Raw genomic sequence first — 72,089 nt, 5'->3', positions numbered from 1 at the left:
GGTTACTAGGGCAACAGAGCCTTACTGGAAGTGGTGTTCTAGGTTGTAAATTAGAATGGAATGTGCGAGGAAAAAGCTCTTTAAGTTTATGTCTCATTACTTCTTGTTGGTATTTTTAACTTAATTTTTATTATTTATCACAGCAAACTTGAATACAATGTTTTGTTTGCTCTAGGTGTGCAAGATGTGGTTCTTTCACACATATACATATATCTATTCTTCTTCGGATCCTTTTCCCATGTAGGTTATGACACAATCTTGAGTAGTCTTCTCTTGGTATTGCATAGGTCTTTGGTGATTATATATTTCACTTGTGTTTGTATCTCTCTGTTAACCTCAATATGGTAATGTATCCAATCCTCACACCTTTCCATTTGGTCAACCATAAGTTTTTTTAATGTATCTATGATAGTGTTTGTCTGTGGAAATATCTTTGTTTGTATCATTCTTTAGGTAACCCCTATATGTGATATGATAGTATATGTGTCTTTCGCTTTCTCACTTACTCCAAGTTGCGTGATTACTTCTAGACTCATCTATGGTGCTGCAAATGGCATTGTTTCATTTTTTCACTAGCTCATATTCCATCTGTACAGGTAGCAGTTCTTCTTTGTCCATCCATCTGTCGATGGGCTTTTTGGTTACTTCCATATCTTGGCTATTGTAATAGTATGCAATGCAGATTTGCGTGGCTGTGTCCTTCCAATTCTGTCTTCTTAGTTTATAGGTCCAGGAATAGGTCTGCTGGATCATATGGTAGCTCAGTGTTTACCTTTTAAAGGCACCTCTGTTCTGTTCTCCTTAGTGGCTCTTTCCAGGTTTCGTCCCACTTAAAGTGGAGGGCATGTATTTCTTCCCAGCACCTTCAGGATTTATTCTTTGTAGTTTTTGCTGATGATTATTCTGAGTGGTGTGAGCTGATACCTCTTTGTGGTTGAATTTGCATGTGTCTCATAATGCGTTGAAATTGAGCTTTAAGACATGTCCTTTTTATTTTTCCAGCTGTGATTAGAGCTTATTTCTTCAAAGTGTTTTCTTAAAGTATGTGTCACCATTTGAAATATTTTGGCCATTATCTCCCTCAAGACATTTTGAGGGCAGGTTTCATTTACAGCCCTGCAGTACTTGTTCTTATGAAGTGACCATTAGCTCAGGCTTTAAACCTGCTTTTGCAGGTAACGGCCAGAGAGCGGCAGCCTTTCTACGTTTCCCATGCTGGTACTAGGGAAACAGACCTACCGGCCAGTGGTGTTCTTCGGTTATAAATGAGAGTGCAATGTGCCCGGATAAACCCACAAATGTTGATGTCTCCTTGCTTTTGTTTGTTTTTAAATTTAATTTATATTTATTATTACAGTAATATTCCATTGTGTACGTGGACCACTTCTTCTTGGTGCATTCCTCGGTTGATGGACATTTTCATTGCTTCCAAGTGCTGGCTATGGTAAATCTTGCTTGCGTACAGGTTTGCCAGCCTGTGACTTTTTGATTCTCATTTTCTCAGGTGGTAGGCCAAGCAGTGGTTGTGATTGATTGACTGGTAGCTCAATGTTTCCCTTTTCAAAGCACCTACATTGTGTTTTCATTAGTGGCTCTTTACATGCCCCCCCTTACAACCGAGGGTACGCATTTCTCCACACTCCCTTCACCGTTTATTTTTTGCAGCATTATTCCTAATGGCCATTCTGACTGCTGTGAGCTGATAGGTTTTTGTAATATGGGTATGCATGTCATTAAAATTTTTAAAATTCACCATATTCCTATTCCTTTTTCTTTTCTCTTAAAAGAAAATACCGTGAGTACAATATAGCTCTTGAAATTGTCTTCTTAGGAAGGTTGCCCTCTTCTGAAGTTTTTGGTCGATTTTTGACCCCAGAAATTTTCTGGAAGGCAGGTGCCATTTACAGAAATGCAAGTTGGTGAAAATTTAGTCACCTTTTGCAGTGGGTTCAAAGCTGCTGTTGTGGGAAACGGCCAAAAGGAGGTAGCATTTCTCCATTCCCCAATCTGGGTACTAGGGCAGCAGAGCCTTTCTGGAAGTCATTGTCCTAGGTTGTAAATTAGAATGGAATTTGCCAGGAGAAATCCCCATAAGTTTATGTCTCATTACTTCTTCTTGGTTTTAAAATTTTTTTAATCTGGGTAAAGTTTAGAATATTGTTTGTCCTAGGTGTACACAATCTGGTTCATTTACACATTATGTATGTCTATTAATGTACAGATCCTCTTCCCATGTAAAATATTACAGTGTTCTGTCGACCTCCCTTGCTATATGTTCGGTCTTTTTGATACATGTATATACTATGTATTTGTATATGTATAGTAACACTAATCTTCATTTCTCGATTTCCCCGCTCCTTTCCTTTTCGATGAGCATAGTTTGTTTTCTAAGCCTGTGAGTGTCTTTCTCTTTGGAAATATGTTCATCTGTGTCAGTTATTAGATAATGCCATAAGTGATAATATAGGTCTTTTGCTTTCCGACCTAGTTCATGTTTTGTGATTATCTCCAGGCTCATCTATGGTGCCTCAAAGAGCAGTGCTTCAATGTTTTCCATAGCTAATATTCCATTGTGTACATGGACCACTTCTTCTTGGTGCATTCCTCTGTTAATGGACATTTTCGTTGCTTCCAAGTGTTGCCTATGGTAAATATTGCTGGAGTGCAGGTTTGCCAGCCTGTGATTTTTGATTTTCATTTTCTCAGGTGGTAGACCCAGCAGTGGGTATGATTGATTGACTGGTATGGTAGCTCAACGTTTACCTTTTCAAGGCACCTCAATTGTGCTTTCATTAGTGGCTCTTACCACGTCCCCCTTAGAATCGAGGGTACGCATTTCTCCACAATCACGTCAGCATTTATTGTTTGCAGCATTTTTGTTGATGGCCATTCTGACTGGTGTGAGCTGATAGGTTTTTGTAATTTGGGTTTACATGTCTGTAAAAATTCCTACAATTCATCATTTCTCCACACCTTTTTCTTTTCTGTTAAAAGAAAAAAGAAAAAATGTGTGAGTATAATATACCTCTTCAATTTTTCTTTTTGGAAGTTTGCACTCTAGAATTTTTTGGTCGATTTTCGGCCTCAGGATTTTTTGGAGGGCAGGTGTCATTTACAGAACTGCAATTGGTGAATATTTAGTGACCTTTTGGAGTGGGTTTAAAGCTGCTGTTGTGGGAAACGGCCACAAGGATGCAGCATTTCTCCATTCCCAAATCTGGGTACTAGGGCAGCAGAACCATTCTGGAAGTCGTTTGTATAGGTTGTAAATTTGAATGGAACGTGCCAGGAAAACCCCCCATAAGTTTATGTCTCATTACTCCTAGTTTGTTGTTTTAATTTTTTTCAATTAGCCTAATGGTTAGAATGTTGCTTGCCCAAGGTGTACACACTCTGGTTCATCTACATAGTCTATATACCTATTTATGTAGAGATCCTCTTCCCGTGTAAATTATTACAGAGTGTTCCGTAAACCTTCCTTGCTATTTGGTCAGTCTTTTTGATATATGTATATAATATGTATTTGTATACATATGGTAACGCTAATCTTCATTTATCCATTCCCCTCACCTTTCCTTTTAGATAAGCATAGTTTTTTTAATAAGTCTGTGATTGACTTTCTCTGTGGAAATATGTTCATTTGTGTCAGTTTTTAGATAACGCCTATAAGTGATATCGTAGGATATAGGACTTTTGCTTTCCGACTTACCTCATGTTCTGTGATTATCTCCAAGATCATCTATGGTGCCTCAAAGAGCAGTGTTTCATTGTTTTCCATGGCTAGTATTCATTGTGTACATGGACCACTTCTTCTTTATCCTTTCATCTGTTGATGGACATTTTGGTTGCTTCACTGCCTTGTCTATTGTGAATCAGGCTGCAGTGCAGCTTTTGCAGCCCGGGTCTTCTTCATTCTGGTCTTCTCAGGTGAGAGGCCCATTGGTGCACCTGCTGGATTGAATGGTACCTCAATTTTTACTTTTAAACGCAGCTCCTTTCTGTTCTCATTATTAGCGTCTAACCCTTTTACATCTCACCAGCAGCTAGAGGGTACACAGTTCTCTAAAACCTCTTAGGCATTTATTGTTTGTCGTCTTTTTTCCAATGGTCAGTCGATTGGTGTGAGTTGAAAACTTTTTGTAGATTAGATTGCATGAGTCTAATACTTCCTGAGGCTGAGCTTTTATCCATTTTCCTTTCTTTAAAAAGAGAGTGAGTAAAACATACCTCTTCATACTATCTTCTTGCAAATTTTGCCTGTTTTGAAATTTTTATCCATTCCCTACCTCAGCACAATTTTGAGGGCAGGTGTCCTTTACAGCCCTGAGTCCTTGTGAATGGTAAGTGACCATTAGCTGCGGGTTAAAAGCTGCTCTGGCGGGAATTGGCCACAAGGCGGCAGCATTTCTCCTTTACCAAATCTGGTTACTAGGGCAACAGAGCCTTACTGGAAGTGGTGTTCTAGGTTGTAAATTAGAATGGAATGTGCGAGGAAAAAGCTCTTTAAGTTTATGTCTCATTACTTCTTGTTGGTATTTTTAACTTAATTTTTATTATTTATCACAGCAAACTTGAATACAATGTTTTGTTTGCTCTAGGTGTGCAAGATGTGGTTCTTTCACACATATACATATATCTATTCTTCTTCGGATCCTTTTCCCATGTAGGTTATGACACAATCTTGAGTAGTCTTCTCTTGGTATTGCATAGGTCTTTGGTGATTATATATTTCACTTGTGTTTGTATCTCTCTGTTAACCTCAATATGGTAATGTATCCAATCCTCACACCTTTCCATTTGGTCAACCATAAGTTTTTTTAATGTATCTATGATAGTGTTTGTCTGTGGAAATATCTTTGTTTGTATCATTCTTTAGGTAACCCCTATATGTGATATGATAGTATATGTGTCTTTCGCTTTCTCACTTACTCCAAGTTGCGTGATTACTTCTAGACTCATCTATGGTGCTGCAAATGGCATTGTTTCATTTTTTCACTAGCTCATATTCCATCTGTACAGGTAGCAGTTCTTCTTTGTCCATCCATCTGTCGATGGGCTTTTTGGTTACTTCCATATCTTGGCTATTGTAATAGTATGCAATGCAGATTTGCGTGGCTGTGTCCTTCCAATTCTGTCTTCTTAGTTTATAGGTCCAGGAATAGGTCTGCTGGATCATATGGTAGCTCAGTGTTTACCTTTTAAAGGCACCTCTGTTCTGTTCTCCTTAGTGGCTCTTTCCAGGTTTCGTCCCACTTAAAGTGGAGGGCATGTATTTCTTCCCAGCACCTTCAGGATTTATTCTTTGTAGTTTTTGCTGATGATTATTCTGAGTGGTGTGAGCTGATACCTCTTTGTGGTTGAATTTGCATGTGTCTCATAATGCGTTGAAATTGAGCTTTAAGACATGTCCTTTTTATTTTTCCAGCTGTGATTAGAGCTTATTTCTTCAAAGTGTTTTCTTAAAGTATGTGTCACCATTTGAAATATTTTGGCCATTATCTCCCTCAAGACATTTTGAGGGCAGGTTTCATTTACAGCCCTGCAGTACTTGTTCTTATGAAGTGACCATTAGCTCAGGCTTTAAACCTGCTTTTGCAGGTAACGGCCAGAGAGCGGCAGCCTTTCTACGTTTCCCATGCTGGTACTAGGGAAACAGACCTACCGGCCAGTGGTGTTCTTCGGTTATAAATGAGAGTGCAATGTGCCCGGATAAACCCACAAATGTTGATGTCTCCTTGCTTTTGTTTGTTTTTAAATTTAATTTATATTTATTATTACAGTAATATTCCATTGTGTACGTGGACCACTTCTTCTTGGTGCATTCCTCGGTTGATGGACATTTTCATTGCTTCCAAGTGCTGGCTATGGTAAATCTTGCTGGCGTACAGGTTTGCCAGCCTGTGACTTTTTGATTCTCATTTTCTCAGGTGGTAGGCCAAGCAGTGGTTGTGATTGATTGACTGGTAGCTCAATGTTTCCCTTTTCAAAGCACCTACATTGTGTTTTCATTAGTGGCTCTTTACATGCCCCCCCTTACAACCGAGGGTACGCATTTCTCCACACTCCCTTCACCGTTTATTTTTTGCAGCATTATTCCTAATGGCCATTCTGACTGCTGTGAGCTGATAGGTTTTTGTAACATGGGTATGCATGTCATTAAAATTTTTAAAATTCACCATATTCCTATTCCTTTTTCTTTTCTCTTAAAAGAAAAAACTGTGAGTACAATATAGCTCTTGAAATTGTCTTCTTAGGAAGGTTGCCCTCTTCTGAAGTTTTTGGTCGATTTTTGACTCCAGAAATTTTCTGGAAGGCAGGTGCCATTTACAGAAATGCAAGTTGGTGAAAATTTAGTCACCTTTTGCAGTGGGTTCAAAGTTGCTGTTGTGGGAAACGGCCACAAGGAGGTAGCATTTCTCCATTCCCCAATATGGGTACTAGGGCAGCAGAGCCTTTCTGGAAGTCATTGTCCTAGGTTGTAAATTAGAATGGAATTTGCCAGGAGAAATCCCCATAAGTTTATGTCTCATTACTTCTTCTTGGTTTTAAAATTTTTTTAATCTGGGTAAAGTTTAGAATATTGTTTGTCCTAGGTGTACACAATCTGGTTCATTTACACATTATGTATGTCTATTAATGTACAGATCCTCTTCCCATGTAAAATATTACAGTGTTCTGTCGACCTCCCTTGCTATATGTTCGGTCTTTTTGATACATGTATATACGATGTATTTGTATATGTATAGTAACACTAATCTTCATTTCTCGATTTCCCCGCTCCTTTCCTTTTCGATGAGCATAGTTTGTTTTCTAAGCCTGTGAGTGTCTTTCTCTTTGGAAATATGTTCATCTGTGTCAGTTATTAGATAATGCCATAAGTGATAATATAGGTCTTTTGCTTTCCTACCTACTTCATGTTTTGTGATTATCTCCAGGCTCATCTATGGTGCCTCAAAGAGCAGTGCTTCAATGTTTTCCATAGCTAATATTCCATTGTGTACATGGACCACTTCTTCTTGGTGCATTCCTCTGTTGATGGACATTTTCGTTGCTTCCAAGTGTTGCCTATGGTAAATATTGCTGGAGTGCAGGTTTGCCAGCCTGTGATTTTTGATTTTCATTTTCTCAGGTGGTAGACCCAGCAGTGGGTATGATTGATTGACTGGTATGGTAGCTCAACGTTTACCTTTTCAAGGCACCTCAATTGTGCTTTCATTAGTGGCTCTTACCACTTCCCCCTTAGAATCGAGGGTACGCATTTCTCCACAATCACGTCAGCATTTATTTTTTGCAGCATTTTTGTTGATGGCCATTCTGACTGGTGTGAGCTGATAGGTTTTTGTAATTTGGGTTTACATGTCTGTAAAAATTCCTACAATTCATCATTTCTCCACACCTTTTTCTTTTCTGTTAAAAGAAAAAAGCAAAAATGTGTGAGTATAATATACCTCTTCAAATTTTCTTTTTGGAAGGGTGCACTCTGGAATTTTTTGGTCGATTTTCGGCCTCAGGATTTTTTGGAGGGCAGGTGTCATTTACAGAACTGCAATTGGTGAATATTTAGTGACCTTTTGCAGTGGGTTTAAAGCTGCTGTTGTGGGAAACGGCCACAAGGATGCAGCATTTCTCCATTCCCAAATCTGGGTATTAGGGCAGCAGAACCATTCTGGAAGACGTTTGTATAGGTTGTAAATTTGAATGGAATGTGGCAGGAAAACCCCCCATAAGTTTATGTCTCATTACTCCTAGTTTGTTGTTTTAATTTTTTCAATTGGCGTAATGGTTAGAATGTTGCTTTTCCAAGGTGTACACACTCTGGTTCATCTACATATTCTATATACCTATTTATGTAGAGATCCTCTTCCCGTGTAAATTATTACAGAGTGTTCCGTAAACCTTCCTTGCTATTTGGTCAGTCTTTTTGATATATGTATATAATATGTATTTGTATACATATGGTAACGCTAATCTTCATTTATCCATTCCCCCCACCTTTCCTTTTAGATAAGCATAGTTTTTTTAATAAGTCTGTGATTGACTTTCTCTGTGGAAATATGTTCATTTGAGTCAGTTATTAGATAACGCCTATAAGTGATATCGTAGGATATAGGACTTTTGTTTTCCGACTTACCTCATGTTCTGTGATTATCTCCAAGATCATCTATGGTGCCTCAAAGAGCAGTGTTTCATTGTTTTCCATGGCTAGTATTCATTGTGTACATGGACCACTTCTTCTTTATCCTTTCATCTGTTGATGGACATTTTGGTTGCTTCACTGCCTTGTCTATTGTGAATCAGGCTGCAGTGCAGCTTTTGCAGCCCGGGTCTTCTTCATTCTGGTCTTCTCAGGTGAGAGGCCAATTGGTGCACCTGCTGGATTGAATGGTACCTCAATTTTTACTTTTAAACGCAGCTCCTTTCTGTTCTCATTATTAGCGTCTAACCCTTTTACATCTCACCAGCAGCTAGAGGGTACACAGTTCTCTAAAACCTCTTAGGCATTTATTGTTTGTAGTCTTTTTTCCAATGGTCAGTCGACTGGTGTGAGTTGAAAACTTTTTGTAGATTAGATTGCATGAGTCTAATACTTCCTGAGGCTGAGCTTTTATCCATTTTCCTTTCTTTAAAAAGAGAGTGAGTAAAACATACCTCTTCATACTATCTTCTTGCAAATTTTGCCTGTTTTGAAATTTTTATCCATTCCCTACCTCAGCACAATTTTGAGGGCAGGTGTCCTTTACAGCCCTGAGTCCTTGTGAATGGTAAGTGACCATTAGCTGTGGGTTAAAAGCTGCTCTGGCGGGAATTGGCCACAAGGCGGCAGCATTTCTCCTTTACCAAATCTGGTTACTAGGGCAACAGAGCCTTACTGGAAGTGGTGTTCTAGGTTGTAAATTAGAATGGAATGTGCGAGGAAAAAGCTCTTTAAGTTTATGTCTCATTACTTCTTGTTGGTATTTTTAACTTAATTTTTATTATTTATCACAGCAAACTTGAATACAATGTTTTGTTTGCTCTAGGTGTGCAAGATGTGGTTCTTTCACACATATACATATATCTATTCTTCTTCGGATCCTTTTCCCATGTAGGTTATGACACAATGTTCAGTAGTCTTCTCTTGGTATTGCATAGGTCTTTGGTGATTATATATTTCACTTGTGTTTGTATCTCTCTGTTAACCTCAATATGGTAATGTATCCAATCCTCACACCTTTCCATTTGGTCAACCATAAGTTTTTTTTAATGTATCTATGATAGTGTTTGTCTGTGGAAATATCTTTGTTTGTATCATTCTTTAGGTAACCCCTATATGTGATATGATAGTATATGTGTCTTTCGCTTTCTCACTTACTCCAAGTTGCGTGATTACTTCTAGACTCATCTATGGTGCTGCAAATGGCATTGTTTCATTTTTTCACTATCTCATATTCCATCTGTACAGTTAGCAGTTCTTCTTTGTCCACCCATCTGTCGATGGGCTTTTTGGTTACTTCCATATCTTGGCTATTGTAATAGTATGCAATGCAGATTTGCGTGGCTGTGTCCTTCCAATTCTGTCTTCTTAGTTTATAGGTCCAGGAATAGGTCTGCTGGATCATATGGTAGCTAAGTGTTTACCTTTTAAAGGCACCTCTGTTCTGTTCTCCTTAGTGGCTCTTTCCAGGTTACGTCCCACTTAAAGTGGAGGTCATGTATTTCTTCCCAGCACCTTCAGGATTTATTCTTTGTAGTTTTTGCTGATGATTATTCTGAGTGGTGTGAGCTGATACCTCTTTGTGGTTGAATTTGCATGTGTCTCATAATGGTTGAATTTGAGCTTTAAGACATGTCCTTTTTATTTTTCCAGCTGTGATTAGAGCTTATTTCTTCAAAGTGTTTTCTTAAAGTATGTGTCACCATTTGAAATATTTTGGCCATTATCTCCCTCAAGACATTTTGAGGGCAGGTTTCATTTACAGCCCTGCAGTACTTGTTCACATGAAGTGACGATTAGCTCAGGCTTTAAACCTGCTTTTGCAGGTAACGGCCAGAGAGCGGCAGCCTTTCTACGTTTCCCATGCTGGTACTAGGGAAACAGACCTACCGGCCAGTGGTGTTCTTCGGTTATAAATGAGAGTGCAATGTGCCCGGATAAACCCACAAATGTTGATGTCTCCTTGCTTTTGTTTGTTTTTAAATTTAATTTATATTTATTATTACAGTAATATTCCATTGTGTACGTGGACCACTTCTTCTTGGTGCATTCCTCGGTTGATGGACATTTTCATTGCTTCCAAGTGCTGGCTATGGTAAATCTTGCTGGCGTACAGGTTTGCCAGCCTGTGACTTTTTGATTCTCATTTTCTCAGGTGGTAGGCCAAGCAGTGGTTGTGATTGATTGACTGGTAGCTCAATGTTTCCCTTTTCAAAGCACCTACATTGTGTTTTCATTAGTGGCTCTTTACATGCCCCCCCTTACAACTGAGGGTACGCATTTCTCCACACTCCCTTCACCGTTTATTTTTTGCAGCATTATTCCTAATGGCCATTCTGACTGCTGTGAGCTGATAGGTTTTTGTAACATGGGTATGCATGTCATTAAAATTTTTAAAATTCACCATATTCCTATTCCTTTTTCTTTTCTCTTAAAAGAAAAAACCGTGAGTACAATATAGCTCTTGAAATTGTCTTCTTAGGAAGGTTGCCCTCTTCTGAAGTTTTTGGTCGATTTTTGACCCCAGAAATTTTCTGGAAGGCAGGTGCCATTTACAGAAATGCAAGTTGGTGAAAATTTAGTCACCTTTTGCAGTGGGTTCAAAGTTGCTTTTGTGGGAAACGGCCACAAGGAGGTAGCATTTCTCCATTCCCCAATCTGGGTACTAGGGCAGCAGAGCCTTTCTGGAAGTCATTGTCCTAGGTTGTAAATTAGAATGGAATTTGCCAGGAGAAATCCCCATAAGTTTATGTCTCATTACTTCTTCTTGGTTTTAAAATTTTTTTAATCTGGGTAAAGTTTAGAATATTGTTTGTCCTAGGTGTACACAATCTGGTTCATTTACACATTATGTATGTCTATTAATGTACAGATCCTCTTCCCATGTAAAATATTACAGTGTTCTGTCGACCTCCCTTGCTATATGTTCGGTCTTTTTGATACATGTATATACGATGTATTTGTATATGTATAGTAACACTAATCTTCATTTCTCGATTTCCCCGCTCCTTTCCTTTTCGATGAGCATAGTTTGTTTTCTAAGCCTGTGAGTGTCTTTCTCTTTGAAAATATGTTCATCTATGTCAGTTATTAGATAATGCCATAAGTGATAATATAGGTCTTTTGCTTTCCTACCTACTTCATGTTTTGTGATTATCTCCAGGCTCATCTATGGTGCCTCAAAGAGCAGTGCTTCAATGTTTTCCATAGCTAATATTCCATTGTGTACATGGACCACTTCTTCTTGGTGCATTCCTCTGTTGATGGACATTTTCGTTGCTTCCAAGTGTTGCCTATGGTAAATATTGCTGGAGTGCAGGTTTGCCAGCCTGTGATTTTTGATTTTCATATTCTCAGGTGGTAGACCCAGCAGTGGGTATGATTGATTGACTGGTATGGTAGCCCAACGTTTACCTTTTCAAGGCACCTCAATTGTGCTTTCATTAGTGGCTCTTACCACTTCCCCCTTAGAATCGAGGGTACGCATTTCTCCACAATCACGTCAGCATTTATTTTTTGCAACATTTTTGTTGATGGCCATTCTGACTGGTGTGAGCTGATAGGTTTTTGTAATTTGGGTTTACATGTCTGTAAAAATTCCTACAATTCATCATTTCTCCACACCTTTTTCTTTTCTGTTAAAAGAAAAAAGAAAAAATGTGTGAGTATAATATACCTCTTCAATTTTTCTTTTTGGAAGGTTGCACTCTAGAATTTTTTGGTCGATTTTCGGCCTCAGGATTTTTTGGAGGGCAGGTGTCATTTACAGAACTGCAATTGGTGAATATTTAGTGACCTTTTGCAGTGGGTTTAAAGCTGCTGTTGTGGGAAATGGCCACAAGGATGCAGCATTTCTCCATTCCCAAATCTGGGTACTAGGGCAGCAGAACCATTCTGGAAGTCGTTTGTATAGGTTGTAAATTTGAATGGAACGTGCCAGGAAAACCCCCCATAAGTTTATGTCTCATTACTCCTAGTTTGTTGTTTTAATTTTTTTCAATTAGCCTAATGGTTAGAATGTTGCTTGCCCAAGGTGTACACACTCTGGTTCATCTACATAGTCTATATACCTATTTATGTAGAGATCCTCTTCCCGTGTAAATTATTACAGAGTGTTCCATAAACCTTCCTTGCTATTTGGTCAGTCTTTTTGATATATGTATATAATATGTATTTGTATACATATGGTAACGCTAATCTTCATTTATCCATTCCCCTCACCTTTCCTTTTAGATAAGCATAGTTTTTTTAATAAGTCTGTGATTGACTTTCTCTGTGGAAATATGTTCATTTGTGTCAGTTTTTAGATAACGCCTATAAGAGATATCGTAGGATATAGGACTTTTGCTTTCCGACTTACCTCATGTTCTGTGATTATCTCCAAGATCATCTATGGTGCCTCAAAGAGCAGTGTTTCATTGTTTTCCATGTCTAGTATTTATTGTGTACATGGACCACTTCTTCTTTATCCTTTCATCTGTTGATGGACATTTTGGTTGCTTCACTGCCTTGTCTATTGTGAATCAGGCTGCAGTGCAGCTTTTGCAGCCCGGGTCTTCTTCATTCTGGTCTTCTCAGGTGAGAGGCCCATTGGTGCACCTGCTGGATTGAATGGTACCTCAATTTTTACTTTTAAACGCAGCTCCTTTCTGTTCTCATTATTAGCGTCTAACCCTTTTACATCTCACCAGCAGCTAGAGGGTACACAGTTCTCTAAAACCTCTTAGGCATTTATTGTTTGTCGTCTTTTTTCCAATGGTCAGTCGACTGGTGTGAGTTGAAAACTTTTTGTAGATTAGATTGCATGAGTCTAATACTTCCTGAGGCTGAGCTTTTATCCATTTTCCTTTCTTTAAAAAGAGAGTGAGTAAAACATACCTCTTCATACTATCTTCTTGAAAATTTTGCCTGTTTTGAAATTTTTATCCATTCCCTACCTCAGCACAATTTTGAGGGCAGGTGTCCTTTACAGCCCTGAGTCCTTGTGAATGGTAAGTGACCATTAGCTGTGGGTTAAAAGCTGCTCTGGCGGGAATTGGCCACAAGGCGGCAGCATTTCTCCTTTACCAAATCTGGTTACTAGGGCAACAGAGCCTTACTGGAAGTGGTGTTCTAGGTTGTAAATTAGAATGGAATGTGCGAGGAAAAAGCTCTTTAAGTTTATGTCTCATTACTTCTTGTTGGTATTTTTACCTTAATTTTTATTATTTATCACAGCAAACTTGAATACAATGTTTTGTTTGCTCTAGGTGTGCAAGATGTGGTTCTTTCACACATATACATATATCTATTCTTCTTTGGATCCTTTTCCCATGTAGGTTATGACACAATGTTCAGTAGTCTTCTCTTGGTATTGCATAGGTCTTTGGTGATTATATATTTCACTTGTGTTTGTATCTCTCTGTTAACCTCAATATGGTAATGTATCCAATCCTCACACCTTTCCATTTGGTCAACCATAAGTTTTTTTTAATGTATCTATGATAGTGTTTGTCTGTGGAAATATCTTTGTTTGTATCATTCTTTAGGTAACCCCTATATGTGATATGATAGTATATGTGTCTTTCGCTTTCTCACTTACTCCAAGTTGCGTGATTACTTCTAGACTCATCTATGGTGCTGCAAATGGCATTGTTTCATTTTTTCACTAGCTCATATTCCATCTGTACAGGTAGCAGTTCTTCTTTGTCCACCCATCTGCCGATGGGCTTTTTGGTTACTTCCATATCTTGGCTATTGTAATAGTATGCAATGCAGATTTGCGTGGCTGTGTCCTTCCAATTCTGTCTTCTTAGTTTATAGGTCCAGGAATAGGTCTGCTGGATCATATGGTAGCTCAGTGTTTACCTTTTAAAGGCACCTCTGTTCTGTTCTCCTTAGTGGCTCTTTCCAGGTTACGTCCCACTTAAAGTGGAGGGCATGTATTTCTTCCCAGCACCTTCAGGATTTATTCTTTGTAGTTTTTGCTGATGATTATTCTGAGTGGTGTGAGCTGATACCTCTTTGTGGTTGAATTTGCATGTGTCTCATAATGCGTTGAAATTGAGCTTTAAGACATGTCCTTTTTATTTTTCCAGCTGTGATTAGAGCTTATTTCTTCAAAGTGTTTTCTTAAAGTATGTGTCACCATTTGAAATATTTTGGCCATTATCTCCCTCAAGACATTTTGAGGGCAGGTTTCATTTACAGCCCTGCAGTACTTGTTCACATGAAGTGACCATTAGCTCAGGCTTTAAACCTGCTTTTGCAGGTAACGGCCAGAGAGCGGCAGCCTTTCTACGTTTCCCATGCTGGTACTAGGGAAACAGACCTACCGGCCAGTGGTGTTCTTTGGTTATAAATGAGAGTGCAATGTGCCCGGATAAACCCACAAATGTTGATGTCTCCTTGCTTTTGTTTGTTTTAAAATTTAATTTATATTTATTATTAGAGTAATATTCCATTGTGTACGTGGACCACTTCTTCTTGGTGCATTCCTCGGTTGATGGACATTTTCATTGCTTCCAAGTGCTGGCTATGGTAAATCTTGCTGGCGTACAGGTTTGCCAGCCTGTGACTTTTTGATTCTCATTTTCTCAGGTGATAGGCCAAGCAGTGGTTGTGATTGATTGACTGGTAGCTCAATGCTTCCCTTTTCAAAGCACCTACATTGTGTTTTCATTAGTGGCTCTTTACATGCCCCCCCTTACAACCGAGGGTACGCATTTCTCCACACTCCCTTCACCGTTTATTTTTTGCAGCATTATTCCTAATGGCCATTCTGACTGCTGTGAGCTGATAGGTTTTTGTAATATGGGTATGCATGTCATTAAAATTTTTAAAATTCACCATATTCCTATTCCTTTTTCTTTTCTCTTAAAAGAAAAAACCGTGAGTACAATAGAGCTCTTGAAATTGTCTTCTTAGGAAGGTTTCCCTCTTCTGAAGTTTTTGGTCGATTTTTGACCCCAGAAATTTTCTGGAAGGCAGGTGCCATTTACAGAAATGCAAGTTGGTGAAAATTTAGTCACCTTTTGCAGTGGGTTCAAAGCTGCTGTTGTGGGAAACGGCCACAAGGAGGTAGCATTTCTCCATTCCCCAATCTGGGTACTAGGGCAGCAGAGCCATTCTGGAAGTCATTGTCCTAGGTTGTAAATTAGAATGGAATTTGCCAGGAGAAATCCCCATAAGTTTATGTCTCATTATTTCTTCTTGGTTTTAAAATTTTTTTAATCTGGGTATAGTTTAGAATATTGTTTGTCCTAGGTGTACACAATCTGGTTCATTTATACATTATGTATGTCTATTAATGTACAGATCCTCTTCCCATATAAAATATTACAGTGTTCCGTCGACCTCCCTTGCATATGTTCGGTCTTTTTGATACATGTATATACTATGTATTTGTATATGTATAGTAACACTAATCTTCATTTCTCGATTTCCCCCCTCCTTTCCTTTTCGATGAGCATAGTTTGTTTTCTAAGCCTGTGAGTGTCTTTCTCTTTGGAAATATGTTCCTCTGTGTCAGTTATTAGATAATGCCATAAGTGATAATATAGGTCTTTTGCTTTCCGACCTACTTCATGTTTTGTGATTATCTCCAGGCTCATCTATGGTGCCTCAAAGAGCAGTGCTTCAATGTTTTCCATAGCTAATATTCCATTGTGTACATGGACCACTTCTTCTTGGTGCATTCCTCTGTTGATGGACATTTTCGTTGCTTCCAAGTGTTGCCTATGGTAAATATTGCTGGAGTGCAGGTTTGCCAGCCTGTGATTTTTGATTTTCATTTTCTCAGGTGGTAGACCCAGCAGTGGGTATGATTGATTGACTGGTATGGTAGCTCAACGTTTACCTTTTCAAGGCACCTCAATTGTGCTTTCATTAGTGGCTCTTACCACTTCCCCCTTAGAATCGAGGGTACGCATTTCTCCACAATCACGTCAGCATTTATTGTTTGCAGCATTTTTGTTGATGGCCATTCTGACTGGTGTGAGCTGATAGGTTTTTGTAATTTGGGTTTACATGTCTGTAAAAATTCCTACAATTCATCATTTCTCCACACCTTTTTCTTTTCTGTTAAAAGAAAAAAGAAAAAATGTGTGAGTATAATATACCTCTTCAATTTTTCTTTTTGGAAGGTTGCACTCTAGAATTTTTTGGTCGATTTTCGGCCTCAGGATTTTTTGGAGGGCAGGTGTCATTTACAGAACTGCAATTGGTGAATATTTAGTGACCTTTTGCAGTGGGTTTAAAGCTGCTGTTGTGGGAAACGGCCACAAGGATGCAGCATTTCTCCATTCTCAAATCTGGGTACTAGGGCAGCAGAACCATTCTGGAAGTCGTTTGTATAGGTTGTAAATTTGAATGGAACGTGCCAGGAAAACCCCCCATAAGTTTATGTCTCATTACTCCTAGTTTGTTGTTTTAATTTTTTTCAATTAGCCTAATGGTTAGAATGTTGCTTGCCCAAGGTGTACACACTCTGGTTCATCTACATAGTCTATATACCTATTTATGTAGAGATCCTCTTCCCGTGTAAATTATTACAGAGTGTTCCGTAAACCTTCCTTGCTATTTGGTCAGTCTTTTTGATATATGTATATAATATGTATTTGTATACATATGGTAACTCTAATCTTCATTTATCCATTCCCCTCACCTTTCCTTTTAGATAAGCATAGTTTTTTTAATAAGTCTGTGATTGACTTTCTCTGTGGAAATATGTTCATTTGTGTCAGTTTTTAGATAACGCCTATAAGTGATATCGTAGGATATAGGACTTTTGCTTTCCGACTTACCTCATGTTCTGTGATTATCTCCAAGATCATCTATGGTGCCTCAAAGAGCAGTGTTTCATTGTTTTCCATGGCTAGTATTCATTGTGTACATGGACCACTTCTTCTTTATCCTTTCATCTGTTGATGGACATTTTGGTTGCTTCACTGCCTTGTCTATTGTGAATCAGGCTGCAGTGCAGCTTTTGCAGCCCGGGTCTTCTTCATTCTGGTCTTCTCAGGTGAGAGGCCCATTGGTGCACCTGCTGGATTGAATTGTACCTCAATTTTTACTTTTAAACGCAGCTCCTTTCTGTTCTCATTATTAGCGTCTAACCCTTTTACATCTCACCAGCAGCTAGAGGGTACACAGTTCTCTAAAACCTCTTAGGCATTTATTGTTTGTCGTCTTTTTTCCAATGGTCAGTCGACTGGTGTGAGTTGAAAACTTTTTGTAGATTAGATTGCATGAGTCTAATACTTCCTGAGGCTGAGCTTTTATCCATTTTCCTTTCTTTAAAAAGAGAGTGAGTAAAACATACCTCTTCATACTATCTTCTTGCAAATTTTGCCTGTTTTGAAATTTTTATCCATTCCCTACCTCAGCACAATTTTGAGGGCAGGTGTCCTTTACAGCCCTGAGTCCTTGTGAATGGTAAGTGACCATTAGCTGTGGGTTAAAAGCTGCTCTGGCGGGAATTGGCCACAAGGCGGCAGCATTTCTCCTTTACCAAATCTGGTTACTAGGGCAACAGAGCCTTACTGGAAGTGGTGTTCTAGGTTGTAAATTAGAATGGAATGTGCGAGGAAAAAGCTCTTTAAGTTTATGTCTCATTACTTCTTGTTGGTATTTTTACCTTAATTTTTATTATTTATCACAGCAAACTTGAATACAATGTTTTGTTTGCTCTAGGTGTGCAAGATGTGGTTCTTTCACACATATACATATATCTATTCTTCTTTGGATCCTTTTCCCATGTAGGTTATGACACAATGTTGAGTAGTCTTCTCTTGGTATTGCATAGGTCTTTGGTGATTATATATTTCACATGTGTTTGTATCTCTCAGTTAACCTCAATATGGTAATGTATCCAATCCTCACACCTTTCCATTTGGTCAACCATAAGTTTTTTTAATGTATCTATGATAGTGTTTGTCTGTGGAAATATCTTTGTTTGTATCATTCTTTAGGTAACCCCTATATGTGATACGATAGCATATGTGTCTTTCGCTTTCTCACTTACTCCAAGTTGCGTGATTACTTCTAGACTCATCTATGGTGCTGCAAATGGCATTGTTTCATTTTTTCACTAGCTCATATTCCATCTGTACAGGTAGCAGTTCTTCTTTGTCCACCCATCTGTCTATGGGCTTTTTGGTTACTTCCATATCTTTGCTATTGTAATAGTATGCAATGCAGATTTGCGTGGCTGTGTCCTTCCAATTCTGTCTTCTTAGTTTATAGGTCCAGGAATAGGTCTGCTGGATCATATGGTAGCTCAGTGTTTACCTTTTAAAGGCACCTCTGTTCTGTTCTCCTTAGTGGCTCTTTCCAGGTTACGTCCCACTTAAAGTGGAGGGCATGTATTTCTTCCCAGCACCTTCAGGATTTATTCTTTGTACTTTTTGCTGATGATTATTCTGAGTGGTGTGAGCTGATACCTCTTTGTGGTTGAATTTGCATGTGTCTCATAATGGTTGAATTTGAGCTTTAAGACATGTCCTTTTTATTTTTCCAGCTGTGATTAGAGCTTATTTCTTCAAAGTGTTTTCTTAAAGTATGTGTCACCATTTGAAATATTTTGGCCATTATCTCCCTCAAGACATTTTGAGGGCAGGTTTCATTTACAGCCCTGCAGTACTTGTTCACATGAAGTGACCATTAGCTCAGGCTTTAAACCTGCTTTTGCAGGTAACGGCCAGAGAGCGGCAGCCTTTCTACGTTTCCCATGCTGGTACTAGGGAAACAGACCTACCGGCCAGTGGTGTTCTTCGGTTATAAATGAGAGTGCAATGTGCCCGCATAAACCCACAAATGTTGATGTCTCCTTGCTTTTGTTTGTTTTTAAATTTAATTTATATTTATTATTAGAGTAATATTCCATTGTGTACGTGGACCACTTCTTCTTGGTGCATTCCTCGGTTGATGGACATTTTCATTGCTTCCAAGTGCTGGCTATGGTAAATCTTGCTTGCGTACAGGTTTGCCAGCCTGTGACTTTTTGATTCTCATTTTCTCAGGTGGTAGGCCAAGCAGTGGTTGTGATTGATTGACTGGTAGCTCAATGTTTCCCTTTTCAAAGCACCTACATTGTGTTTTCATTAGTGGCTCTTTACATGCCCCCCCTTACAACCGAGGATACGCATTTCTCCACACTCCCTTCACCGATTATTTTTTGCAGCATTATTCCTAATGGCCATTCTGACTGCTGTGAGCTGATAGGTTTTTGTAATATGGGTATGCATGTCATTAAAATTTTTAAAATTCATCATATTCCTATACCTTTTTCTTTTCTCTTAAAAGAAAAAACCGTGAGTACAATATAGCTCTTGAAATTGTCTTCTTCGCAGGTTGCCCTCTTCTGAAGTTTTTGGTCGATTTTTGACCCCAGAAATTTTCTGGAAGGCAGGTGCCATTTACAGAAATGCAAGTTGGTGAAAATTTAGTCACCTTTTGCAGTGGGTTCAAAACTGCTGTTGTGGGAAACAGCCACAAGGAGGTAGCATTTCTCCATTCCCCAATCTGGGTACTAGGGCAGCAGAGCCTTTCTGGAAGTCATTGTCCTAGGTTGTAAATTAGAATGGAATTTGCCAGGAGAAATCCCCATAAGTTTATGTCTCATTACTTCTTCTTGGTTTTAAAATTTTTTTAATCTGGGTAAAGTTTAGAATATTGTTTGTCCTAGGTGTACACAATCTGGTTCATTTATACATTATGTATGTCTATTAATGTACACATCCTCTTCCCATGTAAAATATTACAGTGTTCTGTCGACCTCCCTTGCTATATGTTCAGTCTTTTTGATAAATGTATATACTATGTATTTGTATATGTATAGTAACACTAATCTTCATTTCTCGATTTCCCCCCTCCTTTCCTTTTCGATGAGCATAGTTTGTTTTCTAAGCCTGTGAGTGTCTTTCTCTTTGGAAATATGTTCATCTGTGTCAGTTATTAGATAATGCCATAAGTGATAATATAGGTCTTTTGCTTTCCGACCTACTTCATGTTTTGTGATTATCTCCAGGCTCATCTATGGTGCCTCAAAGAGCAGTGCTTCAATGTTTTCCATAGCTAATATTCCATTGTGTACATGGACCACTTCTTCTTGGTGCATTCCTCTGTTGATGGACATTTACGTTGCTTCCAAGTGTTGCCTATGGTAAATATTGCTGGAGTGCAGGTTTGCCAGCCTGTGATTTTTGATTTTCATTTTCTCAGGTGGTAGACCCAGCAGTGGGTATGATTGATTGACTGGTATGGTAGCTCAACGTTTACCTTTTCAAGGCACCTCAATTGTGCTTTCATTAGTGGCTCTTACCACTTCCCCCTTAGAATCGAGGGTACGCATTTCTCCACAATCACGTCAGCATTTATTGTTTGCAGTATTTTTGTTGATGGCCATTCTGACTGGTGTGAGCTGATAGGTTTTTGTAATTTGGGTTTACATGTCTGTAAAAATTCCTACAATTCATCATTTCTCCACACCTTTTTCTTTTCTGTTAAAAGAAAAAAGAAAAAATGTGTGAGTATAATATACCTCTTCAATTTTTCTTTTTGGAAGGTTGCACTCTAGAATTTTTTGGTCGATTTTCGGCCTCAGGATTTTTTGGAGGGCAGGTGTCATTTACAGAACTGCAATTGGTGAATATTTAGTGACCTTTTGCAGTGGGTTTAAAGCTGCTGTTGTGGGAAACGGCCACAAGGATGCAGCATTTCTCCATTCCCAAATCTGGGTACTAGGGCAGCAGAACCATTCTGGAAGACGTTTGTATAGGTTGTAAATTTGAATGGAATGTGGCAGGAAAACCCCCCATAAGTTTATGTCTCATTACTCCTAGTTTGTTGTTTTAATTTTTTCAATTGGCGTAATGGTTAGAATGTTGCTTTTCCAAGGTGTACACACTCTGGTTCATCTACATATTCTATATACCTATTTATGTAGAGATCCTCTTCCCGTGTAAATTATTACAGAGTGTTCCGTAAACCTTCCTTGCTATTTGGTCAGTCTTTTTGATATATGTATATAATATGTATTTGTATACATATGGTAACGCTAATCTTCATTTATCCATTCCCCCCACCTTTCCTTTTAGATAAGCATAGTTTTTTTAATAAGTCTGTGATTGACTTTCTCTGTGGAAATATGTTCATTTGTGTCAGTTATTAGATAACGCCTATAAGTGATATCGTAGGATATAGGACTTTTGCTTTCCGACTTACCTCATGTTCTGTGATTATCTCCAAGATCATCTATGGTGCCTCAAAGAGCAGTGTTTCATTGTTTTCCATGTCTAGTATTCATTGTGTACATGGACCACTTCTTCTTTATCCTTTCATCTGTTGATGGACATTTTGGTTGCTTCACTGCCTTGTCTATTGTGAATCAGGCTGCAGTGCAGCTTTTGCAGCCCGGGTCTTCTTCATTCTGGTCTTCTCAGGTGAGAGGCCCATTGGTGCACCTGCTGGATTGAATGGTACCTCAATTTTTACTTTTAAACGCAGCTCCTTTCTGTTCTCATTATTAGCGTCTAACCCTTTTACATCTCACCAGCAGCTAGAGGGTACACAGTTCTCTAAAACCTCTTAGGCATTTATTGTTTGTCGTCTTTTTTCCAATGGTCAGTCGACTGGTGTGAGTTGAAAACTTTTTGTAGATTAGATTGCATGAGTCTAATACTTCCTGAGGCTGAGCTTTTATCCATTTTCCTTTCTTTAAAAAGAGAGTGAGTAAAACATACCTCTTCATACTATCTTCTTGCAAATTTTGCCTGTTTTGAAATTTTTATCCATTCCCTACCTCAGCACAATTTTGAGGGCAGGTGTCCTTTACAGCCCTGAGTCCTTGTGAATGGTAAGTGACCATTAGCTGTGGGTTAAAAGCTGCTCTGGCGGGAATTGGCCACAAGGCGGCAGCATTTCTCCTTTACCAAATCTGGTTACTAGGGCAACAGAGCCTTACTGGAAGTGGTGTTCTAGGTTGTAAATTAGAATGGAATGTGCGAGGAAAAAGCTCTTTAAGTTTATGTCTCATTACTTCTTGTTGGTATTTTTAACTTAATTTTTATTATTTATCACAGCAAACTTGAATACAATGTTTTGTTTGCTCTAGGTGTGCAAGATGTGGTTCTTTCACACATATACATATATCTATTCTTCTTCGGATCCTTTTCCCATGTAGGTTATGACACAATGTTCAGTAGTCTTCTCTTGGTATTGCATAGGTCTTTGGTGATTATATATTTCACTTGTGTTTGTATCTCTCTGTTAACCTCAATATGGTAATGTATCCAATCCTCACACCTTTCCATTTGGTCAACCATAAGTTTTTTTTAATGTATCTATGATAGTGTTTGTCTGTGGAAATATCTTTGTTTGTATCATTCTTTAGGTAACCCCTATATGTGATATGATAGTATATGTGTCTTTCGCTTTCTCACTTACTCCAAGTTGCGTGATTACTTCTAGACTCATCTATGGTGCTGCAAATGGCATTGTTTCATTTTTTCACTAGCTCATATTCCATCTGTACAGGTAGCAGTTCTTCTTTGTCCACCCATCTGTCGATGGGCTTTTTGGTTACTTCCATATCTTGGCTATTGTAACAGTATGCAATGCAGATTTGCGTGGCTGTGTCCTTCCAATTCTGTCTTCTTAGTTTATAGGTCCAGGAATAGGTCTGCTGGATCATATGGTAGCTCAGTGTTTACCTTTTAAAGGCACCTCTGTTCTGTTCTCCTTAGTGGCTCTTTCCAGGTTACGTCCCACTTAAAGTGGAGGGCATGTATTTCTTCCCAGCACCTTCAGGATTTATTCTTTGTACTTTTTGCTGATGATTATTCTGAGTGGTGTGAGCTGATACCTCTTTGTGGTTGAATTTGCATGTGTCTCATAATGGTTGAATTTGAGCTTTAAGACATGTCCTTTTTATTTTTCCAGCTGTGATTAGAGCTTATTTCTTCAAAGTGTTTTCTTAAAGTATGTGTCACCATTTGAAATATTTTGGCCATTATCTCCCTCAAGACATTTTGAGGGCAGGTTTCATTTACAGCCCTGCAGTAGTTGTTCACATGAAGTGACGATTAGCTCAGGCTTTAAACCTGCTTTTGCAGGTAACGGCCAGAGAGCGGCAGCCTTTCTATGTTTCCCATGCTGGTACTAGGGAAACAGACCTACCGGCCAGTGGTGTTCTTCGGTTATAAATGAGAGTGCAATGTGCCCGGATAAACCCACAAATGTTGATCTCTCCTTGCTTTTGTTTGTTTTTAAATTTAATTTATATTTATTATTACAGTAATATTCCATTGTGTACGTGGACCACTTCTTCTTGGTGCATTCCTCGGTTGATGGACATTTTCATTGCTTCCAAGTGCTGGCTATGGTAAATCTTGCTGGCGTACAGGTTTGCCAGCCTGTGACTTTTTGATTCTCATTTTCTCAGGTGGTAGGCCAAGCAGTGGTTGTGATTGATTGACTGGTAGCTCAATGTTTCCCTTTTCAAAGCACCTACATTGTGTTTTCATTAGTGGCTCTTTACATGCCCCCCCTTACAACCGAGGGTACGCATTTCTCCACACTCCCTTCACCGTTTATTTTTTGCAGCATTATTCCTAATGGCCATTCTGACTGCTGTGAGCTGATAGGTTTTTGTAACATGGGTATGCATGTCATTAAAATTTTTAAAATTCACCATATTCCTATACCTTTTTCTTTTCTCTTAAAAGAAAAAAACGTGAGTACAATAGAGCTCTTGAAATTGTCTTCTTCGCAGGTTGCCCTCTTCTGAAGTTTTTGGTCGATTTTTGACCCCAGAAATTTTCTGGAAGGCAGGTGCCATTTACAGAAATGCAAGTTGGTGAAAATTTAGTCACCTTTTGCAGTGGGTTCAAAGCTGCTGTTGTGGGAAACGGCCACAAGGAGGTAGCATTTCTCCATTCCCCAATCTGGGTACTAGGGCAGCAGAGCCATTCTGGAAGTCATTGTCCTAGGTTGTAAATTAGAATGGAATTTGCCAGGAGAAATCCCCATAAGTTTATGTCTCATTACTTCTTCTTGGTTTTAAAATTTTTTTAATCTGGGTATAGTTTAGAATATTGTTTGTCCTAGGTGTACACAATCTGGTTCATTTATACATTATGTATGTCTATTAATGTACAGATCCTCTTCCCATATAAAATATTACAGTGTTCCGTCGACCTCCCTTGCTATATGTTCGGTCTTTTTGATACATGTATATACTATGTATTTGTATATGTATAGTAACACTAATCTTCATTTCTCGATTTCCCCCCTCCTTTCCTTTTCGATGAGCATAGTTTGTTTTCTAAGCCTGTGAGTGTCTTTCTCTTTGGAAATATGTTCATCTGTGTCAGTTATTAGATAATGCCATAAGTGATAATATAGATCTTTTGCTTTCCGACCTACTTCATGTTTTGTGATTATCTCCAGGCTCATCTATGGTGCCTCAAAGAGCAGTGCTTCAATGTTTTCCATAGCTAATATTCCATTGTGTACATGGACCACTTCTTCTTGGTGCATTCCTCTGTTGATGGACATTTTCGTTGCTTCCAAGTGTTGCCTATGGTAAATATTGCTGGAGTGCAGGTTTGCCAGCCTGTGATTTTTGATTTTCTTTTTCTCAGGTGGTAGACCCAGCAGTGGGTATGATTGATTGACTGGTATGGTAGCTCAACGTTTACCTTTTCAAGGCACCTCAATTGTGCTTTCATTAGTGGCTCTTACCACGTCCCCCTTAGAATCGAGGGTACGCATTTCTCCACAATCACGTCAGCATTTATTGTTTGCAGCATTTTTGTTGATGGCCATTCTGACTGGTGTGAGCTGATAGGTTTTTGTAATTTGGGTTTACATGTCTGTAAAAATTCCTACAATTCATCATTTCTCCACACCTTTTTCTTTTCTGTTAAAAGAAAAAAGCCAAAATGTGTGAGTATAATATACCTCTTCAAATTTTCTTTTTGGAAGGTTGCACTCTAGAATTTTTTGGTCGATTTTCGGCCTCAGGATTTTTTGGAGGGCAGGTGTCATTTACAGAACTGCAATTGGTGAATATTTAGTGACCTTTTGGAGTGGGTTTAAAGCTGCTGTTGTGGGAAACGGCCACAAAGATGCAGCATTTCTCCATTCCCAAATCTGGGTACTAGGGCAGCAGAACCATTCTGGAAGTCGTTTGTATAGGTTGTAAATTTGAATGGAACGTGACAGGAAAACCCCCCATAAGTTTATGTCTCATTACTCCTAGTTTGTTGTTTTAATTTTTTTCAATTAGCCTAATGGTTAGAATGTTGCTTGCCCAAGGTGTACACACTCTGGTTCATCTACATAGTCTATATACCTATTTATGTAGAGATCCTCTTCCCGTGTAAATTATTACAGAGTGTTCCGTAAACCTTCCTTGCTATTTGGTCAGTCTTTTTGATATATGTATATAATATGTATTTGTATACATATGGTAACGCTAATCTTCATTTATCCATTCCCCTCACCTTTCCTTTTAGATAAGCATAGTTTTTTTAATAAGTCTGTGATTGACTTTCTCTGTGGAAATATGTTCATTTGTGTCAGTTTTTAGATAACGCCTATAAGTGATATCGTAGGATATAGGACTTTTGCTTTCCGACTTACCTCATGTTCTGTGATTATCTCCAAGATCATCTATGGTGCCTCAAAGAGCAGTGTTTCATTGTTTTCCATGGCTAGTATTCATTGTGTACATGGACCACTTCTTCTTTATCCTTTCATCTGTTGATGGACATTTTGGTTGCTTCACTGCCTTGTCTATTGTGAATCAGGCTGCAGTGCAGCTTTTGCAGCCCGGGTCTTCTTCATTCTGGTCTTCTCAGGTGAGAGGCCCATTGGTGCACCTGCTGGATTGAATGGTACCTCAATTTTTACTTTTAAACGCAGCTCCTTTCTGTTCTCATTATTAGCGTCTAACCCTTTTACATCTCACCAGCAGCTAGAGGGTACACAGTTCTCTAAAACCTCTTAGGCATTTATTGTTTGTAGTCTTTTTTCCAATGGTCAGTCGACTGGTGTGAGTTGAAAACTTTTTGTAGATTAGATTGCATGAGTCTAATACTTCCTGAGGCTGAGCTTTTATCCATTTTCCTTTCTTTAAAAAGAGAGTGAGTAAAACATACCTCTTCATACTATCTTCTTGCAAATTTTGCCTGTTTTGAAATTTTTATCCATTCCCTACCTCAGCACAATTTTGAGGGCAGGTGTCCTTTACAGCCCTGAGTCCTTGTGAATGGTAAGTGACCATTAGCTGTGGGTTAAAAGCTGCTCTGGCGGGAATTGGCCACAAGGCGGCAGCATTTCTCCTTTACCAAATCTGGTTACTAGGGCAACAGAGCCTTACTGGAAGTGGTGTTCTAGGTTGTAAATTAGAATGGAATGTGCGAGGAAAAAGCTCTTTAAGTTTATGTCTCATTACTTCTTGTTGGTATTTTTACCTTAATTTTTATTATTTATCACAGCAAACTTGAATACAATGTTTTGTTTGCTCTAGGTGTGCAAGATGTGGTTCTTTCACACATATACATATATCTATTCTTCTTCGGATCCTTTTCCCATGTAGGTTATGACACAATGTTCAGTAGTCTTCTCTTGGTATTGCATAGGTCTTTGGTGATTATATATTTCACTTGTGTTTGTATCTCTCTGTTAACCTCAATATGGTAATGTATCCAATCCTCACACCTTTCCATTTGGTCAACCATAAGTTTTTTTTAATGTATCTATGATAGTGTTTGTCTGTGGAAATATCTTTGTTTGTATCATTCTTTAGGTAACCCCTATATGTGATATGATAGTATATGTGTCTTTCGCTTTCTCACTTACTCCAAGTTGCGTGATTACTTCTAGACTCATCTATGGTGCTGCAAATGGCATTGTTTCATTTTTTCACTAGCTCATATTCCATCTGTACAGGTAGCAGTTCTTCTTTGTCCACCCATCTGCCGATGGGCTTTTTGGTTACTTCCATATCTTGGCTATTGTAATAGTATGCAATGCAGATTTGCGTGGCTGTGTCCTTCCAATTCTGTCTTCTTAGTTTATAGGTCCAGGAATAGGTCTGCTGGATCATATGGTAGCTCAGTGTTTACCTTTTAAAGGCACCTCTGTTCTGTTCTCCTTAGTGGCTCTTTCCAGGTTACGTCCCACTTAAAGTGGAGGGCATGTATTTCTTCCCAGCACCTTCAGGATTTATTCTTTGTAGTTTTTGCTGATGATTATTCTGAGTGGTGTGAGCTGATACCTCTTTGTGGTTGAATTTGCATGTGTCTCATAATGCGTTGAAATTGAGCTTTAAGACATGTCCTTTTTATTTTTCCAGCTGTGATTAGAGCTTATTTCTTCAAAGTGTTTTCTTAAAGTATGTGTCACCATTTGAAATATTTTGGCCATTATCTCCCTCAAGACATTTTGAGGGCAGGTTTCATTTACAGCCCTGCAGTACTTGTTCACATGAAGTGACCATTAGCTCAGGCTTTAAACCTGCTTTTGCAGGTAACGGCCAGAGAGCGGCAGCCTTTCTACGTTTCCCATGCTGGTACTAGGGAAACAGACCTACCGGCCAGTGGTGTTCTTCGGTTATAAATGAGAGTGCAATGTGCCCGGATAAACCCACAAATGTTGATGTCTCCTTGCTTTTGTTTGTTTTTAAATTTAATTTATATTTATTATTAGAGTAATATTCCATTGTGTACGTGGACCACTTCTTCTTGGTGCATTCCTCGGTTGATGGACATTTTCATTGCTTCCAAGTGCTGGCTATGGTAAATCTTGCTGGCGTACAGGTTTGCCAGCCTGTGACTTTTTGATTCTCATTTTCTCAGGTGATAGGCCAAGCAGTGGTTGTGATTGATTGACTGGTAGCTCAATGCTTCCCTTTTCAAAGCACCTACATTGTGTTTTCATTAGTGGCTCTTTACATGCCCCCCCTTACAACCGAGGGTACGCATTTCTCCACACTCCCTTCACCGTTTATTTTTTGCAGCATTATTCCTAATGGCCATTCTGACTGCTGTGAGCTGATAGGTTTTTGTAATATGGGTATGCATGTCATTAAAATTTTTAAAATTCACCATATTCCTATTCCTTTTTCTTTTCTCTTAAAAGAAAAAACCGTGAGTACAATAGAGCTCTTGAAATTGTCTTCTTAGGAAGGTTTCCCTCTTCTGAAGTTTTTGGTCGATTTTTGACCCCAGAAATTTTCTGGAAGGCAGGTGCCATTTACAGAAATGCAAGTTGGTGAAAATTTAGTCACCTTTTGCAGTGGGTTCAAAGCTGCTGTTGTGGGAAACGGCCACAAGGAGGTAGCATTTCTCCATTCCCCAATCTGGGTACTAGGGCAGCAGAGCCATTCTGGAAGTCATTGTCCTAGGTTGTAAATTAGAATGGAATTTGCCAGGAGAAATCCCCATAAGTTTATGTCTCATTATTTCTTCTTGGTTTTAAAATTTTTTTAATCTGGGTATAGTTTAGAATATTGTTTGTCCTAGGTGTACACAATCTGGTTCATTTATACATTATGTATGTCTATTAATGTACAGATCCTCTTCCCATATAAAATATTACAGTGTTCCGTCGACCTCCCTTGCTATATGTTCGGTCTTTTTGATACATGTATATACTATGTATTTGTATATGTATAGTAACACTAATCTTCATTTCTCGATTTCCCCCCTCCTTTCCTTTTCGATGAGCATAGTTTGTTTTCTAAGCCTGTGAGTGTCTTTCTCTTTGGAAATATGTTCATCTGTGTCAGTTATTAGATAATGCCATAAGTGATAATATAGGTCTTTTGCTTTCCGACCTACTTCATGTTTTGTGATTATCTCCAGGCTCATCTATGGTGCCTCAAAGAGCAGTGCTTCAATGTTTTCCATAGCTAATATTCCATTGTGTACATGGACCACTTCTTCTTGGTGCATTCCTCTGTTGATGGACATTTTCGTTGCTTCCAAGTGTTGCCTATGGTAAATATTGCTGGAGTGCAGGTTTGCCAGCCTGTGATTTTTGATTTTCATTTTCTCAGGTGGTAGACCCAGCAGTGGGTATGATTGATTGACTGGTATGGTAGCTCAACGTTTACCTTTTCAAGGCACCTCAATTGTGCTTTCATTAGTGTCTCTTACCACTTCCCCCTTAGAATCGAGGGTACGCATTTCTCCACAATCACGTCAGCATTTATTGTTTGCAGCATTTTTGTTGATGGCCATTCTGACTGGTGTGAGCTGATAGGTTTTTGTAATTTGGGTTTACATGTCTGTAAAAATTCCTACAATTCATCATTTCTCCACACCTTTTTCTTTTCTGTTAAAAGAAAAAAGAAAAAATGTGTGAGTATAATATACCTCTTCAATTTTTCTTTTTGGAAGGTTGCACTCTAGAATTTTTTGGTCGATTTTCGGCCTCAGGATTTTTTGGAGGGCAGGTGTCATTTACAGAACTGCAATTGGTGAATATTTAGTGACCTTTTGGAGTGGGTTTAAAGCTGCTGTTGTGGGAAACGGCCACAAGGATGCAGCATTTCTCCATTCCCAAATCTGGGTACTAGGGCAGCAGAACCATTCTGGAAGTCGTTTGTATAGGTTGTAAATTTGAATGGAACGTGCCAGGAAAACCCCCCATAAGTTTATGTCTCATTACTCCTAGTTTGTTGTTTTAATTTTTTTCAATTAGTCTAATGGTTAGAATGTTGCTTGCCCAAGGTGTACACACTCTGGTTCATCTACATAGTCTATATACCTATTTATGTAGAGATCCTCTTCCCGTGTAAATTATTACAGAGTGTTCCGTAAACCTTCCTTGCTATTTGGTCAGTCTTTTTGATATATGTATATAATATGTATTTGTATACATATGGTAACGCTAATCTTCATTTATCCATTCCCCTCACCTTTCCTTTTAGATAAGCATAGTTTTTTTAATAAGTCTGTGATTGACTTTCTCTGTGGAAATATGTTCATTTGTGTCAGTTTTTAGATAACGCCTATAAGTGATATCGTAGGATATAGGACTTTTGCTTTCCGACTTACCTCATGTTCTGTGATTATCTCCAAGATCATCTATGGTGCCTCAAAGAGCAGTGTTTCATTGTTTTCCATGGCTAGTATTCATTGTGTACATGGACCACTTCTTCTTTATCCTTTCATCTGTTGATGGACATTTTGGTTTCTTCACTGCCTTGTCTATTGTGAATCAGGCTGCAGTGCAGCTTTTGCAGCCCGGGTCTTCTTCATTCTGGTCTTCTCAGGTGAGAGGCCCATTGGTGCACCTGCTGGATTGAATGGTACCTCAATTTTTACTTTTAAACGCAGCTCCTTTCTGTTCTCATTATTAGCGTCTAACCCTTTTACATCTCACCAGCAGCTAGAGGGTACACAGTTCTCTAAAACCTCTTAGGCATTTATTGTTTGTCGTCTTTTTTCCAATGGTCAGTCGACTGGTGTGAGTTGAAAACTTTTTGTAGATTAGATTGCATGAGTCTAATACTTCCTGAGGCTGAGCTTTTATCCATTTTCCTTTCTTTAAAAAGAGAGTGAGTAAAACATACCTCTTCATACTATCTTCTTGCAAATTTTGCCTGTTTTGAAATTTTTATCCATTCCCTACCTCAGCACAATTTTGAGGGCAGGTGTCCTTTACAGCCCTGAGTCCTTGTGAATGGTAAGTGACCATTAGCTGTGGGTTAAAAGCTGCTCTGGCGGGAATTGGCCACAAGGCGGCAGCATTTCTCCTTTACCAAATCTGGTTACTAGGGCAACAGAGCCTTACTGGAAGTGGTGTTCTAGGTTGTAAATTAGAATGGAATGTGCGAGGAAAAAGCTCTTTAAGTTTATGTCTCATTACTTCTTGTTGGTATTTTTACCTTAATTTTTATTATTTATCACAGCAAACTTGAATACAATGTTTTGTTTGCTCTAGGTGTGCAAGATGTGGTTCTTTCACACATATACATATATCTATTCTTCTTTGGATCCTTTTCCCATGTAGGTTATGACACAATGTTCAGTAGTCTTCTCTTGGTATTGCATAGGTCTTTGGTGATTATATATTTCACTTGTGTTTGTATCTCTCTGTTAACCTCAATATGGTAATGTATCCAATCCTCACACCTTTCCATTTGGTCAACCATAAGTTTTTTTTAATGTATCTATGATAGTGTTTGTCTGTGGAAATATCTTTGTTTGTATCATTCTTTAGGTAACCCCTATATGTGATATGATAGTATATGTGTCTTTCGCTTTCTCACTTACTCCAAGTTGCGTGATTACTTCTAGACTCATCTATGGTGCTGCAAATGGCATTGTTTCATTTTTTCACTAGCTCATATTCCATCTGTACAGGTAGCAGTTCTTCTTTGTCCACCCATCTGCCGATGGGCTTTTTGGTTACTTCCATATCTTGGCTATTGTAATAGTATGCAATGCAGATTTGCGTGGCTGTGTCCTTCCAATTCTGTCTTCTTAGTTTATAGGTCCAGGAATAGGTCTGCTGGATCATATGGTAGCTCAGTGTTTACCTTTTAAAGGCACCTCTGTTCTGTTCTCCTTAGTGGCTCTTTCCAGGTTACGTCCCACTTAAAGTGGAGGGCATGTATTTCTTCCCAGCACCTTCAGGATTTATTCTTTGTAGTTTTTGCTGATGATTATTCTGAGTGGTGTGAGCTGATACCTCTTTGTGGTTGAATTTGCATGTGTCTCATAATGCGTTGAAATTGAGCTTTAAGACATGTCCTTTTTATTTTTCCAGCTGTGATTAGAGCTTATTTCTTCAAAGTGTTTTCTTAAAGTATGTGTCACCATTTGAAATATTTTGGCCATTATCTCCCTCAAGACATTTTGAGGGCAGGTTTCATTTACAGCCCTGCAGTACTTGTTCACATGAAGTGACCATTAGCTCAGGCTTTAAACCTGCTTTTGCAGGTAACGGCCAGAGAGCGGCAGCCTTTCTACGTTTCCCATGCTGGTACTAGGGAAACAGACCTACCGGCCAGTGGTGTTCTTCGGTTATAAATGAGAGTGCAATGTGCCCGGATAAACCCACAAATGTTGATGTCTCCTTGCTTTTGTTTGTTTTTGAATTTAATTTATATTTATTATTAGAGTAATATTCCATTGTGTACGTGGACCACTTCTTCTTGGTGCATTCCTCGGTTGATGGACATTTTCATTGCTTCCAAGTGCTGGCTATGGTAAATCTTGCTGGCGTACAGGTTTGCCAGCCTGTGACTTTTTGATTCTCATTTTCTCAGGTGATAGGCCAAGCAGTGGTTGTGATTGATTGACTGGTAGCTCAATGCTTCCCTTTTCAAAGCACCTACATTGTGTTTTCATTAGTGGCTCTTTACATGCCCCCCCTTACAACCGAGGGTACGCATTTCTCCACACTCCCTTCACCGTTTATTTTTTGCAGCATTATTCCTAATGGCCATTCTGACTGCTGTGAGCTGATAGGTTTTTGTAATATGGGTATGCATGTCATTAAAATTTTTAAAATTCACCATATTCCTATTCCTTTTTCTTTTCTCTTAAAAGAAAAAACCGTGAGTACAATAGAGCTCTTGAAATTGTCTTCTTAGGAAGGTTGCCCTCTTCTGAAGTTTTTGGTCGATTTTTGACCCCAGAAATTTTCTGGAAGGCAGGTGCCATTTACAGAAATGCAAGTTGGTGAAAATTTAGTCACCTTTTGCAGTGGGTTCAAAGCTGCTGTTGTGGGAAACGGCCACAAGGAGGTAGCATTTCTCCATTCCCCAATCTGGGTACTAGGGCAGCAGAGCCATTCTGGAAGTCATTGTCCTAGGTTGTAAATTAGAATGGAATTTGCCAGGAGAAATCCCCATAAGTTTATGTCTCATTATTTCTTCTTGGTTTTAAAATTTTTTTAATCTGGGTATAGTTTAGAATATTGTTTGTCCTAGGTGTACACAATCTGGTTCATTTATACATTATGTATGTCTATTAATGTACAGATCCTCTTCCCATATAAAATATTACAGTGTTCCGTCGACCTCCCTTGCTATATGTTCGGTCTTTTTGATACATGTATATACTATGTATTTGTATATGTATAGTAACACTAATCTTCATTTCTCGATTTCCCCCCTCCTTTCCTTTTCGATGAGCATAGTTTGTTTTCTAAGCCTGTGAGTGTCTTTCTCTTTGGAAATATGTTCATCTGTGTCAGTTATTAGATAATGCCATAAGTGATAATATAGGTCTTTTGCTTTCCGACCTACTTCATGTTTTGTGATTATCTCCAGGCTCATCTATGGTGCCTCAAAGAGCAGTGCTTCAATGTTTTCCATAGCTAATATTCCATTGTGTACATGGACCACTTCTTCTTGGTGCATTCCTCTGTTGATGGACATTTTCGTTGCTTCCAAGTGTTGCCTATGGTAAATATTGCTGGAGTGCAGGTTTGCCAGCCTGTGATTTTTGATTTTCATTTTCTCAGGTGGTAGACCCAGCAGTGGGTATGATTGATTGACTGGTATGGTAGCTCAACGTTTACCTTTTCAAGGCACCTCAATTGTGCTTTCATTAGTGGCTCTTACCACTTCCCCCTTAGAATCGAGGGTACGCATTTCTCCACAATCACGTCAGCATTTATTGTTTGCAGTATTTTTGTTGATGGCCATTCTGACTGGTGTGAGCTGATAGGTTTTTGTAATTTGGGTTTACATGTCTGTAAAAATTCCTACAATTCATCATTTCTCCACACCTTTTTCTTTTCTGTTAAAAGAAAAAAGAAAAAATGTGTGAGTATAATATACCTCTTCAATTTTTCTTTTTGGAAGGTTGCACTCTAGAATTTTTTGGTCGATTTTCGGCCTCAGGCTTTTTTGGAGGGCAGGTGTCATTTACAGAACTGCAATTGGTGAATATTTAGTGACCTTTTGCAGTGGGTTTAAAGCTGCTGTTGTGGGAAACGGCCACAAGGATGCAGCATTTCTCCATTCCCAAATCTGGGTACTAGGGCAGCAGAACCATTCTGGAAGACGTTTGTATAGGTTGTAAATTTGAATGGAATGTGGCAGGAAAACCCCCCATAAGTTTATGTCTCATTACTCCTAGTTTGTTGTTTTAATTTTTTCAATTGGCGTAATGGTTAGAATGTTGCTTTTCCAAGGTGTACACACTCTGGTTCATCTACATATTCTATATACCTATTTATGTAGAGATCCTCTTCCCGTGTAAATTATTACAGAGTGTTCCGTAAACCTTCCTTGCTATTTGGTCAGTCTTTTTGATATATGTATATAATATGTATTTGTATACATATGGTAACGCTAATCTTCATTTATCCATTCCCCCCACCTTTCCTTTTAGATAAGCATAGTTTTTTTAATAAGTCTGTGATTGACTTTCTCTGTGGAAATATGTTCATTTGTGTCAGTTATTAGATAACGCCTATAAGTGATATCGTAGGATATAGGACTTTTGCTTTCCGACTTACCTCATGTTCTGTGATTATCTCCAAGATCATCTATGGTGCCTCAAAGAGCAGTGTTTCATTGTTTTCCATGTCTAGTATTCATTGTGTACATGGACCACTTCTTCTTTATCCTTTCATCTGTTGATGGACATTTTGGTTGCTTCACTGCCTTGTCTATTGTGAATCAGGCTGCAGTGCAGCTTTTGCAGCCCGGGTCTTCTTCATTCTGGTCTTCTCAGGTGAGAGGCCCATTGGTGCACCTGCTGGATTGAATGGTACCTCAATTTTTACTTTTAAACGCAGCTCCTTTCTGTTCTCATTATTAGCGTCTAACCCTTTTACATCTCACCAGCAGCTAGAGGGTACACAGTTCTCTAAAACCTCTTAGGCATTTATTGTTTGTCGTCTTTTTTCCAATGGTCAGTCGACTGGTGTGAGTTGAAAACTTTTTGTAGATTAGATTGCATGAGTCTAATACTTCCTGAGGCTGAGCTTTTATCCATTTTCCTTTCTTTAAAAAGAGAGTGAGTAAAACATACCTCTTCATACTATCTTCTTGCAAATTTTGCCTGTTTTGAAATTTTTATCCATTCCCTACCTCAGCACAATTTTGAGGGCAGGTGTCCTTTACAGCCCTGAGTCCTTGTGAATGGTAAGTGACCATTAGCTGTGGGTTAAAAGCTGCTCTGGCGGGAATTGGCCACAAGGCGGCAGCATTTCTCCTTTACCAAATCTGGTTACTAGGGCAACAGAGCCTTACTGGAAGTGGTGTTCTAGGTTGTAAATTAGAATGGAATGTGCGAGGAAAAAGCTCTTTAAGTTTATGTCTCATTACTTCTTGTTGGTATTTTTAACTTAATTTTTATTATTTATCACAGCAAACTTGAATACAATGTTTTGTTTGCTCTAGGTGTGCAAGATGTGGTTCTTTCACACATATACATATATCTATTCTTCTTCGGATCCTTTTCCCATGTAGGTTATGACACAATGTTGAGTAGTCTTCTCTTGGTATTGCATAGGTCTTTGGTGATTATATATTTCACTTGTGTTTGTATCTCTCTGTTAACCTCAATATGGTAATGTATCCAATCCTCACACCTTTCCATTTGGTCAACCATAAGTTTTTTTTAATGTATCTATGATAGTGTTTGTCTGTGGAAATATCTTTGTTTGTATCATTCTTTAGGTAACCCCTATATGTGATATGATAGTATATGTGTCTTTCGCTTTCTCACTTACTCCAAGTTGCGTGATTACTTCTAGACTCATCTATGGTGCTGCAAATGGCATTGTTTCATTTTTTCACTAGCTCATATTCCATCTGTACAGGTAGCAGTTCTTCTTTGTCCACCCATCTGTCGATGGGCTTTTTGGTTACTTCCATATCTTGGCTATTGTAACAGTATGCAATGCAGATTTGCGTGGCTGTGTCCTTCCAATTCTGTCTTCTTAGTTTATAGGTCCAGGAATAGGTCTGCTGGATCATATGGTAGCTCAGTGTTTACCTTTTAAAGGCACCTCTGTTCTGTTCTCCTTAGTGGCTCTTTCCAGGTTACGTCCCACTTAAAGTGGAGGGCATGTATTTCTTCCCAGCACCTTCAGGATTTATTCTTTGTACTTTTTGCTGATGATTATTCTGAGTGGTGTGAGCTGATACCTCTTTGTGGTTGAATTTGCATGTGTCTCATAATGGTTGAATTTGAGCTTTAAGACATGTCCTTTTTATTTTTCCAGCTGTGATTAGAGCTTATTTCTTCAAAGTGTTTTCTTAAAGTATGTGTCACCATTTGAAATATTTTGGCCATTATCTCCCTCAAGACATTTTGAGGGCAGGTTTCATTTACAGCCCTGCAGTAGTTGTTCACATGAAGTGACGATTAGCTCAGGCTTTAAACCTGCTTTTGCAGGTAACGGCCAGAGAGCGGCAGCCTTTCTACGTTTCCCATGCTGGTACTAGGGAAACAGACCTACCGGCCAGTGGTGTTCTTCGGTTATAAATGAGAGTGCAATGTGCCCGGATAAACCCACAAATGTTGATGTCTCCTTGCTTTTGTTTGTTTTTAAATTTAATTTATATTTATTATTACAGTAATATTCCATTGTGTACGTGGACCACTTCTTCTTGGTGCATTCCTCGGTTGATGGACATTTTCATTGCTTCCAAGTGCTGGCTATGGTAAATCTTGCTGGCGTACAGGTTTGCCAGCCTGTGACTTTTTGATTCTCATTTTCTCAGGTGGTAGGCCAAGCAGTGGTTGTGATTGATTGACTGGTAGCTCAATGTTTCCCTTTTCAAAGCACCTACATTGTGTTTTCATTAGTGGCTCTTTACATGCCCCCCCTTACAACCGAGGGTACGCATTTCTCCACACTCCCTTCACCGTTTATTTTTTGCAGCATTATTCCTAATGGCCATTCTGACTGCTGTGAGCTGATAGGTTTTTGTAACATGGGTATGCATGTCATTAAAATTTTTAAAATTCACCATATTCCTATACCTTTTTCTTTTCTCTTAAAAGAAAAAAACGTGAGTACAATAGAGCTCTTGAAATTGTCTTCTTCGCAGGTTGCCCTCTTCTGAAGTTTTTGGTCGATTTTTGACCCCAGAAATTTTCTGGAAGGCAGGTGCCATTTACAGAAATGCAAGTTGGTGAAAATTTAGTCACCTTTTGCAGTGGGTTCAAAGCTGCTGTTGTGGGAAACGGCCACAAGGAGGTAGCATTTCTCCATTCCCCAATCTGGGTACTAGGGCAGCAGAGCCATTCTGGAAGTCATTGTCCTAGGTTGTAAATTAGAATGGAATTTGCCAGGAGAAATCCCCATAAGTTTATGTCTCATTACTTCTTCTTGGTTTTAAAATTTTTTTAATCTGGGTATAGTTTAGAATATTGTTTGTCCTAGGTGTACACAATCTGGTTCATTTATACATTATGTATGTCTATTAATGTACAGATCCTCTTCCCATATAAAATATTACAGTGTTCCGTCGACCTCCCTTGCTATATGTTCGGTCTTTTTGATACATGTATATACTATGTATTTGTATATGTATAGTAACACTAATCTTCATTTCTCGATTTCCCCCCTCCTTTCCTTTTCGATGAGCATAGTTTGTTTTCTAAGCCTGTGAGTGTCTTTCTCTTTGGAAATATGTTCATCTGTGTCAGTTATTAGATAATGCCATAAGTGATAATATAGGTCTTTTGCTTTCCGACCTACTTCATGTTTTGTGATTATCTCCAGGCTCATCTATGGTGCCTCAAAGAGCAGTGCTTCAATGTTTTCCATAGCTAATATTCCATTGTGTACATGGACCACTTCTTCTTGGTGCATTCCTCTGTTGATGGACATTTTCGTTGCTTCCAAGTGTTGCCTATGGTAAATATTGCTGGAGTGCAGGTTTGCCAGCCTGTGATTTTTGATTTTCATTTTCTCAGGTGGTAGACCCAGCAGTGGGTATGATTGATTGACTGGTATGGTAGCTCAACGTTTACCTTTTCAAGGCACCTCAATTGTGCTTTCATTAGTGGCTCTTACCACTTCCCCCTTAGAATCGAGGGTACGCATTTCTCCACAATCACGTCAGCATTTATTGTTTGCAGCATTTTTGTTGATGGCCATTCTGACTGGTGTGAGCTGATAGGTTTTTGTAATTTGGGTTTACATGTCTGTAAAAATTCCTACAATTCATCATTTCTCCACACCTTTTTCTTTTCTGTTAAAAGAAAAAAGAAAAAATGTGTGAGTATAATATACCTCTTCAATTTTTCTTTTTGGAAGGTTGCACTCTAGAATTTTTTGGTCGATTTTCGGCCTCAGGATTTTTTGGAGGGCAGGTGTCATTTACAGAACTGCAATTGGTGAATATTTAGTGACCTTTTGGAGTGGGTTTAAAGCTGCTGTTGTGGGAAACGGCCACAAGGATGCAGCATTTCTCCATTCCCAAATCTGGGTACTAGGGCAGCAGAACCATTCTGGAAGTCGTTTGTATAGGTTGTAAATTTGAATGGAACGTGCCAGGAAAACCCCCCATAAGTTTATGTCTCATTACTCCTAGTTTGTTGTTTTAATTTTTTTCAATTAGCCTAATGGTTAGAATGTTGCTTGCCCAAGGTGTACACACTCTGGTTCATCTACATAGTCTATATACCTATTTATGTAGAGATCCTCTTCCCGTGTAAATTATTACAGAGTGTTCCGTAAACCTTCCTTGCTATTTGGTCAGTCTTTTTGATATATGTATATAATATGTATTTGTATACATATGGTAACGCTAATCTTCATTTATCCATTCCCCTCACCTTTCCTTTTAGATAAGCATAGTTTTTTTAATAAGTCTGTGATTGACTTTCTCTGTGGAAATATGTTCATTTGTGTCAGTTTTTAGATAACGCCTATAAGTGATATCGTAGGATATAGGACTTTTGCTTTCCGACTTACCTCATGTTCTGTGATTATCTCCAAGATCATCTATGGTGCCTCAAAGAGCAGTGTTTCATTGTTTTCCATGGCTAGTATTCATTGTGTACATGGACCACTTCTTCTTTATCCTTTCATCTGTTGATGGACATTTTGGTTGCTTCACTGCCTTGTCTATTGTGAATCAGGCTGCAGTGCAGCTTTTGCAGCCCGGGTCTTCTTCATTCTGGTCTTCTCAGGTGAGAGGCCCATTGGTGCACCTGCTGGATTGAATGGTACCTCAATTTTTACTTTTAAACGCAGCTCCTTTCTGTTCTCATTATTAGCGTCTAACCCTTTTACATCTCACCAGCAGCTAGAGGGTACACAGTTCTCTAAAACCTCTTAGGCATTTATTGTTTGTCGTCTTTTTTCCAATGGTCAGTCGACTGGTGTGAGTTGAAAACTTTTTGTAGATTAGATTGCATGAGTCTAATACTTCCTGAGGCTGAGCTTTTATCCATTTTCCTTTCTTTAAAAAGAGAGTGAGTAAAACATACCTCTTCATACTATCTTCTTGCAAATTTTGCCTGTTTTGAAATTTTTATCCATTCCCTACCTCAGCACAATTTTGAGGGCAGGTGTCCTTTACAGCCCTGAGTCCTTGTGAATGGTAAGTGACCATTAGCTGTGGGTTAAAAGCTGCTCTGGCGGGAATTGGCCACAAGGCGGCAGCATTTCTCCTTTACCAAATCTGGTTACTAGGGCAACAGAGCCTTACTGGAAGTGGTGTTCTAGGTTGTAAATTAGAATGGAATGTGCGAGGAAAAAGCTCTTTAAGTTTATGTCTCATTACTTCTTGTTGGTATTTTTACCTTAATTTTTATTATTTATCACAGCAAACTTGAATACAATGTTTTGTTTGCTCTAGGTGTGCAAGATGTGGTTCTTTCACACATATACATATATCTATTCTTCTTTGGATCCTTTTCCCATGTAGGTTATGACACAATGTTCAGTAGTCTTCTCTTGGTATTGCATAGGTCTTTGGTGATTATATATTTCACTTGTGTTTGTATCTCTCTGTTAACCTCAATATGGTAATGTATCCAATCCTCACACCTTTCCATTTGGTCAACCATAAGTTTTTTTTAATGTATCTATGATAGTGTTTGTCTGTGGAAATATCTTTGTTTGTATCATTCTTTAGGTAACCCCTATATGTGATATGATAGTATATGTGTCTTTCGCTTTCTCACTTACTCCAAGTTGCGTGATTGCTTCTAGACTCATCTATGGTGCTGCAAATGGCATTGTTTCATTTTTTCACTAGCTCATATTCCATCTGTACAGGTAGCAGTTCTTCTTTGTCCACCCATCTGCCGATGGGCTTTTTGGTTACTTCCATATCTTGGCTATTGTAATAGTATGCAATGCAGATTTGCGTGGCTGTGTCCTTCCAATTCTGTCTTCTTAGTTTATAGGTCCAGGAATAGGTCTGCTGGATCATATGGTAGCTCAGTGTTTACCTTTTAAAGGCACCTCTGTTCTGTTCTCCTTAGTGGCTCTTTCCAGGTTACGTCCCACTTAAAGTGGAGGGCATGTATTTCTTCCCAGCACCTTCAGGATTTATTCTTTGTAGTTTTTGCTGATGATTATTCTGAGTGGTGTGAGCTGATACCTCTTTGTGGTTGAATTTGCATGTGTCTCATAATGCGTTGAAATTGAGCTTTAAGACATGTCCTTTTTATTTTTCCAGCTGTGATTAGAGCTTATTTCTTCAAAGTGTTTTCTTAAAGTATGTGTCACCATTTGAAATATTTTGGCCATTATCTCCCTCAAGACATTTTGAGGGCAGGTTTCATTTACAGCCCTGCAGTACTTGTTCACATGAAGTGACCATTAGCTCAGGCTTTAAACCTGCTTTTGCAGGTAACGGCCAGAGAGCGGCAGCCTTTCTACGTTTCCCATGCTGGTACTAGGGAAACAGACCTACCGGCCAGTGGTGTTCTTCGGTTATAAATGAGAGTGCAATGTGCCCGGATAAACCCACAAATGTTGATGTCTCCTTGCTTTTGTTTGTTTTTGAATTTAATTTATATTTATTATTAGAGTAATATTCCATTGTGTACGTGGACCACTTCTTCTTGGTGCATTCCTCGGTTGATGGACATTTTCATTGCTTCCAAGTGCTGGCTATGGTAAATCTTGCTGGCGTACAGGTTTGCCAGCCTGTGACTTTTTGATTCTCATTTTCTCAGGTGATAGGCCAAGCAGTGGTTGTGATTGATTGACTGGTAGCTCAATGCTTCCCTTTTCAAAGCACCTACATTGTGTTTTCATTAGTGGCTCTTTACATGCCCCCCCTTACAACCGAGGGTACGCATTTCTCCACACTCCCTTCACCGTTTATTTTTTGCAGCATTATTCCTAATGGCCATTCTGACTGCTGTGAGCTGATAGGTTTTTGTAATATGGGTATGCATGTCATTAAAATTTTTAAAATTCACCATATTCCTATTCCTTTTTCTTTTCTCTTAAAAGAAAAAACCGTGAGTACAATAGAGCTCTTGAAATTGTCTTCTTAGGAAGGTTGCCCTCTTCTGAAGTTTTTGGTCGATTTTTGACCCCAGAAATTTTCTGGAAGGCAGGTGCCATTTACAGAAATGCAAGTTGGTGAAAATTTAGTCACCTTTTGCAGTGGGTTCAAAGCTGCTGTTGTGGGAAACGGCCACAAGGAGGTAGCATTTCTCCATTCCCCAATCTGGGTACTAGGGCAGCAGAGCCATTCTGGAAGTCATTGTCCTAGGTTGTAAATTAGAATGGAATTTGCCAGGAGAAATTCCCCATAAGTTTATGTCTCATTATTTCTTCTTGGTTTTAAAATTTTTTTAATCTGGGTATAGTTTAGAATATTGTTTGTCCTAGGTGTACACAATCTGGTTCATTTATACATTATGTATGTCTATTAATGTACAGATCCTCTTCCCATATAAAATATTACAGTGTTCCGTCGACCTCCCTTGCTATATGTTCGGTCTTTTTGATACATGTATATACTATGTATTTGTATATGTATAGTAACACTAATCTTCATTTCTCGATTTCCCCCCTCCTTTCCTTTTCGATGAGCATAGTTTGTTTTCTAAGCCTGTGAGTGTCTTTCTCTTTGGAAATATGTTCATCTGTGTCAGTTATTAGATAATGCCATAAGTGATAATATAGGTCTTTTGCTTTCCGACCTACTTCATGTTTTGTGATTATCTCCAGGCTCATCTATGGTGCCTCAAAGAGCAGTGCTTCAATGTTTTCCATAGCTAATATTCCATTGTGTACATGGACCACTTCTTCTTGGTGCATTCCTCTGTTGATGGACATTTTCGTTGCTTCCAAGTGTTGCCTATGGTAAATATTGCTGGAGTGCAGGTTTGCCAGCCTGTGATTTTTGATTTTCATTTTCTCAGGTGGTAGACCCAGCAGTGGGTATGATTGATTGACTGGTATGGTAGCTCAACGTTTACCTTTTCAAGGCACCTCAATTGTGCTTTCATTAGTGGCTCTTACCACTTCCCCCTTAGAATCGAGGGTACGCATTTCTCCACAATCACGTCAGCATTTATTGTTTGCAGTATTTTTGTTGATGGCCATTCTGACTGGTGTGAGCTGATAGGTTTTTGTAATTTGGGTTTACATGTCTGTAAAAATTCCTACAATTCATCATTTCTCCACACCTTTTTCTTTTCTGTTAAAAGAAAAAAGAAAAAATGTGTGAGTATAATATACCTCTTCAATTTTTCTTTTTGGAAGGTTGCACTCTAGAATTTTTTGGTCGATTTTCGGCCTCAGGATTTTTTGGAGGGCAGGTGTCATTTACAGAACTGCAATTGGTGAATATTTAGTGACCTTTTGCAGTGGGTTTAAAGCTGCTGTTGTGGGAAACGGCCACAAGGATGCAGCATTTCTCCATTCCCAAATCTGGGTACTAGGGCAGCAGAACCATTCTGGAAGACGTTTGTATAGGTTGTAAATTTGAATGGAATGTGGCAGGAAAACCCCCCATAAGTTTATGTCTCATTACTCCTAGTTTGTTGTTTTAATTTTTTCAATTGGCGTAATGGTTAGAATGTTGCTTTTCCAAGGTGTACACACTCTGGTTCATCTACATATTCTATATACCTATTTATGTAGAGATCCTCTTCCCGTGTAAATTATTACAGAGTGTTCCGTAAACCTTCCTTGCTATTTGGTCAGTCTTTTTGATATATGTATATAATATGTATTTGTATACATATGGTAACGCTAATCTTCATTTATCCATTCCCCCCACCTTTCCTTTTAGATAAGCATAGTTTTTTTAATAAGTCTGTGATTGACTTTCTCTGTGGAAATATGTTCATTTGTGTCAGTTATTAGATAACGCCTATAAGTGATATCGTAGGATATAGGACTTTTGCTTTCCGACTTACCTCATGTTCTGTGATTATCTCCAAGATCATCTATGGTGCCTCAAAGAGCAGTGTTTCATTGTTTTCCATGTCTAGTATTCATTGTGTACATGGACCACTTCTTCTTTATCCTTTCATCTGTTGATGGACATTTTGGTTGCTTCACTGCCTTGTCTATTGTGAATCAGGCTGCAGTGCAGCTTTTGCAGCCCGGGTCTTCTTCATTCTGGTCTTCTCAGGTGAGAGGCCCATTGGTGCACCTGCTGGATTGAATGGTACCTCAATTTTTACTTTTAAACGCAGCTCCTTTCTGTTCTCATTATTAGCGTCTAACCCTTTTACATCTCACCAGCAGCTAGAGGGTACACAGTTCTCTAAAACCTCTTAGGCATTTATTGTTTGTCGTCTTTTTTCCAATGGTCAGTCGACTGGTGTGAGTTGAAAACTTTTTGTAGATTAGATTGCATGAGTCTAATACTTCCTGAGGCTGAGCTTTTATCCATTTTCCTTTCTTTAAAAAGAGAGTGAGTAAAACATACCTCTTCATACTATCTTCTTGCAAATTTTGCCTGTTTTGAAATTTTTATCCATTCCCTACCTCAGCACAATTTTGAGGGCAGGTGTCCTTTACAGCCCTGAGTCCTTGTGAATGGTAAGTGACCATTAGCTGTGGGTTAAAAGCTGCTCTGGCGGGAATTGGCCACAAGGCGGCAGCATTTCTCCTTTACCAAATCTGGTTACTAGGGCAACAGAGCCTTACTGGAAGTGGTGTTCTAGGTTGTAAATTAGAATGGAATGTGCGAGGAAAAAGCTCTTTAAGTTTATGTCTCATTACTTCTTGTTGGTATTTTTAACTTAATTTTTATTATTTATCACAGCAAACTTGAATACAATGTTTTGTTTGCTCTAGGTGTGCAAGATGTGGTTCTTTCACACATATACATATATCTATTCTTCTTCGGATCCTTTTCCCATGTAGGTTATGACACAATGTTGAGTAGTCTTCTCTTGGTATTGCATAGGTCTTTGGTGATTATATATTTCACTTGTGTTTGTATCTCTCTGTTAACCTCAATATGGTAATGTATCCAATCCTCACACCTTTCCATTTGGTCAACCATAAGTTTTTTTTAATGTATCTATGATAGTGTTTGTCTGTGGAAATATCTTTGTTTGTATCATTCTTTAGGTAACCCCTATATGTGATATGATAGTATATGTGTCTTTCGCTTTCTCACTTACTCCAAGTTGCGTGATTACTTCTAGACTCATCTATGGTGCTGCAAATGGCATTGTTTCATTTTTTCACTAGCTCATATTCCATCTGTACAGGTAGCAGTTCTTCTTTGTCCACCCATCTGTCGATGGGCTTTTTGGATACTTCCATATCTTGGCTATTGTAACAGTATGCAATGCAGATTTGCGTGGCTGTGTCCTTCCAATTCTGTCTTCTTAGTTTATAGGTCCAGGAATAGGTCTGCTGGATCATATGGTAGCTCAGTGTTTACCTTTTAAAGGCACCTCTGTTCTGTTCTCCTTAGTGGCTCTTTCCAGGTTACGTCCCACTTAAAGTGGAGGGCATGTATTTCTTCCCAGCACCTTCAGGATTTATTCTTTGTACTTTTTGCTGATGATTATTCTGAGTGGTGTGAGCTGATACCTCTTTGTGGTTGAATTTGCATGTGTCTCATAATGGTTGAATTTGAGCTTTAAGACATGTCCTTTTTATTTTTCCAGCTGTGATTAGAGCTTATTTCTTCAAAGTGTTTTCTTAAAGTATGTGTCACCATTTGAAATATTTTGGCCATTATCTCCCTCAAGACATTTTGAGGGCAGGTTTCATTTACAGCCCTGCAGTAGTTGTTCACATGAAGTGACGATTAGCTCAGGCTTTAAACCTGCTTTTGCAGGTAACGGCCAGAGAGCGGCAGCCTTTCTACGTTTCCCATGCTGGTACTAGGGAAACAGACCTACCGGCCAGTGGTGTTCTTCGGTTATAAATGAGAGTGCAATGTGCCCGGATAAACCCACAAATGTTGATGTCTCCTTGCTTTTGTTTGTTTTTAAATTTAATTTATATTTATTATTACAGTAATATTCCATTGTGTACGTGGACCACTTCTTCTTGGTGCATTCCTCGGTTGATGGACATTTTCATTGCTTCCAAGTGCTGGCTATGGTAAATCTTGCTGGCGTACAGGTTTGCCAGCCTGTGACTTTTTGATTCTCATTTTCTCAGGTGGTAGGCCAAGCAGTGGTTGTGATTGATTGACTGGTAGCTCAATGTTTCCCTTTTCAAAGCACCTACATTGTGTTTTCATTAGTGGCTCTTTACATGCCCCCCCTTACAACCGAGGGTACGCATTTCTCCACACTCCCTTCACCGTTTATTTTTTGCAGCATTATTCCTAATGGCCATTCTGACTGCTGTGAGCTGATAGGTTTTTGTAACATGGGTATGCATGTCATTAAAATTTTTAAAATTCACCATATTCCTATACCTTTTTCTTTTCTCTTAAAAGAAAAAAACGTGAGTACAATAGAGCTCTTGAAATTGTCTTCTTCGCAGGTTGCCCTCTTCTGAAGTTTTTGGTCGATTTTTGACCCCAGAAATTTTCTGGAAGGCAGGTGCCATTTACAGAAATGCAAGTTGGTGAAAATTTAGTCACCTTTTGCAGTGGGTTCAAAGCTGCTGTTGTGGGAAACGGCCACAAGGAGGTAGCATTTCTCCATTCCCCAATCTGGGTACTAGGGCAGCAGAGCCATTCTGGAAGTCATTGTCCTAGGTTGTAAATTAGAATGGAATTTGCCAGGAGAAATCCCCATAAGTTTATGTCTCATTACTTCTTCTTGGTTTTAAAATTTTTTTAATCTGGGTATAGTTTAGAATATTGTTTGTCCTAGGTGTACACAATCTGGTTCATTTATACATTATGTATGTCTATTAATGTACAGATCCTCTTCCCATATAAAATATTACAGTGTTCCGTCGACCTCCCTTGCTATATGTTCGGTCTTTTTGATACATGTATATACTATGTATTTGTATATGTATAGTAACACTAATCTTCATTTCTCGATTTCCCCCCTCCTTTCCTTTTCGATGAGCATAGTTTGTTTTCTAAGCCTGTGAGTGTCTTTCTCTTTGGAAATATGTTCATCTGTGTCAGTTATTAGATAATGCCATAAGTGATAATATAGGATATAGGTCTTTTGCTTTCCGACCTACTTCATGTTTTGTGATTATCTCCAGGCTCATCTATGGTGCCTCAAAGAGCAGTGCTTCAGTGTTTTCCATAGCTAATATTCCATTGTGTACATGGACCACTACTTCTTGGTGCATTCCTCTGTTGATGGACATTTTCGTTGCTTCCAAGTGTTGCCTATGGTAAATATTGCTGGAGTGCAGGTTTGCCAGCCTGTGATTTTTGATTTTCATTTTCTCAGGTGGTAGACCCAGCAGTGGGTATGATTGATTGACTGGTATGGTAGCTCAACATCTACCTTTTCAAGGCACCTCAATTGTGCTTTCATTAGTGGCTCTTACCACGTCCCCCTTAGAATCGAGGGTACGCATTTCTCCACAATCACGTCAGCATTTATTGTTTGCAGCATTTTTGTTGATGGCCATTCTGACTGGTGTGAGCTGATAGGTTTTTGTAATTTGGGTTTACATGTCTGTAAAAATTCCTACAATTCATCATTTCTCCACACCTTTTTCTGTTCTGTTAAAAGAAAAAAGCAAAAATGTGTGAGTATAATATACCTCTTCAAATTTTCTTTTTGGAAGGGTGCACTCTGGAATTTTTTGGTCGATTTTCGGCCTCAGGATTTTTTGGAGGGCAGGTGTCATTTACAGAACTGCAATTGGTGAATATTTAGTGACCTTTTGGAGTGGGTTTAAAGCTGCTGTTGTGGGAAACGGCCACAAGGATGCAGCATTTCTCCATTCCGAAATCTGTGTACTAGGGCAGCAGAACCATTCTGGAAGTCGTTTGTATAGGTTGTAAATTTGAATGGAACGTGCCAGGAAAACCCCCCATAAGTTTATGTCTCATTACTCCTAGTTTGTTGTTTTAATTTTTTTCAATTAGCCTAATGGTTAGAATGTTGCTTGCCCAAGGGGTACACACTCTGGTTCATCTACATAGTCTATATACCTATTTATGTAGAGATCCTCTTCCCGTGTAAATTATTACAGAGTGTTCCGTAAACCTTCCTTGCTATTTGGTCAGTCTTTTTGATATATGTATATAATATGTATTTGTATACATATGGTAACGCTAATCTTCATTTATCCATTCCCCTCACCTTTCCTTTTAGATAAGCATAGTTTTTTTAATAAGTCTGTGATTGACTTTCTCTGTGGAAATATGTTCATTTGTGTCAGTTTTTAGATAACGCCTATAAGTGATATCGTAGGATATAGGACTTTTGCTTTCCGACTTACCTCATGTTCTGTGATTATCTCCAAGATCATCTATGGTGCCTCAAAGAGCAGTGTTTCATTGTTTTCCATGGCTAGTATTCATTGTGTACATGGACCACTTCTTCTTTATCCTTTCATCTGTTGATGGACATTTTGGTTGCTTCACTGCCTTGTCTATTGTGAATCAGGCTGCAGTGCAGCTTTTGCAGCCCGGGTTTTCTACATTCTGGTCTTCTCAGGTGAGAGGCCCATTGGTGCACCTGCTGGATTGAATGGTACCTCAATTTTTACTTTTAAACGCAGCTCCTTTCTGTTCTCATTATTAGCGTCTAACCCTTTTACATCTCACCAGCAGCTAGAGGGTACACAGTTCTCTAAAACCTCTTAGGCATTTATTGTTTGTCGTCTTTTTTCCAATGGTCAGTCGACTGGTGTGAGTTGAAAACTTTTTGTAGATTAGATTGCATGAGTCTAATACTTCCTGAGGCTGAGCTTTTATCCATTTTCCTTTCTTTAAAAAGAGAGTGAGTAAAACATACCTCTTCATACTATCTTCTTGCAAATTTTGCCTGTTTTGAAATTTTTATCCATTCCCTACCTCAGCACAATTTTGAGGGCAGGTGTCCTTTACAGCCCTGAGTCCTTGTGAATGGTAAGTGACCATTAGCTGTGGGTTAAAAGCTGCTCTGGCGGGAATTGGCCACAAGGCGGCAGCATTTCTCCTTTACCAAATCTGGTTACTAGGGCAACAGAGCCTTACTGGAAGTGGTGTTCTAGGTTGTAAATTAGAATGGAATGTGCGAGGAAAAAGCTCTTTAAGTTTATGTCTCATTACTTCTTGTTGGTATTTTTAACTTAATTTTTATTATTTATCACAGCAAACTTGAATACAATGTTTTGTTTGCTCTAGGTGTGCAAGATGTGGTTCTTTCACACATATACATATATCTATTCTTCTTTGGATCCTTTTCCCATGTAGGTTATGACACAATGTTCAGTAGTCTTCTCTTGGTATTGCATAGGTCTTTGGTGATTATATATTTCACTTGTGTTTGTATCTCTCTGTTAACCTCAATATGGTAATGTATCCAATCCTCACACCTTTCCATTTGGTCAACCATAAGTTTTTTTTAATGTATCTATGATAGTGTTTGTCTGTGGAAATATCTTTGTTTGTATCATTCTTTAGGTAACCCCTATATGTGATATGATAGTATATGTGTCTTTCGCTTTCTCACTTACTCCAAGTTGCGTGATTACTTCTAGACTCATCTATGGTGCTGCAAATGGCATTGTTTCATTTTTTCACTAGCTCATATTCCATCTGTACAGGTAGCAGTTCTTCTTTGTCCACCCATCTGCCGATGGGCTTTTTGGTTACTTCCATATCTTGGCTATTGTAATAGTATGCAATGCAGATTTGCGTGGCTGTGTCCTTCCAATTCTGTCTTCTTAGTTTATAGGTCCAGGAATAGGTCTGCTGGATCATATGGTAGCTCAGTGTTTACCTTTTAAAGGCACCTCTGTTCTGTTCTCCTTAGTGGCTCTTTCCAGGTTACGTCCCACTTAAAGTGGAGGGCATGTATTTCTTCCCAGCACCTTCAGGATTTATTCTTTGTAGTTTTTGCTGATGATTATTCTGAGTGGTGTGAGCTGATACCTCTTTGTGGTTGAATTTGCATGTGTCTCATAATGCGTTGAAATTGAGCTTTAAGACATGTCCTTTTTATTTTTCCAGCTGTGATTAGAGCTTATTTCTTCAAAGTGTTTTCTTAAAGTATGTGTCACCATTTGAAATATTTTGGCCATTATCTCCCTCAAGACATTTTGAGGGCAGGTTTCATTTACAGCCCTGCAGTAGTTGTTCACATGAAGTGACGATTAGCTCAGGCTTTAAACCTGCTTTTGCAGGTAACAGCCAGAGAGCGGCAGCCTTTCTACGTTTCCCATGCTGGTACTAGGGAAACAGACCTACCGGCCAGTGGTGTTCTTCGGTTATAAATGAGAGTGCAATGTGCCCGGATAAACCCACAAATGTTGATGTCTCCTTGCTTTTGTTTGTTTTTAAATTTAATTTATATTTATTATTACAGTAATATTCCATTGTGTACGTGGACCACTTCTTCTTGGTGCATTCCTCGGTTGATGGACATTTTCATTGCTTCCAAGTGCTGGCTATGGTAAATCTTGCTGGCGTACAGGTTTGCCAGCCTGTGACTTTTTGATTCTCATTTTCTCAGGTGGTAGGCCAAGCAGTGGTTGTGATTGATTGACTGGTAGCTCAATGTTTCCCTTTTCAAAGCACCTACATTGTGTTTTCATTAGTGGCTCTTTACATGCCCCCCCTTACAACCGAGGGTACGCATTTCTCCACACTCCCTTCACCGTTTATTTTTTGCAGCATTATTCCTAATGGCCATTCTGACTGCTGTGAGCTGATAGGTTTTTGTAACATGGGTATGCATGTCATTAAAATTTTTAAAATTCACCATATTCCTATACCTTTTTCTTTTCTCTTAAAAGAAAAAAACGTGAGTACAATAGAGCTCTTGAAATTGTCTTCTTCGCAGGTTGCCCTCTTCTGAAGTTTTTGGTCGATTTTTGACCCCAGAAATTTTCTGGAAGGCAGGTGCCATTTACAGAAATGCAAGTTGGTGAAAATTTAGTCACCTTTTGCAGTGGGTTCAAAGCTGCTGTTGTGGGAAACGGCCACAAGGAGGTAGCATTTCTCCATTCCCCAATCTGGGTACTAGGGCAGCAGAGCCATTCTGGAAGTCATTGTCCTAGGTTGTAAATTAGAATGGAATTTGCCAGGAGAAATCCCCATAAGTTTATGTCTCATTACTTCTTCTTGGTTTTAAAATTTTTTTAATCTGGGTATAGTTTAGAATATTGTTTGTCCTAGGTGTACACAATCTGGTTCATTTATACATTATGTATGTCTATTAATGTACAGATCCTCTTCCCATATAAAATATTACAGTGTTCCGTCGACCTCCCTTGCTATATGTTCGGTCTTTTTGATACATGTATATACTATGTATTTGTATATGTATAGTAACACTAATCTTCATTTCTCGATTTCCCCCCTCCTTTCCTTTTCGATGAGCATAGTTTGTTTTCTAAGCCTGTGAGTGTCTTTCTCTTTGGAAATATGTTCATCTGTGTCAGTTATTAGATAATGCCATAAGTGATAATATAGGATATAGGTCTTTTGCTTTCCGACCTACTTCATGTTTTGTGATTATCTCCAGGCTCATCTATGGTGCCTCAAAGAGCAGTGCTTCAGTGTTTTCCATAGCTAATATTCCATTGTGTACATGGACCACTACTTCTTGGTGCATTCCTCTGTTGATGGACATTTACGTTGCTTCCAAGTGTTGCCTATGGTAAATATTGCTGGAGTGCAGGTTTGCCAGCCTGTGATTTTTGATTTTCATTTTCTCAGGTGGTAGACCCAGCAGTGGGTATGATTGATTGACTGGTATGGTAGCTCAACATCTACCTTTTCAAGGCACCTCAATTGTGCTTTCATTAGTGGCTCTTACCACGTCCCCCTTAGAATCGAGGGTACGCATTTCTCCACAATCACGTCAGCATTTATTGTTTGCAGCATTTTTGTTGATGGCCATTCTGACTGGTGTGAGCTGATAGGTTTTTGTAATTTGGGTTTACATGTCTGTAAAAATTCCTACAATTCATCATTTCTCCACACCTTTTTCTGTTCTGTTAAAAGAAAAAAGCAAAAATGTGTGAGTATAATATACCTCTTCAAATTTTCTTTTTGGAAGGGTGCACTCTGGAATTTTTTGGTCGATTTTCGGCCTCAGGATTTTTTGGAGGGCAGGTGTCATTTACAGAACTGCAATTGGTGAATATTTAGTGACCTTTTGGAGTGGGTTTAAAGCTGCTGTTGTGGGAAACGGCCACAAGGATGCAGCATTTCTCCATTCCGAAATCTGTGTACTAGGGCAGCAGAACCATTCTGGAAGTCGTTTGTATAGGTTGTAAATTTGAATGGAACGTGCCAGGTAAACCCCCCATAAGTTTATGTCTCATTACTCCTAGTTTGTTGTTTTAATTTTTTTCAATTAGCCTAATGGTTAGAATGTTGCTTGCCCAAGGTGTACACACTCTGGTTCATCTACATAGTCTATATACCTATTTATGTAGAGATCCTCTTCCCGTGTAAATTATTACAGAGTGTTCCGTAAACCTTCCTTGCTATTTGGTCAGTCTTTTTGATATATGTATATAATATGTATTTGTATACATATGGTAACGCTAATCTTCCTTTATCCATTCCCCTCACCTTTCCTTTTAGATAAGCATAGTTTTTTTAATAAGTCTGTGATTGACTTTCTCTGTGGAAATATGTTCATTCGTGTCAGTTTTTAGATAACGCCTATAAGTGATATCGTAGGATATAGGACTTTTGCTTTCCGACTTACCTCATGTTCTGTGATTATCTCCAAGATCATCTATGGTGCCTCAAAGAGCAGTGTTTCATTGTTTTCCATGGCTAGTATTCATTGTGTACATGGACCACTTCTTCTTTATCCTTTCATCTGTTGATGGACATTTTGGTTGCTTCACTGCCTTGTCTATTGTGAATCAGGCTGCAGTGCAGCTTTTGCAGCCCGGGTCTTCTTCATTCTGGTCTTCTCAGGTGAGAGGCCCATTGGTGCACCTGCTGGATTGAATGGTACCTCAATTTTTACTTTTAAACGCAGCTCCTTTCTGTTCTCATTATTAGCGTCTAACCCTTTTACATCTCACCAGCAGCTAGAGGGTACACAGTTCTCTAAAACCTCTTAGGCATTTATTGTTTGTCGTCTTTTTTCCAATGGTCAGTCGACTGGTGTGAGTTGAAAACTTTTTGTAGATTAGATTGCATGAGTCTAATACTTCCTGAGGCTGAGCTTTTATCCATTTTCCTTTCTTTAAAAAGAGAGTGAGTAAAACATACCTCTTCATACTATCTTCTTGCAAATTTTGCCTGTTTTGAAATTTTTATCCATTCCCTACCTCAGCACAATTTTGAGGGCAGGTGTCCTTTACAGCCCTGAGTCCTTGTGAATGGTAAGTGACCATTAGCTGTGGGTTAAAAGCTGCTCTGGCGGGAATTGGCCACAAGGCGGCAGCATTTCTCCTTTACCAAATCTGGTTACTAGGGCAACAGAGCCTTACTGGAAGTGGTGTTCTAGGTTGTAAATTAGAATGGAATGTGCGAGGAAAAAGCTCTTTAAGTTTATGTCTCATTACTTCTTGTTGGTATTTTTAACTTAATTTTTATTATTTATCACAGCAAACTTGAATACAATGTTTTGTTTGCTCTAGGTGTGCAAGATGTGGTTCTTTCACACATATACATATATCTATTCTTCTTCGGATCCTTTTCCCATGTAGGTTATGACACAATGTTCAGTAGTCTTCTCTTGGTATTGCATAGGTCTTTGGTGATTATATATTTCACTTGTGTTTGTATCTCTCTGTTAACCTCAATATGGTAATGTATCCAATCCTCACACCTTTCCATTTGGTCAACCATAAGTTTTTTTTAATGTATCTATGATAGTGTTTGTCTGTGGAAATATCTTTGTTTGTATCATTCTTTAGGTAACCCCTATATGTGATATGATAGTATATGTGTCTTTCCCTTTCTCACTTACTCCAAGTTGCGTGATTACTTCTAGACTCATCTATGGTGCTGCAAATGGCATTGTTTCATTTTTTCACTAGCTCATATTCCATCTGTACAGGTAGCAGTTCTTCTTTGTCCACCCATCTGCCGATGGGCTTTTTGGTTACTTCCATATCTTGGCTATTGTAATAGTATGCAATGCAGATTTGCGTGGCTGTGTCCTTCCAATTCTGTCTTCTTAGTTTATAGGTCCAGGAATAGGTCTGCTGGGCATATGGTAGCTCAGTGTTTACCTTTTAAAGGCACCTCTGTTCTGTTCTCCTTAGTGGCTCTTTCCAGGTTACGTCCCACTTAAAGTGGAGGGCATGTATTTCTTCCCAGCACCTTCAGGATTTATTCTTTGTAGTTTTTGCTGATGATTATTCTGAGTGGTGTGAGCTGATACCTCTTTGTGGTTGAATTTGCATGTGTCTCATAATGGTTGAATTTGAGCTTTAAGACATGTCCTTTTTATTTTTCCAGCTGTGATTAGAGCTTATTTCTTCAAAGTGTTTTCTTAAAGTATGTGTCACCATTTGAAATATTTTGGCCATTATCTCCCTCAAGACATTTTGAGGGCAGGTTTCATTTACAGCCCTGCAGTACTTGTTCACATGAAGTGACCATTAGCTCAGGCTTTAAACCTGCTTTTGCAGGTAACGGCCAGAGAGCGGCAGCCTTTCTACGTTTCCCATGCTGGTACTAGGGAAACAGACCTACCGGCCAGTGGTGTTCTTCGGTTATAAATGAGAGTGCAATGTGCCCGGATAAACCCACAAATGTTGATGTCTCCTTGCTTTTGTTTGTTTTTAAATTTAATTTATATTTATTATTACAGTAATATTCCATTGTGTACGTGGACCACTTCTTCTTGGTGCATTCCTCGGTTGATGGACATTTTCATTGCTTCCAAGTGCTGGCTATGGTAAATCTTGCTGGCGTACAGGTTTGCCAGCCTGTGACTTTTTGATTCTCATTTTCTCAGGTGGTAGGCCAAGCAGTGGTTGTGATTGATTGACTGGTAGCTCAATGTTTCCCTTTTCAAAGCACCTACATTGTGTTTTCATTAGTGGCTCTTTACATGCCCCCCCTTACAACCGAGGGTATGCATTTCTCCACACTCCCTTCACCGTTTATTTTTTGCAGCATTATTCCTAATGGCCATTCTGACTGCTGTGAGCTGATAGGTTTTTGTAATATGGGTATGCATGTCATTAAAATTTTTAAAATTCACCATATTCCTATTCCTTTTTCTTTTCTCTTAAAAGAAAAAACCGTGAGTACAATATAGCTCTTGAAATTGTCTTCTTAGGAAGGTTGCCCTCTTCTGAAGTTTTTGGTCGATTTTTGACCCCAGAAATTTTCTGGAAGGCAGGTGCCATTTACAGAAATGCAAGTTGGTGAAAATTTAGTCACCTTTTGCAGTGGGTTCAAAGCTGCTGTTGTGGGAAACGGCCACAAGGAGGTAGCATTTCTCCATTCCCCAATCTGGGTACTAGGGCAGCAGAGCCTTTCTGGAAGTCATTGTCCTAGGTTGTAAATTAGAATGGAATTTGCCAGGAGAAATCCCCATAAGTTTATGTCTCATTACTTCTTCTTGGTTTTAAAATTTTTTTAATCTGGTTAAAGTTTAGAATATTGTTTGTCCTAGGTGTACACAATCTGGTTCATTTACACATTATGTATGTCTATTAATGTACAGATCCTCTTCCCATGTAAAATATTACAGTGTTCTGTCGACCTCCCTTGCTATATGTTCGGTCTTTTTGATACATGTATATACTATGTATTTGTATATGTATAGTAACACTAATCTTCATTTCTCGATTTCCCCGCTCCTTTCCTTTTCGATGAGCATAGTTTGTTTTCTAAGCCTGTGAGTGTCTTTCTCTTTGGAAATATGTTCATCTGTGTCAGTTATTAGATAATGCCATAAGTGATAATATAGGTCTTTTGCTTTCCGACCTACTTCATGTTTTGTGATTATCTCCAGGCTCATCTATGGTGCCTCAAAGAGCAGTGCTTCAATGTTTTCCATAGCTAATATTCCATTGTGTACACGGACCACTTCTTCTTGGTGCATTCCTCTGTTGATGGACATTTTCGTTGCTTCCAAGTGTTGCCTATGGTAAATATTGCTGGAGTGCAGGTTTGCCAGCCTGTGATATTTGATTTTCATTTTCTCAGGTGGTAGACCCAGCAGTGGGTATGATTGATTGACTGGTATGGTAGCTCAACGTTTACCTTTTCAAGGCACCTCAATTGTGCTTTCATTAGTGGCTCTTACCACTTCCCCCTTAGAATCGAGGGTACGCATTTCTCCACAATCACGTCAGCATTTATTGTTTGCAGCATTTTTGTTGATGGCCATTCTGACTGGTGTGAGCTGATAGGTTTTTGTAATTTGGGTTTACATGTCTGTAAAAATTCCTACAATTCATCATTTCTCCACACCTTTTTCTTTTCTGTTAAAAGAAAAAAGAAAAAATGTGTGAGTATAATATACCTCTTCAATTTTTCTTTTTGGAAGGTTGCACTCTAGAATTTTTTGGTCGATTTTCGGCCTCAGGATTTTTTGGAGGGCAGGTGTCATTTACAGAACTGCAATTGGTGAATATTTAGTGACCTTTTGCAGTGGGTTTAAAGCTGCTGTTGTGGGAAACGGCCACAAGGATGCAGCATTTCTCCATTCCCAAATCTGGGTACTAGGGCAGCAGAACCATTCTGGAAGTCGTTTGTATAGGTTGTAAATTTGAATGGAACGTGCCAGGAAAACCCCCCATAAGTTTATATCTCATTACTCCTAGTTTGTTGTTTTAATTTTTTTCAATTAGCCTAATGGTTAGAATGTTGCTTGCCCAAGGTGTACACACTCTGGTTCATCTACATAGTCTATATACCTATTTATGTAGAGATCCTCTTCCCGTGTAAATTATTACAGAGTGTTCCGTAAACCTTCCTTGCTATTTGGTCAGTCTTTTTGATATATGTATATAATATGTATTTGTATACATATGGTAACGCTAATCTTCATTTATCCATTCCCCTCACCTTTCCTTTTAGATAAGCATAGTTTTTTTAATAAGTCTGTGATTGACTTTCTCTGTGGAAATATGTTCATTTGTGTCAGTTTTTAGATAACGCCTATAAGTGATATCGTAGGATATAGGACTTTTGCTTTCCGACTTACCTCATGTTCTGTGATTATCTCCAAGATCATCTATGGTGCCTCAAAGAGCAGTGTTTCATTGTTTTCCATGGCTAGTATTCATTGTGTACATGGACCACTTCTTCTTTATCCTTTCATCTGTTGATGGACATTTTGGTTGCTTCACTGCCTTGTCTATTGTGAATCAGGCTGCAGTGCAGCTTTTGCAGCCCGGGTCTTCTTCATTCTGGTCTTCTCAGGTGAGAGGCCCATTGGTGCACCTGCTGGATTGAATGGTACCTCAATTTTTACTTTTAAACGCAGCTCCTTTCTGTTCTCATTATTAGCGTCTAACCCTTTTACATCTCACCAGCAGCTAGAGGGTACACATTTCTCTAAAACCTCTTAGGCATTTATTGTTTGTAGTCTTTTTTCCAATGGTCAGTCGACTGGTGTGAGTTGAAAACTTTTTGTAGATTAGATTGCATGAGTCTAATACTTCCTGAGGCTGAGCTTTTATCCATTTTCCTTTCTTTAAAAAGAGAGTGAGTAAAACATACCTCTTCATACTATCTTCTTGCAAATTTTGCCTGTTTTGAAATTTTTATCCATTCCCTACCTCAGCACAATTTTGAGGGCAGGTGTCCTTTACAGCCCTGAGTCCTTGTGAATGGTAAGTGACCATTAGCTGTGGGTTAAAAGCTGCTCTGGCGGGAATTGGCCACAAGGCGGCAGCATTTCTCCTTTACCAAATCTGGTTACTAGGGCAACAGAGCCTTACTGGAAGTGGTGTTCTAGGTTGTAAATTAGAATGGAATGTGCGAGGAAAAAGCTCTTTAAGTTTATGTCTCATTACTTCTTGTTGGTATTTTTAACTTAATTTTTATTATTTATCACAGCAAACTTGAATACAATGTTTTGTTTGCTCTAGGTGTGCAAGATGTGGTTCTTTCACACATATACATATATCTATTCTTCTTCGGATCCTTTTCCCATGTAGGTTATGACACAATGTTGAGTAGTCTTCTCTTGGTATTGCATAGGTCTTTGGTGATTATATATTTCACTTGTGTTTGTATCTCTCTGTTAACCTCAATATGGTAATGTATCCAATCCTCACACCTTTCCATTTGGTCAACCATAAGTTTTTTTTAATGTATCTATGATAGTGTTTGTCTGTGGAAATATCTTTGTTTGTATCATTCTTTAGGTAACCCCTATATGTGATATGATAGTATATGTGTCTTTCGCTTTCTCACTTACTCCAAGTTGCGTGATTACTTCTAGACTCATCTATGGTGCTGCAAATGGCATTGTTTCATTTTTTCACTAGCTCATATTCCATCTGTACAGGTAGCAGTTCTTCTTTGTCCACCCATCTGCCGATGGGCTTTTTGGTTACTTCCATATCTTGGCTATTGTAATAGTATGCAATGCAGATTTGCGTGGCTGTGTCCTTCCAATTCTGTCTTCTTAGTTTATAGGTCCAGGAATAGGTCTGCTGGATCATATGGTAGCTCAGTGTTTACCTTTTAAAGGCACCTCTGTTCTGTTCTCCTTAGTGGCTCTTTCCAGGTTACGTCCCACTTAAAGTGGAGGGCATGTATTTCTTCCCAGCACCTTCAGGATTTATTCTTTGTACTTTTTGCTGATGATTATTCTGAGTGGTGTGAGCTGATACCTCTTTGTGGTTGAATTTGCATGTGTCTCATAATGCGTTGAAATTGAGCTTTAAGACATGTCCTTTTTATTTTTCCAGCTGTGATTAGAGCTTATTTCTTCAAAGTGTTTTCTTAAAGTATGTGTCACCATTTGAAATATTTTGGCCATTATCTCCCTCAAGACATTTTGAGGGCAGGTTTCATTTACAGCCCTGCAGTACTTGTTCACATGAAGTGACCATTAGCTCAGGCTTTAAACCTGCTTTTGCAGGTAACGGCCAGAGAGCGGCAGCCTTTCTACGTTTCCCATGCTGGTACTAGGGAAACAGACCTACCGGCCAGTGGTGTTCTTCGGTTATAAATGAGAGTGCAATGTGCCCGGATAAACCCACAAATGTTGATGTCTCCTTGCTTTTGTTTGTTTTTAAATTTAATTTATATTTATTATTAGAGTAATATTCCATTGTGTACGTGGACCACTTCTTCTTGGTGCATTCCTCGGTTGATGGACATTTTCATTGCTTCCAAGTGCTGGCTATGGTAAATCTTGCTGGCGTACAGGTTTGCCAGCCTGTGACTTTTTGATTCTCATTTTCTCAGGTGATAGGCCAAGCAGTGGTTGTGATTGATTGACTGGTAGCTCAATGTTTCCCTTTTCAAAGCACCTACATTGTGTTTTCATTAGTGGCTCTTTACATGCCCCCCCTTACAACCGAGGGTACGCATTTCTCCACACTCCCTTCACCGTTTATTTTTTGCAGCATTATTCCTAATGGCCATTCTGACTGCTGTGAGCTGATAGGTTTTTGTAATATGGGTATGCATGTCATTAAAATTTTTAAAATTCACCATATTCCTATTCCTTTTTCTTTTCTCTTAAAAGAAAAAACCGTGAGTACAATATAGCTCTTGAAATTGTCTTCTTAGGAAGGTTGCCCTCTTCTGAAGTTTTTGGTCGATTTTTGACCCCAGAAATTTTCTGGAAGGCAGGTGCCATTTACAGAAATGCAAGTTGGTGAAAATTTAGTCACCTTTTGCAGTGGGTTCAAAGCTGCTGTTGTGGGAAACGGCCACAAGGAGGTAGCATTTCTCCATTCCCCAATCTGGGTACTAGGGCAGCAGAGCCTTTCTGGAAGTCATTGTCCTAGGTTGTAAATTAGAATGGAATTTGCCAGGAGAAATCCCCATAAGTTTATGTCTCATTACTTCTTCTTGGTTTTAAAATTTTTTTAATCTGGGTAAAGTTTAGAATATTGTTTGTCCTAGGTGTACACAATCTGGTTCATTTACACATTATGTATGTCTATTAATGTACAGATCCTCTTCCCATGTAAAATATTCCAGTGTTCTGTCGACCTCCCTTGCTATATGTTCGGTCTTTTTGATACATGTATATACTATGTATTTGTATATGTATAGTAACACTAATCTTCATTTCTCGATTTCCCCGCTCCTTTCCTTTTCGATGAGCATAGTTTGTTTTCTAAGCCTGTGAGTGTCTTTCTCTTTGGAAATATGTTCATCTGCGTCAGTTATTAGATAATGCCATAAGTGATAATATAGGTCTTTTGCTTTCCGACCTACTTCATGTTTTGTGATTATCTCCAGGCTCATCTATGGTGCCTCAAAGAGCAGTGCTTCAATGTTTTCCATAGCTAATATTCCATTGTGTACATGGACCACTTCTTCTTGGTGCATTCCTCTGTTGATGGACATTTTCGTTGCTTCCAAGTGTTGCCTATGGTAAATATTGCTGGAGTGCAGGTTTGCCAGCCTGTGATTTTTGATTTTCATTTTCTCAGGTGGTAGACCCAGCAGTGGGTATGATTGATTGACTGGTATGGTAGCTCAACGTTTACCTTTTCAAGGCACCTCAATTGTGCTTTCATTAGTGGCTCTTACCACTTCCCCCTTAGAATCGAGGGTACGCATTTCTCCACAATCACGTCAGCATTTATTGTTTGCAGCATTTTTGTTGATGGCCATTCTGACTGGTGTGAGCTGATAGGTTTTTGTAATTTGGGTTTACATGTCTGTAAAAATTCCTACAATTCATCATTTCTCCACACCTTTTTCTTTTCTGTTAAAAGAAAAAAGAAAAAATGTGTGAGTATAATATACCTCTTCAATTTTTCTTTTTGGAAGGTTGCACTCTAGAATTTTTTGGTCGATTTTCGGCCTCAGGATTTTTTGGAGGGCAGGTGTCATTTACAGAACTGCAATTGGTGAATATTTAGTGACCTTTTGGAGTGGGTTTAAAGCTGCTGTTGTGGGAAACGGCCACAAGGATGCAGCATTTCTCCATTCCCAAGTCTGGGTACTAGGGCAGCAGAACCATTCTGGAAGTCGTTTGTATAGGTTGTAAATTTGAATGGAACGTGCCAGGAAAACCCCCCATAAGTTTATGTCTCATTACTCCTAGTTTGTTGTTTTAATTTTTTTCAATTAGCCTAATGGTTAGAATGTTGCTTGCCCAAGGTGTACACACTCTGGTTCATCTACATAGTCTATATACCTATTTATGTAGAGATCCTCTTCCCGTGTAAATTATTACAGAGTGTTCCGTAAACCTTCCTTGCTATTTGGTCAGTCTTTTTGATATATGTATATAATATGTATTTGTATACATATGGTAACGCTAATCTTCATTTATCCATTCCCCTCACCTTTCCTTTTAGATAAGCATAGTTTTTTTAATAAGTCTGTGATTGACTTTCTCTGTGGAAATATGTTCATTTGTGTCAGTTTTTAGATAACGCCTATAAGTGATATCGTAGGATATAGGACTTTTGCTTTCCGACTTACCTCATGTTCTGTGATTATCTCCAAGATCATCTATGGTGCCTCAAAGAGCAGTGTTTCATTGTTTTCCATGTCTAGTATTCATTGTGTACATGGACCACTTCTTCTTTATCCTTTCATCTGTTGATGGACATTTTGGTTGCTTCACTGCCTTGTCTATTGTGAATCAGGCTGCAGTGCAGCTTTTGCAGCCCGGGTCTTCTTCATTCTGGTCTTCTCAGGTGAGAGGCCCATTGGTGCACCTGCTGGATTGAATGGTACCTCAATTTTTACTTTTAAACGCAGCTCCTTTCTGTTCTCATTATTAGCGTCTAACCCTTTTACATCTCACCAGCAGCTAGAGGGTACACAGTTCTCTAAAACCTCTTAGGCATTTATTGTTTGTAGTCTTTTTTCCAATGGTCAGTCGACTGGTGTGAGTTGAAAACTTTTTGTAGATTAGATTGCATGAGTCTAATACTTCCTGAGGCTGAGCTTTTATCCATTTTCCTTTCTTTAAAAAGAGAGTGAGTAAAATATACCTCTTCATACTATCTTCTTGCAAATTTTGCCTGTTTTGAAATTTTTATCCATTCCCTACCTCAGCACAATTTTGAGGGCAGGTGTCCTTTACAGCCCTGAGTCCTTGTGAATGGTAAGTGACCATTAGCTGTGGGTTAAAAGCTGCTCTGGCGGGAATTGGCCACAAGGCGGCAGCATTTCTCCTTTACCAAATCTGGTTACTAGGGCAACAGAGCCTTACTGGAAGTGGTGTTCTAGGTTGTAAATTAGAATGGAATGTGCGAGGAAAAAGCTCTTTAAGTTTATGTCTCATTACTTCTTGTTGGTATTTTTAACTTAATTTTTATTATTTATCACAGCAAACTTGAATACAATGTTTTGTTTGCTCTAGGTGTGCAAGATGTGGTTCTTTCACACATATACATATATCTATTCTTCTTTGGATCCTTTTCCCATGTAGGTTATGACACAATGTTCAGTAGTCTTCTCTTGGTATTGCATAGGTCTTTGGTGATTATATATTTCACTTGTGTTTGTATCTCTCTGTTAACCTCAATATGGTAATGTATCCAATCCTCACACCTTTCCATTTGGTCAACCATAAGTTTTTTTTAATGTATCTATGATAGTGTTTGTCTGTGGAAATATCTTTGTTTGTATCATTCTTTAGGTAACCCCTATATGTGATATGATAGTATATGTGTCTTTCGCTTTCTCACTTACTCCAAGTTGCGTGATTACTTCTAGACTCATCTATGGTGCTGCAAATGGCATTGTTTCATTTTTTCACTAGCTCATATTCCATCTGTACAGGTAGCAGTTCTTCTTTGTCCACCCATCTGCCGATGGGCTTTTTGGTTACTTCCATATCTTGGCTATTGTAATAGTATGCAATGCAGATTTGCGTGGCTGTGTCCTTCCAATTCTGTCTTCTTAGTTTATAGGTCCAGGAATAGGTCTGCTGGATCATATGGTAGCTCAGTGTTTACCTTTTAAAGGCACCTCTGTTCTGTTCTCCTTAGTGGCTCTTTCCAGGTTACGTCCCACTTAAAGTGGAGGGCATGTATTTCTTCCCAGCACCTTCAGGATTTATTCTTTGTAGTTTTTGCTGATGATTATTCTGAGTGGTGTGAGCTGATACCTCTTTGTGGTTGAATTTGCATGTGTCTCATAATGCATTGAAATTGAGCTTTAAGACATGTCCTTTTTATTTTTCCAGCTGTGATTAGAGCTTATTTCTTCAAAGTGTTTTCTTAAAGTATGTGTCACCATTTGAAATATTTTGGCCATTATCTCCCTCAAGACATTTTGAGGGCAGGTTTCATTTACAGCCCTGCAGTACTTGTTCACATGAAGTGACTATTAGCTCAGGCTTTAAACCTGCTTTTGCAGGTAACGGCCAGAGAGCGGCAGCCTTTCTACGTTTCCCATGCTGGTACTAGGGAAACAGACCTACCGGCCAGTGGTGTTCTTCGGTTATAAATGAGAGTGCAATGTGCCCGGATAAACCCACAAATGTTGATGTCTCCTTGCTTTTGTTTGTTTTTAAATTTAATTTATATTTATTATTACAGTAATATTCCATTGTGTACGTGGACCACTTCTTCTTGGTGCATTCCTCGGTTGATGGACATTTTCATTGCTTCCAAGTGCTGGCTATGGTAAATCTTGCTGGCGTACAGGTTTGCCAGCCTGTGACTTTTTGATTCTCATTTTCTCAGGTGATAGGCCAAGCAGTGGTTGTGATTGATTGACTGGTAGCTCAATGTTTCCCTTTTCAAAGCACCTACATTGTGTTTTCATTAGTGGCTCTTTACATGCTCCCCCTTACAACCGAGGGTACGCATTTCTCCACACTCCCTTCACCGTTTATTTTTTGCAGCATTATTCCTAATGGCCATTCTGACTGCTGTGAGCTGATAGGTTTTTGTAACATGGGTATGCATGTCATTAAAATTTTTAAAATTCACCATATTCCTATTCCTTTTTCTTTTCTCTTAAAAGAAAAAACCGTGAGTACAATATAGCTCTTGAAATTGTCTTCTTAGGAAGGTTGCCCTCTTCTGAAGTTTTTGGTCGATTTTTGACCCCAGAAATTTTCTGGAAGACAGGTGCCATTTACAGAAATGCAAGTTGGTGAAAATTTAGTCACCTTTTGCAGTGGGTTCAAAGCTGCTGTTGTGGGAAACGGCCACAAGGAGGTAGCATTTCTCCATTCCCCAATCTGGGTACTAGGGCAGCAGAGCCTTTCTGGAAGTCATTGTCCTAGGTTGTAAATTAGAATGGAATTTGCCAGGAGAAATCCCCATAAGTTTATGTCTCATTATTTCTTCTTGGTTTTAAAATTTTTTTAATCTGGGTAAAGTTTAGAATATTGTTTGTCCTAGGTGTACACAATCTGGTTCATTTACACATTATGTATGTCTATTAATGTACAGATCCTCTTCCCATGTAAAATATTCCAGTGTTCTGTCGACCTCCCTTGCTATATGTTCGGTCTTTTTGATACATGTATATACTATGTATTTGTATATGTATAGTAACACTAATCTTCATTTCTCGATTTCCCCGCTCCTTTCCTTTTCGATGAGCATAGTTTGTTTTCTAAGCCTGTGAGTGTCTTTCTCTTTGGAAATATGTTCATCTGCGTCAGTTATTAGATAATGCCATAAGTGATAATATAGGTCTTTTGCTTTCCGACCTACTTCATGTTTTGTGATTATCTCCAGGCTCATCTATGGTGCCTCAAAGAGCAGTGCTTCAATGTTTTCCATAGCTAATATTCCATTGTGTACATGGACCACTTCTTCTTGGTGCATTCCTCTGTTGATGGACATTTTCGTTGCTTCCAAGTGTTGCCTATGGTAAATATTGCTGGAGTGCAGGTTTGCCAGCCTGTGATTTTTGATTTTCATTTTCTCAGGTGGTAGACCCAGCAGTGGGTATGATTGATTGACTGGTATGGTAGCTCAACGTTTACCTTTTCAAGGCACCTCAATTGTGCTTTCATTAGTGGCTCTTACCACTTCCCCCTTAGAATCGAGGGTACGCATTTCTCCACAATCACGTCAGCATTTATTGTTTGCAGCATTTTTGTTGATGGCCATTCTGACTGGTGTGAGCTGATAGGTTTTTGTAATTTGGGTTTACATGTCTGTAAAAATTCCTACAATTCATCATTTCTCCACACCTTTTTCTTTTCTGTTAAAAGAAAAAAGAAAAAATGTGTGAGTATAATATACCTCTTCAATTTTTCTTTTTGGAAGGTTGCACTCTAGAATTTTTTGGTCGATTTTCGGCCTCAGGATTTTTTGGAGGGCAGGTGTCATTTACAGAACTGCAATTGGTGAATATTTAGTGACCTTTTGGAGTGGGTTTAAAGCTGCTGTTGTGGGAAACGGCCACAAGGATGCAGCATTTCTCCATTCCCAAGTCTGGGTACTAGGGCAGCAGAACCATTCTGGAAGTCGTTTGTATAGGTTGTAAATTTGAATGGAACGTGCCAGGAAAACCCCCCATAAGTTTATGTCTCATTACTCCTAGTTTGTTGTTTTAATTTTTTTCAATTAGCCTAATGGTTAGAATGTTGCTTGCCCAAGGTGTACACACTCTGGTTCATCTACATAGTCTATATACCTATTTATGTAGAGATCCTCTTCCCGTGTAAATTATTACAGAGTGTTCCGTAAACCTTCCTTGCTATTTGGTCAGTCTTTTTGATATATGTATATAATATGTATTTGTATACATATGGTAACGCTAATCTTCATTTATCCATTCCCCTCACCTTTCCTTTTAGATAAGCATAGTTTTTTTAATAAGTCTGTGATTGACTTTCTCTGTGGAAATATGTTCATTTGTGTCAGTTTTTAGATAACGCCTATAAGTGATATCGTAGGATATAGGACTTTTGCTTTCCGACTTACCTCATGTTCTGTGATTATCTCCAAGATCATCTATGGTGCCTCAAAGAGCAGTGTTTCATTGTTTTCCATGTCTAGTATTCATTGTGTACATGGACCACTTCTTCTTTATCCTTTCATCTGTTGATGGACATTTTGGTTGCTTCACTGCCTTGTCTATTGTGAATCAGGCTGCAGTGCAGCTTTTGCAGCCCGGGTCTTCTTCATTCTGGTCTTCTCAGGTGAGAGGCCCATTGGTGCACCTGCTGGATTGAATGGTACCTCAATTTTTACTTTTAAACGCAGCTCCTTTCTGTTCTCATTATTAGCGTCTAACCCTTTTACATCTCACCAGCAGCTAGAGGGTACACAGTTCTCTAAAACCTCTTAGGCATTTATTGTTTGTAGTCTTTTTTCCAATGGTCAGTCGACTGGTGTGAGTTGAAAACTTTTTGTAGATTAGATTGCATGAGTCTAATACTTCCTGAGGCTGAGCTTTTATCCATTTTCCTTTCTTTAAAAAGAGAGTGAGTAAAATATACCTCTTCATACTATCTTCTTGCAAATTTTGCCTGTTTTGAAATTTTTATCCATTCCCTACCTCAGCACAATTTTGAGGGCAGGTGTCCTTTACAGCCCTGAGTCCTTGTGAATGGTAAGTGACCATTAGCTGTGGGTTAAAAGCTGCTCTGGCGGGAATTGGCCACAAGGCGGCAGCATTTCTCCTTTACCAAATCTGGTTACTAGGGCAACAGAGCCTTACTGGAAGTGGTGTTCTAGGTTGTAAATTAGAATGGAATGTGCGAGGAAAAAGCTCTTTAAGTTTATGTCTCATTACTTCTTGTTGGTATTTTTAACTTAATTTTTATTATTTATCACAGCAAACTTGAATACAATGTTTTGTTTGCTCTAGGTGTGCAAGATGTGGTTCTTTCACACATATACATATATCTATTCTTCTTTGGATCCTTTTCCCATGTAGGTTATGACACAATGTTCAGTAGTCTTCTCTTGGTATTGCATAGGTCTTTGGTGATTATATATTTCACTTGTGTTTGTATCTCTCTGTTAACCTCAATATGGTAATGTATCCAATCCTCACACCTTTCCATTTGGTCAACCATAAGTTTTTTTTAATGTATCTATGATAGTGTTTGTCTGTGGAAATATCTTTGTTTGTATCATTCTTTAGGTAACCCCTATATGTGATATGATAGTATATGTGTCTTTCGCTTTCTCACTTACTCCAAGTTGCGTGATTACTTCTAGACTCATCTATGGTGCTGCAAATGGCATTGTTTCATTTTTTCACTAGCTCATATTCCATCTGTACAGGTAGCAGTTCTTCTTTGTCCACCCATCTGCCGATGGGCTTTTTGGTTACTTCCATATCTTGGCTATTGTAATAGTATGCAATGCAGATTTGCGTGGCTGTGTCCTTCCAATTCTGTCTTCTTAGTTTATAGGTCCAGGAATAGGTCTGCTGGATCATATGGTAGCTCAGTGTTTACCTTTTAAAGGCACCTCTGTTCTGTTCTCCTTAGTGGCTCTTTCCAGGTTACGTCCCACTTAAAGTGGAGGGCATGTATTTCTTCCCAGCACCTTCAGGATTTATTCTTTGTAGTTTTTGCTGATGATTATTCTGAGTGGTGTGAGCTGATACCTCTTTGTGGTTGAATTTGCATGTGTCTCATAATGCGTTGAAATTGAGCTTTAAGACATGTCCTTTTTATTTTTCCAGCTGTGATTAGAGCTTATTTCTTCAAAGTGTTTTCTTAAAGTATGTGTCACCATTTGAAATATTTTGGCCATTATCTCCCTCAAGACATTTTGAGGGCAGGTTTCATTTACAGCCCTGCAGTACTTGTTCACATGAAGTGACTATTAGCTCAGGCTTTAAACCTGCTTTTGCAGGTAACGGCCAGAGAGCGGCAGCCTTTCTACGTTTCCCATGCTGGTACTAGGGAAACAGACCTACCGGCCAGTGGTGTTCTTCGGTTATAAATGAGAGTGCAATGTGCCCGGATAAACCCACAAATGTTGATGTCTCCTTGCTTTTGTTTGTTTTTAAATTTAATTTATATTTATTATTACAGTAATATTCCATTGTGTACGTGGACCACTTCTTCTTGGTGCATTCCTCGGTTGATGGACATTTTCATTGCTTCCAAGTGCTGGCTATGGTAAATCTTGCTGGCGTACAGGTTTGCCAGCCTGTGACTTTTTGATTCTCATTTTCTCAGGTGATAGGCCAAGCAGTGGTTGTGATTGATTGACTGGTAGCTCAATGTTTCCCTTTTCAAAGCACCTACATTGTGTTTTCATTAGTGGCTCTTTACATGCTCCCCCTTACAACCGAGGGTACGCATTTCTCCACACTCCCTTCACCGTTTATTTTTTGCAGCATTATTCCTAATGGCCATTCTGACTGCTGTGAGCTGATAGGTTTTTGTAACATGGGTATGCATGTCATTAAAATTTTTAAAATTCACCATATTCCTATTCCTTTTTCTTTTCTCTTAAAAGAAAAAACCGTGAGTACAATATAGCTCTTGAAATTGTCTTCTTAGGAAGGTTGCCCTCTTCTGAAGTTTTTGGTCGATTTTTGACCCCAGAAATTTTCTGGAAGACAGGTGCCATTTACAGAAATGCAAGTTGGTGAAAATTTAGTCACCTTTTGCAGTGGGTTCAAAGCTGCTGTTGTGGGAAACGGCCACAAGGAGGTAGCATTTCTCCATTCCCCAATCTGGGTACTAGGGCAGCAGAGCCTTTCTGGAAGTCATTGTCCTAGGTTGTAAATTAGAATGGAATTTGCCAGGAGAAATCCCCATAAGTTTATGTCTCATTATTTCTTCTTGGTTTTAAAATTTTTTTAATCTGGGTAAAGTTTAGAATATTGTTTGTCCTAGGTGTACACAATCTGGTTCATTTACACATTATGTATGTCTATTAATGTACAGATCCTCTTCCCATGTAAAATATTCCAGTGTTCTGTCGACCTCCCTTGCTATATGTTCGGTCTTTTTGATACATGTATATACTATGTATTTGTATATGTATAGTAACACTAATCTTCATTTCTCGATTTCCCCGCTCCTTTCCTTTTCGATGAGCATAGTTTGTTTTCTAAGCCTGTGAGTGTCTTTCTCTTTGGAAATATGTTCATCTGCGTCAGTTATTAGATAATGCCATAAGTGATAATATAGGTCTTTTGCTTTCCGACCTACTTCATGTTTTGTGATTATCTCCAGGCTCATCTATGGTGCCTCAAAGAGCAGTGCTTCAATGTTTTCCATAGCTAATATTCCATTGTGTACATGGACCACTTCTTCTTGGTGCATTCCTCTGTTGATGGACATTTTCGTTGCTTCCAAGTGTTGCCTATGGTAAATATTGCTGGAGTGCAGGTTTGCCAGCCTGTGATTTTTGATTTTCATTTTCTCAGGTGGTAGACCCAGCAGTGGGTATGATTGATTGACTGGTATGGAAGCTCAACGTTTACCTTTTCAAGGCACCTCAATTGTGCTTTCATTAGTGGCTCTTACCACTTCCCCCTTAGAATCGAGGGTACGCATTTCTCCACAATCACGTCAGCATTTATTGTTTGCAGCATTTTTGTTGATGGCCATTCTGACTGGTGTGAGCTGATAGGTTTTTGTAATTTGGGTTTACATGTCTGTAAAAATTCCTACAATTCATCATTTCTCCACACCTTTTTCTTTTCTGTTAAAAGAAAAAAGAAAAAATGTGTGAGTATAATATACCTCTTCAATTTTTCTTTTTGGAAGGTTGCACTCTAGAATTTTTTGGTCGATTTTCGGCCTCAGGATTTTTTGGAGGGCAGGTGTCATTTACAGAACTGCAATTGGTGAATATTTAGTGACCTTTTGGAGTGGGTTTAAAGCTGCTGTTGTGGGAAACGGCCACAAGGATGCAGCATTTCTCCATTCCCAAATCTGGGTACTAGGGCAGCAGAACCATTCTGGAAGTCGTTTGTATAGGTTGTAAATTTGAATGGAACGTGCCAGGAAAACCCCCCATAAGTTTATGTCTCATTACTCCTAGTTTGTTGTTTTAATTTTTTTCAATTAGCCTAATGGTTAGAATGTTGCTTGCCCAAGGTGTACACACTCTGGTTCATCTACATAGTCTATATACCTATTTATGTAGAGATCCTCTTCCCGTGTAAATTATTACAGAGTGTTCCGTAAACCTTCCTTGCTATTTGGTCAGTCTTTTTGATATATGTATATAATATGTATTTGTATACATATGGTAACGCTAATCTTCATTTATCCATTCCCCTCACCTTTCCTTTTAGATAAGCATAGTTTTTTTAATAAGTCTGTGATTGACTTTCTCTGTGGAAATATGTTCATTTGTGTCAGTTTTTAGATAACGCCTATAAGTGATATCGTAGGATATAGGACTTTTGCTTTCCGACTTACCTCATGTTCTGTGATTATCTCCAAGATCATCTATGGTGCCTCAAAGAGCAGTGTTTCATTGTTTTCCATGTCTAGTATTCATTGTGTACATGGACCACTTCTTCTTTATCCTTTCATCTGTTGATGGACATTTTGGTTGCTTCACTGCCTTGTCTATTGTGAATCAGGCTGCAGTGCAGCTTTTGCAGCCCGGGTCTTCTTCATTCTGGTCTTCTCAGGTGAGAGGCCCATTGGTGCACCTGCTGGATTGAATGGTACCTCAATTTTTACTTTTAAACGCAGCTCCTTTCTGTTCTCATTATTAGCGTCTAACCCTTTTACATCTCACCAGCAGCTAGAGGGTACACAGTTCTCTAAAACCTCTTAGGCATTTATTGTTTGTAGTCTTTTTTCCAATGGTCAGTCGACTGGTGTGAGTTGAAAACTTTTTGTAGATTAGATTGCATGAGTCTAATACTTCCTGAGGCTGAGCTTTTATCCATTTTCCTTTCTTTAAAAAGAGAGTGAGTAAAACATACCTCTTCATACTATCTTCTTGCAAATTTTGCCTGTTTTGAAATTTTTATCCATTCCCTACCTCAGCACAATTTTGAGGGCAGGTGTCCTTTACAGCCCTGAGTCCTTGTGAATGGTAAGTGACCATTAGCTGTGGGATAAAAGCTGCTCTGGCGGGAATTGGCCACAAGGCGGCAGCATTTCTCCTTTACCAAATCTGGTTACTAGGGCAACAGAGCCTTACTGGAAGTGGTGTTCTAGGTTGTAAATTAGAATGGAATGTGCGAGGAAAAAGCTCTTTAAGTTTATGTCTCATTACTTCTTGTTGGTATTTTTAACTTAATTTTTATTATTTATCACAGCAAACTTGAATACAATGTTTTGTTTGCTCTAGGTGTGCAAGATGTGGTTCTTTCACGCATATACATATATCTATTCTTCTTCGGATCCTTTTCCCATGTAGGTTATGACACAATGTTGAGTAGTCTTCTCTTGGTATTGCATAGGTCTTTGGTGATTATATATTTCACTTGTGTTTGTATCTCTCTGTTAACCTCAATATGGTAATGTATCCAATCCTCACACCTTTCCATTTGGTCAACCATAAGTTTTTTTTTAATGTATCTATGATAGTGTTTGTCTGTGGAAATATCTTTGTTTGTATCATTCTTTAGGTAACCCCTATATGTGATATGATAGTATATGTGTCTTTCGCTTTCTCACTTACTCCAAGTTGCGTGATTACTTCTAGCCTCATCTATGGTGCTGCAAATGGCATTGTTTCATTTTTTCACTAGCTCATATTCCATCTGTACAGGTAGCAGTTCTTCTTTTTCCACCCATCTGTCGATGGGCTTTTTGGTTACTTTCATATCTTGGCTATTGTAATAGTATGCAATGCAGATTTGCGTGGCTGTGTCCTTCCAATTCTGTCTTCTTAGTTTATAGGTCCAGGAATAGGTCTGCTGGATCATATGGTAGCTCAGTGTTTACCTTTTAAAGGCACCTCTGTTCTGTTCTCCTTAGTGGCTCTTTCCAGGTTACGTCCCACTTAAAGTGGAGGGCATGTATTTCTTCCCAGCACCTTCAGGATTTATTCTTTGTAGTTTTTGCTGATGATTATTCTGAGTGATGTGAGCTGATACCTCTTTGTGGTTGAATTTGCATGTGTCTCATAATGGTTGAATTTGAGCTTTAAGACATGTCCTTTTTATTTTTCCAGCTGTGATTAGAGCTTATTTCTTCAAAGTGTTTTCTTAAAGTATGTGTCACCATTTGAAATATTTTGGCCATTATCTCCCTCAAGACATTTTGAGGGCAGGTTTCATTTACAGCCCTGCAGTACTTGTTCACATGAAGTGATCATTAGCTCAGGCTTTAAACCTGCTTTTGCAGGTAACGGCCAGAGAGCGGCAGCCTTTCTACGTTTCCCATGCTGGTACTAGGGAAACAGACCTACCGGCCAGTGGTGTTCTTCGGTTATAAATGAGAGTGCAATGTGCCCGGATAAACCCACAAATGTTGATGTC

The sequence above is a fragment of the Balaenoptera physalus genome, assembly GCF_965194825.1.
Source record: "Balaenoptera physalus genome assembly, chromosome: 8".
In the NCBI taxonomy this organism is placed as follows: Eukaryota; Metazoa; Chordata; class Mammalia; order Artiodactyla; family Balaenopteridae; genus Balaenoptera; species Balaenoptera physalus.
Note: the sequence above shows the minus strand (reverse complement) of the source record.